Here is a 72,089-nt window from a genome sequence, read left to right as displayed (position 1 = left end):
GCCCTGTATTATTGAGTCGGGGGGGAGATGCACCATAACTAACCTAGCTTGTTACAACATGTGCGGGTATCAGGGTGAGCTGCCTTAAGGTATTTGGATGTACATTACCATGCACTCCACCTTGGGTAAATGCAGGCCTACTGCCACCTTACATACAGACTGTTCTGTTTGTCAGTGTGCTTGTGATGGTGTCAGTTATGCCTTATTATGTAACAGCTACATCCCATTGTGTGAACTGAGGTTTTTACCCCCTAGGGATTGTCTACAGAGTGTAGATAGAGGCTGCTAAACTATACATTTGCATTACTTAACTGTTGATTGTTTGGTATCCTGTGGCCCAGTCTGTCTTTACTATTGTACTACTTGAAGGCCTTGGCCTGGACAGCAACATTTTTTGCAGACTACTGTATTAGTATAACTGTTTCACAGTTGCATTACTCAGTTTATATGGATGTCCATGTCTAAACAGCTATATGGCATGGCATATACAACTGTAATAGTACACAAATAAAGCTTTACCATTTATGCAAACCTCTGTGTGATGTTATATCCTTTGACCTCCCTGTGGGTATATGTTGCAGGCAACAATTGTCATTTGTATGGGTGGCTCATACAGTGCCCAGTTGGTAAAGTCGTAACTGTAGGCATAGTGGCTGTTCCATATTGTGTGCACCTTCTACATATGCATCTTACTATACATATCTCTGCATGTGTATATATAGTTACATATATATCTATATGTATGTATATATATATATATATATATATATATATATATATATATATATATACATGTATATCTGTATCTGCATATGTGTCTGTGTATATGTATCCTAGGGATGTTGATTGCTTCCACATTGTACATTCCCTATGGGAGCCAGACTGTACTGCATGATATGTTACTGATACCAGCCCGACATCATACAGGTGGGATGGAGTACTGTTAACATCTTGTGCCCATGTCGTGTCAGGTTCTGGGTATGGGATCTGCAACAGTTGGTAGTGTATTGCAGGACAGATGTGTTTGGCTGTGGGGGGGGCATACCTATTCGTACAGGACGTATGTTGTTTGGGGCCTCTCAACCCCAGTAACGGTGCATGTGGACATATATGTTTATGTTATGTTCCCATTGTTATCTACAGATGTATGTCCATATATACCTATATACATATATATATATATATATATATATATATATATATATATATGTATCTGCTTACATAAATTTATATATAGACATATAGATGTAACCGTATATATCTATAGATGTATGCATTTGTATGTATATATGTTTATATATATATATATATATATATATATATATATTTATATATTATATCTACATATATAGATATGTTATATCTATTTAGATATAAACACACACACACACACACACACACACACACACACACACACACCCACACACACACACACATCTACATTTTGAAATACATTTTATGTACTGTTGAATGACTGGGCTGGATGATATGTTTGTGAAAACATGAGGGTTATGTATATCTGACATGGCTTAGCAGTAAATCACCATATCACACATGCGCTCAAGTCTCTCAACAACAGGTACTGTTATGACTCCATCATAGTCCTTGTTGGTGTGAACAACTTCAGACATACCTCTCTGGACTATATGAAGAGAGACATGACTGAGTTCTCTGACTATGTGTCTCAGGCGGATATGTCCCTAGCCTTAAGCAGAATGTTACCTTTACCTAGGATGATGCCTTAATACAACGGAAAATATTTGACTTCAACAATTGGCTTAGTTTCTGGTATCATTCTAAGGAGATCCAGTATTTTGTCAGCCTGGGATGATATGATCAACAGACCTTGATGCTTTGCCAGAGATATTCTTAATCTGTCATCCCTGGGATTTCAGCTACTGACTAAGGCTCTTGCCAACCCATAGTGCCTTTTTAGGCAGTGTATCAAGGACAAAATTCCCGATGTAAAAACTCCATGTAAAAGTAACCTCAAGTTTGTGTTGCTGAATACTAGGAGTCTTATCATGAAACTGCACTCGCTGAACCAGTCCTTACCTTGCAAGATGCAGACATCTTACAGTCACAAAAACCTGGTTCAAGGCTGTGGAGAGCACCCCAGCCATACAGGGTTACACTTCCTTCCACACGTTCAGGCCAAAAACTGAAGGTGTGAAAACTAAAGGAGGCAGTGTATAAATATACATTAAAGATAAATATACCTTTATATTGGGTAAACAGTATGATTCCTTGGAGATACTTCAGGAGCAATTAACTGTTGGTAGGACACCTACTCAAGTCATTGCCAGCTATAGTACCACCTCCTTGAATATGGAAACCCACTCTGCCTATTTGGATATACTTGAGTCTATCAAGATATATCAGAACACCATGCAACTTTAACTACCCAGCCATTGACTGGGTAAATTACTCGTGCTCAAACTCACTTGCCCAAAGGTTCCTCAAATTGATTAACTCCAATGCCCTGCACCAGCTGGTTGATATGCCCACAAGGGGTGCCAACATCCTGGATCTGGTGCTTAACAATGTGGGAGACCAATATAGCACTCCCACTTTGAGGTCTTCCCTGTTGAGATTTGACCACAAATCAGTCTCATTCAAAGTAACTATCACACTTGCCCCCCCCCCCCCCCCCCCCAGCAACAACTAAACTAAAATACTTCTAAAAAGAGGATTATAACCTCTTACATGATGGGATAAATACCTTCACTGCACCTCCTCCTCATATGGAACTGGCAACTATGCTAAGTTCTACACCAATGCTTTTTATAAACATCTGTATAACTGTATTGACTCAGCCGTACCTGATAGGACCAACGAAGAGCAAACCTGCCTGGTGGACAATTGCCATTATCATACTTTACAATAAGTGGAAGGCATTGCTGTCTAAGAGTACGAGGGAGCAAACCCTAAACCGGAAACACTCCCTCCTCAGCTTAAACAAGCAAATAAGACTTATTGTTAAGTTCTCCAAAGCAAACTATGAATCCAAATTAGCATCCTTAACTAAGGACAACTATAAGGCATTCTTTAGTTACATCTGTAACCTAAAAGGAAAGCCCCAGATCTGTGCTGAACTGGTAGTTCATTATACCACATATACTGAGCCTGTGGACATAGACAACTGTTTTTCCAACAGTTTCTGTGAAAACTTAACTCTCCTGTTCCCACCATACATACCCATTGCATCCTGATCAGCTGTCCCATACCTTTTATCTCTAAAGAGCAGGCCATAAATGCCCTCTCTAAGGCCAAAAGCACAGCATCTATGGGACATGATAACATCCCAGGCTACATCCTACATGGGCTCCAACAAGCATTAATAACACCATTGGGTACTCTTTTCAGTCATAGTCTAAGCACTGACTTCTTCCCAGCTGAATGAAAAATGGCCACCGTTATTCCCTTATACAAAATGGTGTTTCCACTGACCCCAGGAACTATAGACCTATTAGCCTGGCCAGATTTATCTTGAAGGCCATGGAGCGAATCTTCATGGACCTTATCAACTTAGATATAATCTCCAAACACTTGACTCTACTGAGTTTAGATTTGACAAAGGGAGATCATGCCTATTAAACCTGGTATACTTCTTCGAGACAGTCACCGAGGCCCTGGATGAGGGGAAATCTGTGCATACTCACTCTAAAGATCTTAAACTGGTATGTGATAATAATAGAACCTTTTAGAGGGACAGATTTGTCTCCCAGAGGTTACCACACATTTTGAACAGATTCCCACTTCATGTCAAACAGAGCATCTCATTGGCTCTCTTCAAATGCAATCTGGACGATTGGAGGGGGAACCGTAAATTCACCCTGGACAGGGGTAACAGGTGCTGATTGTGGAAATAAGGGTAGAACTTGGCTAGGCTTGTAAGGCCCCTAAGGCCATTATCCTAGTAACTTCCTATGATCTTATGATCCTATTATCTTGCGTGATATAAATATTCAGATAAGGTTATTGAAGGATTTTTATATAGGTCGCATTAGCTCTACATAAATAGTACAACATGGTGGTGCAGCGGTAGTGTTGTTGCCTCACAGCAAGAGGTTCTCCTGTTCAATTTTCGGCTTGGGTTGGGAGTGCCTTCTGTGTGGTGTCTGCATGTCCTCCCCGTGGTCCAGTGGACGTTCGAAAGACATGCGTTGAATAGGCATGCCTTCATTGATGGTTGGGTGTCGGGCTGGCAACTCGGCACCATAAAAAACAACTGCCAATCATTAGCGGACTGGAGGTCCGCTGTGGCGACCCCTAACCGGGAAAAGCCAAACGAAAAACAACAACAGCTCTACATAAATAGTGTTGGTGGTAGTTTTAAACATCAGAGCAGGTTGCATGTGACTTTGTGAACAAAATTCTCTAGGAAACACATGAAAGTGCTGTCTTTGAATATGAAAGAAGTATAAAAATGACAAAAGACTTTGTATACTTAAGGGAAATTATACTAGGGCTGTTAGCAGATCTAGAATTTCAGCATCAGCCTAGACTTTAGCAAACTTTAATGACTTATTTATTCTTGCAGATGCTGATAGCATTTCTGAATATATCTTTCCTTCTTTTGCACCCATTACTCTTATAGCTTTAGGAAAAAATCAATTATTCATGTGGTTTATATTTCAAATTATTTGGTCTCTAAATTAGAGAAAGAAAAGTGATAGCATATGCTTTATCAAATCATAGTACAATTACTTATGCAGTAATGAAAAGTCCAAGGAAAATGGCTTCTTTCAATTGACCACCAGCTTATAAAACAAAGTTTATACATTTCAAATAACAGTTTCTAATAGAAATGCAACAGATCTTACACTTCAGTATTAATGGTGAAGTTTCTGATGTGATCTTATAAGGGAAATCAATGACATAAAGACTTATTTGGAATTACAAGGAAAGATAGGCAAAATACAGTTAAAATACAAAAAAAGAATAAAGGACAAAAAGGGATATTATCACAAATGAAAAAACAAATGAACACAGAGTTTCAGAACTACCTGCATTAACAGAGGAAGAACAAACTGGCATTATATTAAAGAGGCAAAACAGGATAGTATACCAATAATATTTTCATTAAATGATTATACTAATGACATTAAACAAGAACATCTGTCATTTGCATGGACCTAGATACAACCTTCAATGACTAAACTGGTCTTACTTTACTAAAGTAATAGAAATCTAGAGATTTTCATGTAATCTAATATCCATTAATAATAATCTTTATCAAAATTCATGTTCATATGTTAAACTATAATCTTTTATTTCTCAATCAATAAAAATAAGCTAGCACACAAAACAAGTAAGTCTATTGTCTCATTTAGTATTTATTTTAGCTATTGAGCCTGTAGCCAACTATGTACACTTTAATGATATAAAAAGTTATAAACTAAATTATCAATGTAATTCCAAAAGGTTATTATTAGCTGACAACATACTATTAACAATAGCTAATACTAAAGTATAAGTATAAAGAACTATATATATATATATATATATATATATATATATATATATATATATATATATATATATATATATTGTCTATAAAGCTGGAGATACTGGCAAACTTGACTTCTCCTTATTTCTAGACTTATCTAAAGCCTTCAAGACAATTTGACACAGCAAACTCCTACTTCAAATGTCCTAATTATGTCTCTCTCAGCCCACCCTTCTTTGGTTCAAAAGCTACCTATCCAATGGGTATCAGTCAGTTGAATGGCACTCCACCCTCTCTCCATACCTCCCAGTCATCACCAGTGTACCACAAGAATCTGTCCATTGTCCCTTCCTCTTTAACATTCTCACCAACAACCTCCACACATCCACAAAACAGGCCTTCCTAATAGAGTATGCAGATGACTCCACTCTCATCTGCACATCTGACAATATGGCACACTTCCAAAAAAATACTCGGGGAAACTTTAATAACAACTGAAACATGGCCTTGTAACAGCTCATGCTCAACACTAAAAAAAAAAAAAAACACAAACTACTAATGTTCCCCCACAAACAACTTTCCCATTAAAAAACAAAATTTAAAGTCCCCTCTCTCTTGATAATACAACCATTAAAGTCACTTCTCATAGCAAATTATTAAGGAGGACAGTGGATAATAATCTTAAATTAGACCTGCATGTACAGAATTGCATAAGAAAAACTCATCAAACCAGGGATGCTTTATACAGCCAAAATGTTTCTTACTAATGCAACTAAAACAACACTTGCCACTACTTATCTCCTCCCCACACTTCTTTATGGCATTCCCATCCTTACTAACCTTCAGGTATCATAAATATCAAAACTTGAAAAATGCTGTAACAAAGTTGCTAAATCTGTAGCAAATAGTCCTTTCAGATCTTATCACTAAGAAGGCTAAATTGGGTAGAGCAACCCTATCAATTAACTTGTACGAAGCTACCAACAATAACACTATCCAAAATCCATCTGCTTGGCTGGCACTAAATACCATTCTGTACAACAAGGTTCCATGTTAGTTATTATGTTCCAATGACCACAAACTCTTGTCTGTTCACAAACCCATCAGATCTGCTCTGCATTGTCTGTGCTCGTAGCATGTTGCTAAGGCTTGGAACTCCTTATCTGTATCCATCAGGTCAATATCCTGCTTCCCATCCTTCAAAACTATTTTGAAAGAGTTTCTAGCCCAAAGCAGGCTATGTTCTTGCTCAACAGTGGGATAAACTCTATCCCTAAATGTGCATAAATACCTATTCGTATCTTAAATGTCCTTACTTTCTCTTCTTTACACAGTTCCTTACTTGTATCAATTTTCCTCCCCTGGCTTTGTCTCTAAATATACCATATGCGTGCTATTCTCTCACTTCATATTGCAATTCCTGTTTGTATTATACTAACTTACCTTTAATTTCTCAATAAAATGTCTTTAACTATTAAATCATTGTCATATAACTTGTATCTCTTCTTAACCAATGTTTTCATACTATGCCTAATTTGGTGTAACTATTTAAACTGTAGTTGCTTTTGTATTATTTTTAAGGACTATAAAATGATTGTTTTTAAAATATTTTGTGATACTTTAGAGCTTTCCTTCCCGGGCCTCTGCTGAAAATGGGATTCTATCCCACTCTGACCATCCTGGTAATCAATTGACAATACACACACACACACACACACACACACACACACACACACACACACAAACACACACACATTTCTATGTTTATATATTTATGTGGTTTATTATCACAATCTTTAAGCCCATAATCTTGAGACCATAATATCGAAAGATCAAAATGCAGTATTTTTAGAGCAGGCTGTCTGTCATTTCTAACTTAGCATAATGTTGTGTAGTTGTTGTCTGTATTATTTTATCCATACTGTATATGCTTTGCTTGTCCATATGTTCAGTGAAAACATTGTTAACTTAACTGCTTCTTTAGGATTAACATGAAGATTAGGGAATGCAGAGAAGATGAAACAAAACATTCAGAGTTAAATCAGTATTTTTGAGCTGCAACATGTACTCTTGTGTTTTTCTGAAGCATAAAAATATTACTCACCGACTGTTCAGTCTTGGCTTCTCCTATGTATAAAGGCAACAAAGATCAAAAGCAGATGTAAAATAACAAATTCACCACCGTAACAGGAACAAGCAAACAAAAACTGAGGGTAATGCTATTCAATGCTAGAAGTCTAAATCTCAAAATGCACTCTTTAAATGGAGAACATCGATATCTGTGCAGTGACTGAGACCTGGTTCAAGGCTCCAGAGAGCACCCCTGCACTACCAGGCTATAACTCATACCACACTTTTTGGCCATGTAACCTGGACTGAAACACAAAAGGCGGAGGTGTGTCCATACTCATTAAGGATATTCACACCTCCAGGCTAGTTGCTCAGCATAATGCATCCGAGGTTATCCAAGTGCAACTAACTCTGGGCAAAACTGCAATCCAAATTGTAACTTGCTACAGATCCCCCACCATGCCCCAGGATTCCCACTCCTCTTTTCTTGATGTACTGGAAAATATTAGGGTTCAACCAAACACCCTAATAATGGGCAATTTCAACTACCTCACCATTAACTGGGAAAACTACTCATGTACCAACTCCTTAGCTCAACACTTTCTGGAATTCATAAACTCCAATGCCCTGGATCAACTTATCCACACCCCCACCAGCGGCAACAATATCCTAGACCTAGTCATTACCAACATGAGTGACTGGTGTCCCACACCTGAAGTCAACTCCTCGTTGGTTCGATCTGACCATAAGCTAATCACCCTTGAAATCCACATCCCGCCCCCAGCCCCCCCCCCATTAAGGAAACCACAGTAAAAAATTTCTCCAAAGCCAACTTCATGCTTCTTAAGACAGAAGTGGTGAACTTCATGACACCCATGCAGATGGACAATACAGTTACAGCTGAATCCTACACAAATGCACTCTATAAGCACTTACACGAGTGCATGGATCGTGACATCCCAAATAGAACCAAGATGCTATCCTCCAAAAAACAGAAGCCATTCTGGTGGTCCCCTGACATAAACAAACTGTACAACAGAAGGAAGAAACTGTTGTAAAAGAGAGTAAAATCCCATGAGTGGAGGAGCTCCCTGGTCAACCTCAGTAAGAAGCTGAGATCCCTTATAAGATCCTCCAAAGCTAGCTACGAAAACAAAATCACCACTAATTCTAAGGACAACCACAAAGCATTCTATAGCTATGTCAAGAATCTTGATGGCAGCACAACGGCACGAAAATTACAGAACCAACTGATATTGCCAACATCCTGGCAGATAGGTTCAGTGCTAACTTTACCCCCCTCACCCACTAATGGGCCCATATCTATACAGGAAGAATGCAGAGTCCCTTTAATCACAACTATGCAGGTAAAAGCTGCACTCTCTAAAGCCAAAAACACAGCATCCATGGGACCGGACAACATCCCAGGCTGCATTTTACATGAACTTCAGAATGAACTGGCTCCCCACTTAAGCACCATGTTCAATAATAGCCTCGCATCAGGCTTTGTGCACACTGAATGGCGCACAGCAACAGTTATCCCACACCACAAAGGGGGAGCAACCATTGATCCCGGGAACTATGGACCTATTAGCCCGACGAGCCTGGCCTGCAAGGCCATGGAACGTATCATCATGGAACTCATAAATAAAGACATTGGTAACCTCCAAACTTTGGATCCCACCCAGTTCAGGTTTGTGAAAGGCAGATCATGCCTCCTGAACCTGATCAACTTCTTTGAGGCAGTCACCGAAGCCATAGATGAGGGTAAGGTGGTTCTCGCAGCCTATCTTGACCTTGCCAAGGCTTTCAACACCATCCCCCATTCTGGAATTATAGCTAAACTCACTCAACTAGGTATAAATCCCTACGTCACAAGATGGGTTGACAACTGGCTCACTGACAGAACCAACACTGTAAATGCTGCAGACTCCAAATCTGACCTGAAAGCAGTGACAAGTGGAGTACCACAGATTTCCGTCCTGGGACCTCTCCTGTTTGGTATCTACTTCTCTAAAATACAGGCTAAGATAGAAGGCCTCTGGCTAATGAAGTTCGCAGATGACTGCAAACTAGGAGCCATAGTCAAGTCACCAAATGATGTGCACATCCTACATAAGGGCCTCTCTGAGACAGATGCCTGGTGTCAGAGCCATGGCCTCAAGCTCAATGCCAAAAAGTGCAGTGTCATCCCCTTTGGTAAAAACTCTGTACCCATGAACTACAACATAGGCAGCAATCTACTTAACACTGAATGTGTGTTAAGAGACCTTGGGACCCAGGTGGACAGTAGTCTCTCCTTTGATAGTCACATCGCCAGAGTAGTCAGGAAGTCCTTCTACGTGGCACACCTCATCATAAAAGAGTTCTCATTCAGGAAAAAAGAGGTCATTGTTCCCCTCTACTCAACACTCATTAGACCCATTATAGAGTACAACGCCCCTTTTGGAATGTACCTCACAAGACATCTTCAGCAGCTGGAAAGGCCACAGAAGTACCTCACAAAGAGGATTACTGGCCTCAAACAAATGCCCTACACTGACCGCCTCAAAAAACTCCAGCTTTACTCCGTAGCATATCGCCTACTCCGAGGTGATCTCTGCCTAACATATAAAGCTATGTCAAACCCAGAGCTGTCGGATATGCTACACCTAAAGAAATCCCAATCTCTCCAAGCTACATACTCTAGGAACCTAAACCTAGTCACCACAATAAACAGGACATGCTGGAGGGATAGATTTCTGTCCTAGAGACTTCCCATACTTTGGAACAGGCTACCCATCTATGTCAAGCAAACTTCTTCATTAGCACTATTCAAGAAAAATCTTGATGAGTGGATGGGAAATAGGAAATACACCCCGAGGATCAATTCTGTGTCTCTGCTCGACAGTGAACAGGAAAATAACTTTCTTGGGTGGCATAAACCAGGGAACCTTGTTGGCTAGGCTTAAGTAATCCCTTGGGCTGATAGCCTAGTACCTACCTATGAACCTATGAACCTATAAAAAAGAATGTATAATAGAAATAAAAGTAAGGTACAGGATTTTCAATGTGGGTAGAATAGACATAAGAACATGCTCTAACTATAACATAATCACTCAGTGAATATCAAAACCTGGAAAGATCTTTTTCAAAGACTAGAATGCTATAAAAGTGTTCTGGATTTGCTTTGTTCATTACTGTAGCCACTGTCTGTATGTGTAACTGCATATTAGATTTATATGGTAGTAGTTATGACTTTGTTTTAATTTACTTTATTCTACAAAATAAAGAAGAACCCATAGTCTTAAGAAAACAGCTTTCCTCTGTTGTGTGATGCATGTGAACACAATGCTATTTTTTGCTAATAAATATAACATGTATAAAAAATTAAGGAATTTATTACCAGAATGTGCAAGACACTTGCCAAGGCAAATCCCGGTGCTTAATATATCCTGTCTGACACACACATTTGTGTGTGACAACACTAACACTACAGGTACAGCTGATGGTATAGGCAGAGCTGAGCTAAGAATTTTGAGTTTTGTTGAATATGTTTGCATGATGTGACCACACTAAACACTTTTTTACTTCATCTCCTATGATTAGGTTGATGTTGTTTCAACGTCACCCTATGACACACCAATAGTATATGTATGATGTGGCTTTGGAGTACGTATTTGTCAACTGTGACCAGCAGTGCAGTGTTACTGAGGAGTTGCTTCTTCCCACTGCCATAGGTAAAGTAGTGGATATTCAGATCACGATCTGGAACTTATCTTTTGCAAATAATATTATTTTCCAACAATGTAACACAGCTGGAACTCATGTAGGGCCCACAATGACTATACAAGATAGCAAATGTCTGAGCTGCAGATGGGGCCATTTGAAAATGCTCATTAAGCTACAAAAGAGTCAGTAAAAAGTTAACTCTGCTAACACTCAGTTCTCGTGATGTTTTTATTTAGTGGGAGTTTGTCATGATAAGATTTATTCAAAGGGCAAGTAAATACAAATGCTAAATGATTCTTTGATTTGTTCTGCCATTTTGAAGTTTTCATTAGAGCTAATACAGATGACATGCTTAGGTATTTTGGGTAATCATTTAGATTGTTAATAAAGCTAATGTTTCCTTAGTCTATTCAACACTGTCTCTTGCTTCCTTAGTGAATAATTACTGTATACCTGTTTAATATTTCTAATAATATTGTATGTAACTCCTAACCTAACTGAAATTAATATCTGATTAGTTGTTTATCACTACTATTTTTCTCTTAATTTATAATATATTCTCCATGTTTTACTTTGTTTTCATGGGCTCGAACCAACGAAGGTTGATGGTTGGGATAGGTAGTCTAGCAGATTTAGTTTTGTTTGCTAGACTAGGAATGCATCTCATTCCACGTATAGGGTGTATTAAAGTTTATATCAGAGTGAAATATGCTAATATTTTGTTATTTAACTGTTTTTCGAGTTTTGAGATGCCTGACACAATTGTTTTACTTTTATCTTTCATGGGGAAAGTTATTTGGATTGAGATAAATAGAAATACTGCAATTGATATTCTATTGTCTATTCAGAAAGAGTATTATGTATGCAGGATTCTATTAATACAAGTTCCTTTATTATTTGTTATCTTTAAAGAATTCTAACATGGATTTAACTTTGATATCCTTAAATACTAATGGCTTAAACAACCCATATAAGAGAGCCAACCTACTAAGGTATTTTAAACTAAACAAGGTTCAAGATGTTTCTCAATTCAGTTAGTTATTACTTCAAAGATTCCTTCATATATCACAAAAGTTAAATACTTTAAATCTTGAATAACTTCTGAACTTTAGCTTTTCTTAGACATTAATTATAAGCCTGAAACAAACACACTTATGGTTTGGGATTCTCTTTAGGCCTATCTATATGGTAAAACCATTAGCTGGTACAAAAATAAAATTAAAGAATGGGACTCAGAGATACAGCAACTCCAAAATCAAATATTATTTCTTAAATCTAATGCCATCTTAATTGCTACAGATAATAAGAGGAAAATAGAAGAAGCAAATAAGAAATACAATGAAATATTATCCCATAAATCTAATTTAGCTATGGAAAAACTGAAATTAAATTCTTATGCTACCTCTCCTAAGCATCTTCATAACTTATCTAAGAAAGTTAAGATACAATAAAAAATTAATAGCATTGATAATATCTTTCATGAAGGGAAAAGGAAAAAAGTCCCAGACATAGGGAACATTCTGGAGGCTTTTAATTATCATAAAGATAAAATAAGTATAAATGAATGTGAGAAGTTAGAGAATCATCATCATCATCTTCTTTCGGCTCTTCCCATTAGGGGTCGCCACAGCAGATCACCTGTTTCCACTTCTTCCTGTCCTCTGCATCTTGCTCTGTCCTGTCACACCAACCACCTGCATGTCCTCTCTCATCACATCCATAAACCTTATCTTAGGCCTTCCTCTTTTCCTGTTACCTGGTAGCTTCATCCTTAGCATCTTTTTCCCAATATACTCAGCATCCCTCCTCAGCACATGTCCAAACCAATGTAATCGTGCCTCTCTGACTTTGTCTCCAAACCTTCCAACCTGGGCTGACCCTCTAATATACTTATTCCTAATCCTGTCCACCCTCGTCACACCCAGTGCAAATCTTAACATCTTTAATTCTGCCACATCCAGCTCAAACTCCTGCCTTTTTGTCAATGCCACTGTCTCCAACCCATATAACATAGCTGGTCTCACTACCCTCTTGTAGACCTTCCCTTTCACTCTTACAGGTACTCGTCTGTCACAAATCAACCCTGACACTCTTCTCCATCCACTCCATCTCGCCTGTACTCTCTTCTTCACCTCTCTTCCACACTCGCCGTTACTCTGAACTATTGACCCCAAGTACTTAAACTCATCCACGTTCGCCACTTCTACTCCTTGCATCCTCACCATTCCTCTATCCTCCCTCTCATTTACACACATACATTCTGTCTTATTCCTGCTGACCTTCATTCCTCTTCTCTCTAGAGCATATCTCCATCTCTCCAGGGTCTCCTCCACCTCTTCCCTGCTCTCACTACAGATCACAATGTCATCTGCAAACATCATAGTCCACAGGGACTCCTGTCTGATCTCGTCTGTCAACCTGTCCATCACCATTGCAAATAAGAAAGGACTCAGAGCTGATCCTTGATGTAACCCCACCTTAAATGCATCCGTCACTCCCACCGCAGACCTCACTACTGTCACACTACCCTCGTACATATCCTGTACCACTCTTACATACTTCTCTGACACTCCTGACCTCCTCATACAATACCACAACTCCTCTCTAGGCATCCTGTCATATGATTTCTCTAAATCTACAAAAACACAGTGCAACTCCTTCTGACATTCTCTGTACTTTTCCATCAACACTCTCAGAGCAAACATCGCATCTGTAGTGCTCTTTCCTGGCATGAAACCATACTGCTGATAACTAATCATCACATCCCTTCTTAACCTTGCTTCCACTACTCTTTCCCACAACTTCATGCTGTGACTGATCAATTTAATCCCTCTGTAGTTACTACAGCTCTGCACATCACCCTTATTCTTAAAAATCAGTACCAAAACACTTTTTCTCCATTCCTCAGGCATCCTCTCACTTTCCAAGATTTCATTAAACAATCTGGTTAAAAACTCCACTGCCATTTCACCTAAACACCTCCATGCTTCCACAGGTATGCCATCTGGGCCAACAGCCTTTCCAGTCTTCATTCTCTTCATAGCTATCCTTACTTTCTCCTTGCTAATCCATTGTACTTCATGATTCACTATCCCTACATCAACCAACCTTCTCTCCCTCTCATTCTCTTCATTCATCAACCCCTCAAAGTACTCTTTACATCTCCTCAACACACTCTCCTCACTTGTGAGTATGTTTCCCTCATTATCCTTTATCACCTTTACCTGCTGCACATCTTTCCTAGCTCGGTCCCTCTGTCTAGCCAATCAGTACAGGTCCTTTTCTCCCTCCTTAGTGTCCAACCTTTCATACAACTCTTCATATGCCTTATCCTTAGCCTTCGCCACCTCTCTCTTTGCCATGCACCTCATCTCCTTATACTCCTTTCTACTTTCTTCATCTCTCTGACAATCCCACTTCTTCTTTGCCAACCTCTTTCTCTGTATACTCTCCTGTACATCCTCATTCCACCACCGTGTCTCCTTCTCGTCCTTCCTCTGTCCAGATGTGATACCAAGCACATTTCTAGCAGTCTCCCTTACTAGCTCTGCTGAGAAGTTAAGAGAATATAGTTCCCAAAATAACAAGAATTCCTGAGGAACTTAAGTTAGAGCTACAAAAACCTGTTTCTCAAAAGGAAATTATAGATGGGATTAAAGGAAGTAAGTCTAATAAAGCACCTGGAATATATGGCTTAATTGTTGAAATTTATATATTGTGCCCTTCTTTTATAATCTCTCACCTACCTAAAACCTTTCCTGAAGTCCAAACATTAGCAAATATTCCTCCTTCTTGGAGATATTCTCTAATTTCCCATATATTAAAAGAGAAGAAGGACCCTAATCATTGCAACTCATATAGGCCAATTTCTTTGTTGAATAATGATTATAACCTATTTATGTCAATTATGGTCAATAGATTGAAAATACCCATATCTAAAATAATTAATGAAGACCAAACTAGTTTCACACATAACAGGCATACACAGGATAATATTAAAAAGAGTATTAACTCTGACAGATTACCTCAATAGAGTCAACCATGAAGCATTGATAATAGGTCTAGGTATTCAAAAGGCCTTTAACTCCTTAAATTGGGGTTATTTATTTAGTCTTACAGTTATTTGATTTCCCCCCTTTTTATAACAATGATAAAGAAAATCTATGAAAATAATCTAACATATGTCAAATTAGGTCCCTTTACTTCCAAAGCAATCCAAATCACTAGAGGTACTACACAAGGATGTCCCATGTCCCCTATCCTATTTGCTCTGCCCATAGAAGTACTTGCCATTTCAATACGTAATAACCCAAAGATAAGAGGTATAAATATATATGACCTATATATTTCTAAAATAATGATGTTTGCTGATGATGTCTTACTTATCTTACCCAACTCTAAGGAAGTGTTAGGTGAAGTGGATATCATAACCACAAATGTCTAAAAAATCTCAAGACTCTTCTTCAACAAATCTAAATCAAAATATTTATTATTAAATAAAAAAGAACATACAGGTTCCAGTTAATCATATTACTGGAAACCAGGTTTCAACTCTAGACTATTTAGGCATAGTCCTAGGCAAGAATATAGAGGAAACCTTACAGCTTAACTATGCTAAAGCCATAGACTTAATCAAGACATTAATAAGCAAATGGAATAATTTGTTTATAACATTTGATGATAGGTTACAACTGATAAAAATAATTTTGTTACCTAAAATATATATAGCACAAGCCGTTATACTTCCACCAGGAAAGAAAATCCTTAAAGAAATCACTTCAACTCTGATGAAATTCCTATGCTACCCCAAAAGAAACAAAGTGCCATATTCTCATCATATCAGAAAATGGGAACAAGGGGGGTTAAAATTCCGAGATTGAAACTTATATAAAGGCATCTATAATTAAAATAGTGATGAACTGGATAAATCCTAGATACTCTTCCAACTGAAAACAGTTATACTCCATTATACTTGTTGTATCTTTCGGCTTTTCTCGTTTAGGGGTCGTCACAGCTGAACTCCGGTCCGCTAATGATTGGCAGTAGATTTTTACATACCGAGTTGCCAGCCCTGATGCACAACCTTCAATGAAGGTACGCCTATTCACCCATGTTTCCACACAGAAGACACTTTAGCTGAGAATCAAACAGGACAATGTCTTACTGTGAGGCAACAATGCTACCGCAGCAACACCACTAATGAATGAAAATTGTTTATCAAAGAATGCTTTGGCAAATGACAAAGATAACAAGATAAGGCACTATTTAAGTTTTAATTTACAGAATATTACAACAAAATTAACTAAACTAACACTAATAAACAATATTTTTGATGTGTTTAGAAAACTCATTAACACAAATTTAGATATAAAACTGTGGCATAGATTTTTAACACCATTTACTATTACAAGGGATTTCCCTGATAAAACACAGATATTTTTGGTTTATGGGAAAATAATCTATTTTGTTGGTTGCAATGTATTGAAAACCAACAAGCTTTGAACACAAAAACTATATTGTCAACCTATGGCCTATCCCCTAATGGACTTGTTGGTTCTTTAGAGTGTCACAGCATACATTAAGGAGCTGTGTAGAATAATACATAACTCATCCTTCAAAATCATACCAAAAATTATAAACTGGATTTTTGGAATTCTATATAATAATATCAATGTTGAGAATGAATTATCATATCTATATAACACTTTAATTGCTCCTAAAGATTCTTACTGACAATACCTAACTAAAGGGTTTCAAGTATCATTATCAATGGAAGATAAAACAAACATTTTATTTTCAGTCAAACTAACTTCTTACTCACACTTCTGGAGGATATTTCATTGGAAATTTCTTCACAGATACTTTCTGACACCTGAGAAACTCTCAAAAATGAACCCTTCAAACAGCAAGTTACTAATGCTGGCTGGTCTCATATTTTTTATAACTGTACTAATATTCAACCATATTGGAATGAGATTAACAAATTTCTTTAAGCTATCTATACTGATATATTTGTTTTGACAAAGGCTTTAATTTTATTGAATGTTGTTAATAGTAATAATATGAAGAAAGATGACCTGTATTTGTTGTGGACAATGTTAGCAATAGCCAGAAAATGTATAACTAGAAGATGGAACTCTAATGTAGCACCCACAATGGAGGAATTCCTATAATCACTGAAGAAATGCATAATAATGGAGAAAAGAACTAAAAAGTTATGAACTTTTCCTAAGCCATTGATTAATAGTCCATGGAGGAAAGTTTTGAATTTGACTGATACCCTACAGATGGAACCAAACTCTTCCTATCATAGTTTATATACTGACTTATTATTTAACTCAAATGTTTTTATCCGAATCCTTTTTGTCAGGCTGAACGAAAATACTGTAAATAGTTATTGAATGTTATGAATGTATTAAATTATTGTGTTATTTCATCAAAATAAAAATCATTTGAGTAAAAAAAAAGTTAACTCTGTAGCATCTGGTTGAAAGTCAGTAGACTGGCTATTCTATAACTGGGGTGAAGAATAGTGACATTTGAAGATCCAGAGTTTAGTCTATTTCACTAAAAAAATATTTGGATTAAAGGATATGGAAGACACAGTAAAAATAAAAGCCAAATATGTTTTTTTCAAGTTCATCCTTACTATCTACTATGATAACACTGCACTAGTTAAATCTTTAAACATTCTACCCAAATGCCATTACCAAAAGCTATGCAAATGAACCAGCTCATGACAGGAATAAGACAGGAAATCAGCACACTGGTGTTCAACACTCAAAATTGCAAACACTAATGTGCATCTTAGTCTGATTATATACTAATTGCTAGATTCACTATCTGAAATATTCACCTTACTCTAAGGTACAGCTGTCTTTGAGCATGTAGATGGCGGGCTTGTTAGTGTAAGTTCCTATATCAGTGTGTGTTTATTTATTTTATTTATTTATTTATTGATAGTCGTTAACCGGGATGGTCCAATTGGGCAAGTAGCCCATTTTCAGTGGGGACCCGAGGAGAAAATCTCCAGATTACAAACGAATTACAGTTCAAAATTCATTCTCAAATAGTTTACAGTATGTATAAAAAATTCACAATCCAGTAGAGCAAAAAAATTTAGAACTACACCCAGTCATAAGTAAGAAGCATGCACATCAAATTTAAGCAAGTAACATTTGTACAAATAGACTATAAAAAATATACCTCAGAAAGTTAAACATTAAGCTTTTGTGAGGTTGAGTTTACCAGGTAAACATCAAGTAGCTTACTAGGTGAGAATATGGTGAGAGTAGTACATAAGTGGTGGGAATATAATATTAGTGTGTGGTGGGGTTAGGTTGAGTCATGGCGTGGCAAGACTTGGAGTTCAGTAGGTGAAGTTTCAGTTCTTTTTTAAAGTGTAGATGGTGGGTAATGGAGCAAATGTGTATAGGAAGTTTGTTCCAAGCCGGGGCTACTGAGCATTTATATAGTAGATTGCCCACATTTTTCGTAGGTTGGTAGATATTGAGAAGTTTCTGGTTTAATATGCGGAGGGTCCGAGATGGGGAATAGGTGGATGCCAGGGATGTGAGAGCAGGACAGGAAATTGGTTTGTATACTATAGAGTGTATCATTTGAAATTGTGAAAGGAGGAGCTTGAGCCATTGGAGAGCGATTAGTGCCAAGCAGTGGTGTGAGTTGTAAGGAGAGTTCATGATGAATCTAGCTATTTTGTTGTATAGTGTTATTGGAGGATGTAATAGAAAAGGTGGATTTCTAATGAGTGAAAGAGCGGGCGAGAAAGTGCAAGACTTTGGTCTTTTTAGGGTTCAGAATGAGTAGATTATTGGATAGCCACTTTTCAGAGGATCAGAAGGTGTCTTGGGTTAGGGTAAGGAGTTTAGAGATGTTATTGGAGGTGGAGATGATAGATGAGTCATCTGTATATTGAATGATGGATGATAGTTGACAAGATGTCTATAGTTCATTAGTGAAAATGTTAAATAGGAGGGGACCCAAGATGGGACCTTGTGGAACACCGGATGGGACTGGAATATATGGAGAGCAGGATGAGAGCCATCTGACTGATTGCTGCCTACAAGAGTGATAGCTAGATAACTATGCTAGGGAGGTATCAGATAGGTTGAGGTTAGTATGTTTCAATAGCAGTATGGGGTGAGAGACTGTGTCAAAAGCTTTGGATATGTCAAGAAAGAGACAAAATATGAGTTGGTTGTTATCACGGGCCTCAGCAATAGTAAGAGTAATTGATAGGAGGGCAGTAGTTGTGCTATGGTTAGGCCAGAAAACATGCTGAGTGGAAGTGAGAGGGTTATTTTGGAAGAGATATTTGAAAAACTGTGAGTGAATGAATTTTTCAAGTATTTTAGAGAGAGGGGGATAGGATGGCAATGGGTCTGTATTTAGATGGGTCAGTTAAATGTCCTCCTTTATGCAGGGGGGTGGTGAAAAAGGATTTCCAGATGGAAGGACCTGTAGCTTCTTGAATTGATCTATTGATGAGAATGGATACAGGATAGGCTATAGATTCAGCAGCTAGTTTGAGGAAAGTAGGAATGAGATTGTCAGTGGAGAGAGAGCAGGGTTTAAGCTTCAAAGTGTTTTTTTGTAGGAAGTTGGGACAGGTTGAAAGGAGAAAGATTTTTGTTGAATGTGTTGGCAGGTGTAGGGAGAGTATTAGGGTTAGTGTTGGTGCGAGTGAGTTTTTGGATTGTATCAATGCATTTATTGAGGTGGGTGATAGTCTCTAGAGGAGATTTATTAGGGTATGGGGAGGGGTTGGAAGGGCAGCATAGAGAAATACTTTTGTTTAGAGTAGACCAGGACATTCGTGAGTTGGATTTGCTATAGCATTGGGCTGCGTTATAGTAGGCTTTTTGTCCTTAATGATTTGTTTCTTGACAAGATTCATTAGTTGTCTGTAATTCAGTAGAAGGGGTAGTTCTTTTGTTTTAATGCAGGCTTTCCAAGCACTATATCTCTTGTGCATAAGGGATATAGTATCTTTGAAGAGCCAGGGAGCATAATTTGGTTTGATTCTAATTCTTCTGAAGGGGTGAGGGAGTTGAAGGTGTTCAGGAAAATGTTATTAAATTTACACACTGCTTCATTGAGAGGGATGTGCCTAAGGATGGACCAGTCAATATTAGACAGAATGGAGTTGAACTGATTGATATCAAAGCTAGTAAGTTTATGACAGTCTCTGTAAAGGTGTGATTTGGGTGACTGGATTGAGTTGAAGCAGGGACCCCACCAGGGCTCAACGAGAATCTCAACATTAAATGTGCATTAAAGTGGTACAACTAAAAAGTTACAGCACGCCCCCTAGTGACAGGATGTTAGCAGATAAAACCTTTTGTTTTATAGCAGTGTCTCTCATTAGTCCAAATACTACTGCATTGGCGCAGTATATCTACCAATCATAGTGAATTTCTAGTGTTAGAACAGGTCCAGCAGTTTTCTGAAGATTGCAACACACTACTGGAGCTGAAGGAATTAAGATGACAACTCCTCCTTGAAGCAGATACCCCACCAGGGCTCAACGAGAATCTCAACATTAAATGTGCGTTAAAAGTGGTACAACTAAAAAGTTACAGCACGCCCCCTAGTGGCAGGATGTTCGCAGATAAAACCTTTTGTTTTATAGCAGTGTCTCTCATTAGTCCAAATACTACTGCATTGGCGTAGTATAGCTACCAATCATAGTGAAGTATTTTTTACACCAGGTAGACTATTTAAAGCTCACACAGTACTGCAAATGCATTACATTTTGCTCTGATGATGTTCGATTGTTACCAATAAAGCGAACGAAAGCACTCAGCAAATAACAGTTCTGGCTCAGTGTCTGTTCATTGGATTTCTGTTTTTGTTTTTAACAGTTCGGAAGTTTTCAGTAGTATAAGTTTATTTCTTCCTAGTCTTATTCGGTTTTGTTTTTCTTATATATATATATATATATATATATATATATATATATATATGTATATATGGCTCTACTTCATTTCACTGAAAACACACTTCACTGAAACTCATTTTGTTGAATGCTCATTTCACTGAAAATCAGTTGCCTGTGCACAATTCACTGACAGCTCACTTCACTGAAAACTCATTTGACTCAAACTTATTTCGTTGAAAGGTATATGCACTCTTCCCCACTGTAGTGTGATATTGGAGTTAGTATATATAGTAAGGGGGAGTGGAGGGCACAGCACCCCACATAGTTTGGTTATATATTATCTTCTGGACAAAGTTATTCATTCAACTTGTAATTATCCATGTCTATGGTTTCCAACGTTTAAAATAGGTGGGGGGCTAAGCCCCTGACACTCCCAAATGTGGCAGGCTGTACCCCCCACCCCCCTTACTATATATACTAACTCCAGGATCGCACTATAGTGGAGAACAGGGTATATACCTTTCAGTGAAATGAGTTTCAGTCAAATGAGTTTTCAATGAAGTGAGCTTTCAGTGAATTTTGCTCAGGCAACTGGTTTTCAGTGAAATGAGCTTTCAATGAAATGAGTTTCAGTGAAGTGTGCTTTCAGTGAAACAAAGCAGACCAACATAAATATATATATATATATATATATATATATATATATATATATATATATATATATATGTGTGTGTGTATATAGATATAGATATATATGTATCTGTATATCAGTTAGCCATTACTTGTGATGTCATAACTTCATACCAAGACTATAGATATAGATATAGACACACACACACACACACACACACACACAGTATATATATATATATATATATATATATATATATATATATATATATATATATATATTTATATATATCTCAATCAGCTGCTACTTGTGTAATATCATAATAACTTCATACCAAGACTGTGTCCCTTGAATTTATCAATTTGATATTAATAACTGTAACAGTAACCCTGATAATGCCTCCAGATTTCAGAACAAATGGTATATAACTTTACAGACTTATGAAAATGACTAATACAAACATTGAGGAGAGTTTTAAGCATTTTAGATAAGACAATGGATTGAACTTGTGAAGTGTTGACTAGCTGTCTCTTGTATTTCAGCATCTGATTCTAATAGACTACACCTGTTTAATCTGTAAGCCTGGGTAGGTTACTTGATTAGACAATGCTCTGGGTTTTTTTGGGAGGCTTGGATGGTCTCTTTTATGTTTTTCTTGACTGCATGTCTAGTGACTACCTGTGAACCTAAAGATCAAATGGATAAAATTTATTATGTATGGATATAAAGTTAAAACTTTTTTTTTACTGTACGGTATTGTTGATATGCTTTTATAAAGGTGAGAATGTGAAAGCTTTGAGCCTTCAGATAGGGCTATTAAAAGATTGTTGTGAAAGTACCTTTAACTTTACATAAATGATAGTTGGTGGTGTCTCTGGATCCTAGGTCAAATGTCATGCAACTTTGCATAACTTGAACAGTATGTAGAAGGATAGCAATCCAAGAGTTAGGGAGAGTTTGATGCTTAGTGGTTGGTGCAGTGCACTAAACTATAAACTGTTAACAGGTTATTTCTTGTCATCTGGGGTTTGATTCCTACAGCTTTCTGTCTACAGTGGACTGATTGCTCAATCTGACTATGAGCTGGGGTTTTGAGGAGACTGGGATGGTTTCCTCCATGATTTCCCAGACTGCATGCCTGGCAACTACCTTTGGACCTAGAGATTAAGCATACATTTAAATGGATACAAAGTAATAGAAAATAATAGGAATCAAAACAGATTGTTTTCCCTTTTTTGAGCAATTTCTTTGAGCATTGTATATGCAAACAACTGCATGATGGTGGGGAGATGGTTCCCTGAAAACTTGTGTATTACTGCTTTTATGTTATAAGTAACTGCCAGCTGTAACAATGGCAATGGATAGAGCATTAATGATGTTGTTGTGTCTTTCGGCTTATCCCGGTTAGGGGTCGCCACAGCGGAACTCCGGTCTGCTAATGTTTGGTAGTGGATTTTTACATGCCGAATTACCAGCCCTGACGCAAACCTTCAACGAAGGCATGCCCATTCACGTATGCCTCCACACAGAAGACGCTCTAGCTGAGAATCGAATGGGACAACATCTTGCTGTGAGGCGACAACGCTACCTTGGCATTAATGATGGTAATGACTGCAATTTTATGTTATGACATATAGCTTTTTTACCACAGTTCTATGAGATTTTAAGCAGTACCATTAAGGAAACTAAATGCATGCACTTAAAAAGCATCCTAAGTCCTGCTCTTTTTTTTTTTTACTTTATGTAATAACTTATTCCTATTCAAGTTACACATTGATGTGTGTATTTTGTTCACATTGTAAGTAGAAGAAATGTCACACTTGAATCACAAAAGGGAAAGGTCAAACATATCATATGCTTCTCCTAAAGATAGGATAGGTGGTAGTGCTAGTAATTTTTTAAGAGGTGCTGTCATGAGAGCTGGATGGTGAGTTGCCACCTTTTTAAATGCTCAAAGTGGGACATTTTTTGTAGAAATGTCAGATTTTGCAGGACAAAACATACCCATGACCAGTACAAAGGATACAACTTCACCTTTTTGCCAAAATAAAAGCTTATTCTTGTAGCATTTGAGTTGCTTATGCTATTTCATATAACATTTAGGTGCTTCAGATAAAAAAATAACTGTTTTATGAAACTATTAAAGAAAACTTAGGAAATATTTTTGTCCTAAAATGTCAGGACATCTGCCATTTTTTCAATTTTTTCACAGGACACAACTGTCCAAAGAGGGACTGTCCCTAGCAAAGTGGACAGGTGCTAACCCCAGAATTACTTTATGCAGGTAATCCTGCAGATACTGATCTGATAGTGACAGGACCATGACTATGATCTTGAATGAGAAGATGTGCTAGGTATAGATGAATGCTGACATGGCCTACATGAAATCTGCTGTGCATTTCCCGCCTACTAATTATAGCACTTTTTTGATTATCACTAGTAATCTCATATGATCTGCCCCCACTTGTCCAGACAGCACCCAGTCCTCTTGCCCTTTCAAGACTGACTCCTTGAGTCTATCAAGTTCTAACTAGTTTCTGAATCAAGGCAGCCATGGATGCTTGGTGTGCCACCATACTACACATAAGTGTAATCCTGGCACTATCCATTATCTGCCATCTTCTCCATGTAGTGTTGGATATCTTCACACATGCTCTGCAGGACTCTGATCATTTCCAGCTGACTTTCTGTGGCAATACTCTGAGCTCTAATAATGTCAAGGCATATCTGCTGGGCATCCCATGCTTAACATGTTTCCTGGAGTACTTGTGCCTGGCTCCCCTTTGTAAAGGTGTCGCTGTGGACACTTTTACCTCTGTATGTCTGCCATCATCATGAAACTGTTTTCTGTTTTTGAATATGCTGATATAAAGGTGCATGGCTTTTCTCTCTGTACAAACTGGAGTGCAATATCTGCATGTGCTTGACTTTGTAATGCAATGTCACTTCCTTCTGAGTTACTAACATATTGTGGTGTGTGAGATTATGCCATTAAATTTGGAGACTGAGTGCTACTTTCCTCAGCCTGCTTCATAAATTTAGCTATGTTATCATCATCATCTTCAACGGCCATTTTGCTGCTGATATCCTCCACATTTATTGGTATAGTGTAACTGTTTGTTTCCTTTATTGACTCTGTAAAAATGATTTTAAAACATTACCAATAAAGAAATACCATAGGCTAATTTGTCCTTTGTAAGCAGGTGTAAGGAACACTTACCATACATGCTGCTTTCATTGCTATTATGTGCAGATGTGGAAGGTTCACCAGTTAGTAATACAATCATGCCATGTCAGCATTCATTTCTCTATATAAGTTATTATTTTAAACCAATCTTCCTGAGAAGACGTGTTACTGCTGCAGGTGTTGGTAATAGCAAGCGTGCACACACCCTCTGATTATTCCAGTGCCATCAGCTTCTGAGCCATTGTTATCCTCAGAAATGGAGAGGAGGTAGTCCTTATCTGATCTTAAAAGAAAAATGTTGGAGGCCCGCTAGTACTTGTACGGGCAATTGCATTCTGCCTCGCCTTGGCCCTAGCATGTCCTACCATATCATTTGCCTCTTCTTGCACTGTCTTAATGTGCAGTTTCTTCCACTGACTACACTAATGTCCATTACAACTCGATATAAGGCTTCTACTCTCTTTGTCTGAGTTCCCCTTTACAAACTAGATGATTGTCGTATGTCCTAAGGGCTGCCATGCAGACACAATTTTCCACATGGCTGAAGTCATGCTTTCTCTAATTTGACCCCTTGTTCTACATTATTTCTACACATAACAAATATGCCACAATCATACACACAATAATGAAAACATATCCAACATCTTCAAAAAAAGCAGTTGGGTAACACAAAATCCATAATTATAGCAGCTGCTACCCTTCCCATAGCCCCCATTAATTTCTTGTAATTATAATACTGTCATTTTTTATTCATCAGTGACACTCAAAAATCTTTTAAGTAGAGACATGTATGTTGAGCCAATAAAACATCCTTGCCATTTCAGCTCTTCACAATTAAATCATTGCATTTCTATCATGTATGCACAATCATGTAATAAGACCAAATTAAATTATTTTCTTGGTGATCACTAATCATTTCCATTGCTGCTGTAATGATTTTGTATTCACTAATGATAGCTGAACAATGTTCACTAAAGCCATTGTACTATGCTCATCATATGAGTAAAACAAAACATTTCTTGAATTAACCTCAATAATCTTACATCATTTTAACTGTTTTATATTCATTTGCAATAGCTCTATTATTTTTCTTACTTTAAAAAGTCAGTGGTTTCCTAAGACATTTGACGCCTAACTCCATTAATCACTAGTTAATATGGTGGTGTTAAGCATATTCACATCAGCTAAGGATCATTTACATATCATGTATACAAATTAGGCTCTTTTACATTCACCTCTGTGAATCACATTAATACATTGTCATGTGCAAACTCTTATACAGGCAATTAGGTCATGACAACTCTTGAATCTGGCCTCAGGTTCACATGCATGCACTGGGGAAAGAAATAAAGTCTGCAGTAGTCCTTAATTAATTTGGTATAGCTTATAAACGTAAAACACTTCACCTTTACTCTTTAACATATTCATAAATGATTTTCATCTATGTATCCCAAATGCTAAACTTGTCCAATATGCATACGACTCTACAATCATCTGCTCTGCCAAATCCCTCCTCATACTCTTGAAATTAACTCAAGAAGCCTTCTCCTCTACCAAGCGCTGGATGTTAGACAATCACTTAGCACTCAATATTTCAAAATCAAAAATCATGATATTTACCCCATCAAAAATTGCCATAATAGACACGAACTCCATAACCAGCCAAAACAAGATCACTATCGAAATCATCCCCCATGCAAAGCTTCCAGGAGTCCTTATAGATAAACAGTTAAAATTTGATATTCACCTACAAACTAATATAAAAAAACACCAAAAACTTGGCATGCTTTATCACCACAACCGTTATCTTACTCAATCTACTAAATATGTCCATATGTCCTCTCTACCACCTACCTCATTCCGTCCCTCTTGCATGGTGCCCCACTTCTCACTAACCTTCAATCCTCACTAAAGAAAAAATGATCTTCCTGCTATAACAAAATCTCAAAGTTCGCCACAGATTCCAAATCCTCCACCCACCACTGCAATGCCCTTCACAAATTAAATTGGCTAGAACTGCCTATCTCTCCCATATCCAACTAACTAATGCTCATAAACTCATCTTCAAACCCTTTCGCTGCCCCTCCCTTGCCTCCACTCTCAAAATGCATCTGCCAGACAGCCATCTGAAGTCCAATAATCAGAACCTGCATAATATGTACAAACCCGCATGCACTCCAAGCAAACTTCTATTATCCTTCTCTCTAGCATGCCTTTGAAATTCCCTGCCACCTCTTATTCATCCCACCAAAAACCAATCCACCTTCGAGACCTTGCTCCATTCTCACCTGTCATCTCACTGGGAATGTTCCTGCTCTCACCCCATATAACTTCTATCTACTTCATCCCTATTTTCGTACCCCCCCCCTCTCATCGTAACTATAACACTGATCTCCCTATTACTCACTCTGTACTACTTCTAACATTCTTTTCCTCTAGCAATGACTTGTAACTCTCAACTCCCTTATTTCTCTTATGATTCCAAAATATGTTGTGTGAGGCTCATTTCACTAACTGTTTTGTACCATGCATAATCTTCTCATTTGGGTATATTTCTTGCTGCTGCATTAGAGTATTTTACAACATGATTTTGTTCTTATATTATGTTTTGTTTTACTTTCATTGTATACTGTAATTTATTAAACTGTGTAATAATTTATGAACATATGTTAATTTTCAATTTGTGTACTGTTTAATAAGCTTTTCTCCCTTGGCCTCCATTGAAAATAGGTTCTTCTCAGCCCACTGGACTATCCTGGTAAACACACTGTAAATAAATAATAAAATAAATAAATAAAATAAAATTTGCAAAGAATTGGTACTTACACACACAAAAAAAATGTATTTCTGCAACCCCCCCCAAAAAAACATTAATACCCCTGCTATACTGCATGAGGCAAGTATAAATGACATTCAATTGTAATACTCCAAAACTTTAGCAAAGGTAATACATAGCAGCAGCAGCAATTGTAAAATAAAAAACAAAATATATAATTTCATTAATGACTTTTATTCACTGTATCAATGAAATGTGAATGTATTCCTGTAATAAGCAGATGTAGGTAACAAAGCATTTTGGTAAAACCAAACTTGCCAGTAATAACAATATCTGGCTAATGCCCCTGCTGGTTAACCAGGTATGGTTAGGGTGATTTCACACCCCAGAGGGAGTGGTTCAAAAGCTGTGAACCACAACCCTGCTCATACTTTTCTTCATTCTGTTACTGGTACCTTGAATGATGGCAGCACCTGTAAAGGCATACTGCTGCCCTCCGATGTTGTAAACTGGCATCACAGTATGCTTTCTGAGTGAGTCATACCTGGAAAAGTTCCAGGTGTGCATTAGGGGTAGTAAATGGAAAAAGACTGACATCTGGAAGGAGCTGGGTGAGCACCTGTCATGAAAGGAATCCATCTAGCCTCCTTTACTACAGAAGCGTAGACCTGTCCAGTTGGTTGAGTGGGTTGACCAGGTTGCAGCAAGAAGGCCAGAGTTCTATGATAAGTATTATTTTGTTTTTTCTGTTTTGTTTTATTTATTTATTTATTTATTTATTGGTCATATAAAGCACAGGTCTAAAAAATAAACTATATAGATGCTGCATAATTGAAGGAATTTGATAGAACTATGTGTAACTCCAAATATGTATCTATAATGTTATAATAATAATGCAAAAGAAACCATAAAAGTCTCTGCACAGAAGTGCATCTGTGTACAAATATATGAAATGTTATGTGATAACATATTTCAATATAAATGTATATACCTTAGTAAAGAAATTTGCATGAGGACAATCATAACTTGTTTTCACGGATATAAATGTATGCATTTGCATTGCCATATAATTTCATTTTCAATATTGTATTGAACAAGTTAATAGTTGAAATGCATGCAGACAGTCTCTGTAAAAGAAGGATTTTGTTTGAGTAGGCAAGAAAGTATTAATTAGTATTGTAATTGTATAAAACAATGGCTGGTACTCATAGTAATTTGCACAAATGCAGTAAGAGTATCTGTGATGTTTGTGAGTGAGCATATCTAAGGTGTGATTCACAGACACAATTTACACTAATGCACACTATCTTAAATATAATGAGATGTAAATGAGAAATTTTTGTAAAGCTGCATATGCTAATGACATGTTTTTGTAACTTACAGTCCAGTATTCACACCATACAAGCATCCATTGTTAAAGTGTTGCTGCACCTCTGCTATCAGCTTTGCAATGCACAAACGTGCCTAACCCAGCAATCCCTTGAATAGTTTGCCCAAGTATGCACAAGCACTAAAAAGACAAAAAGTAAATTTTCTCCAGCGATCAATTAAGCAGTCTGACCATGTTTGCACAAGTACTTCACTAATACATAAATGTATGATTTCCCCTAGCTACCCCTTCAACAGTCTGACCATGTATGCACAAGTACTTCAAAGACACCAAAATGAATAAGCTCCCCTAGTGACCCTTTAGAAGATTGACCATGTATGCATAAGCACTAAAATGAAACTACATGAATTATTTTCCCTCGGAAAACTCTTTAATAGTTTGTCCAGGTATGTTCAAGCACTAAATGGCACTAAATAAATTATTTTTCCTAGCGATCACTTTAGCAGTCTAACCATGTATGTATAAGCACTTCACTGATACATAAATTAATGATTTTCCCCAATGATTCCTTCAGTACTTTGTCCACGTATTCACAAGTACTACACTGACACCAAAGTGAATAATTTCCTCCAACGATCCCTTCAGTAGTTGGAACACATATGCATAAGCACTAAAGTAACACTAACCAGCAATCCATTCAGTAGGTTGCACAAGTGTGCAAAAGCACTTAAATGACACTACATAAATTATTTTCCCCAGTGATCTCTTCAGTATTCTGATCATATATGCACAAGCACTTCACTGACAGCAAAATGAATAATTTCACCCAGTGACCCATTTAGTAGTTTTTCCATGTATGAACAAGCCCTAAAATGGCACTAAATAAATTTATTTATTTCACATTTGTTTAATAGGAAAGTCCGAATGGGTGGCCACCCATTTTCAGTGGAGGCCTGGGGAGAAAGGCTCCACATACAGAGAAATACAAATAGCACACTTAGACATAACATGGTATGATTACAGTTATATATACATTGAATTATACAATGATAAGTTTACATGATAAGGTAAGAAAGTTTGATTGACAATAGAACAATACAGATAGAAAAAATACTTATAAACCTTAAGTACACTATTAAAACAATGCTAGTATCATTTTTAGAGTTAGCTATACAAAATTTTACAAATGTAGTGTTGTTTTTATTTTCTTAAGTAAAGATGAAGGAAAAGCATTTTTTGTGTTTATTACGTTTAGTAATAGGAATTGATTATAGGTGGGGTGTTAATAGTTCTGAAAGGTGAGAGAAGCATAAGTAGACCAATGGCATTGCTAGTTTCGTGTATTGTTTTAAAAAACAATGAGTCTAAAGATAGTATTGTATATCTTGTATGGCTAAACTAGGGTATTACATGGGAAGAGCCATAAATGAGGTGATTTTTAAGTAGCTTTTTAAAATGAGAAGTGTTTGTTGTGGATCTGATGGAGTCAGGGACAGTGCTCCAAACTTTTGCTGCATGACTGGAGTAAAGTGTGGACGTCTCCACTTATCAAAAGTGTTGATGTTATGGTAACAAGAGTATGCAGTAGTTCAGATATGTGTTTGTGATACCTCAATAAGATATTAGTTGCACTATGGTGAACAGGTATAGTATGAGTAAGTTTGATGCATGTGGAGTTATAGATAGCTGGAGATCTCTCAAAGTCTGGGTGTTCCATGTGTTGTGGTAAAGGGGATATGACTTTATGACAGGGTTGAGGAGTGGTTTTAAGTGAGTGATAGGTGGTTAGATGTGTGGCTAGGGAGAGTATTAAAAGGATAGAGATATATAATGGTAGCACTTTGTATAGTAAGAAGTGAGTAAGAAAAATGGGCTGTATCTAATATTGTTCGAGTAGTGGATTTTATGGGGGATTTTATTGTAGTATTTGGGTGAGATGGGGGGAAATAGAGGAGAGAAGGTGTTTATGAGCTAATTCCCCTAGCAATAACTTCAGCAGTGCGCTATGTATGCACAAACAAATCAGTGACACATGAATAAATAATTCCCCCCGGGATCACTTCAGCAGTCTAACCATTTATGCATAAGCACTTCACTGATATAAAAGTAAATTGTTTCTCTCAATGATCCCTTCACTGTTTGCCCATGAATGTGCGAGCACTATAAATGACACTGCAGAAGTTATTACCCTTTAGTAGTTTGTCCAGGAATGCTTAAGCACTAAAATGACACTAAATAAATTATTTTCCTCAGCAATCAATTCAGCAGTCTGACCATATATGCACAAGCACTTCACTGATACCAGAATTAATAATTTCTCCCAACAATCCCTTCAGTATTTTGACCATGTAACCATGTATGCATAAACACTAAAATACAATAAAACAGACATTTCTTGAAGTAAAACTAATAATCATACCTCTTTGTAAAAAGTACGGCAGCACATATTCAGTTCTTCTCTTCCACACAGTTAATTTGCAACTGAAGCTCCTGTATTCTCCTGATAAATTAGTGCTTACTGGCATATGTTCAGGGTCCTTTTATGCCTTTTGTATGCAAATGAAGCCCTTTTAGATTTATCTCTATTAATCATAGTACTATGCAAATGTGTAGTACCCTTTATCATCATAATAGCTTTCCCATTAACATTTATTCCTTAAGAATGTTTCACTTTTCTGATAGGGAAGTATATTTACCAAAATACCTCCACATTTATTTAGTCAGCCTGAATGATCTTACTACTATAAGGACAGTGCTGCTCTTTTCAGTTTACCATTATGAACTTACAAAGAGCAAGACTATGAATACTGCCCATTCATTTCTTCTTCAACATTAACTGTACATACAAGATGGCTAATTTGTCAGTCAGATGCCACACCCTAGTCATAGTGGAGGTTGGGGGAGTGAGTGGAGGTTGCAGTGTCAAGTGAATAACTAGCACATAGTTTAGTGAGAAATGACTTGTTGTATTACTTCTGTATGCATTTACAAACCACGCTTTATATGCTAACAGTCATAAGGATGAAAACTATCAAAGCACGTATTATTATCCTGAAGTATAGGTACTGCATCCATCTGTAACAGTATTATGTTTTTTTTTAATGGAGGTTAAATTGAAAAGAAGGGAAAACTTCATGAAATTAATATGTTTTATGTGTCCAAACAGCTTCTATCTCTGCCTGAACAAAACACAGAGACTGTTACATGAAACTGCAATTTAGGTATGCAAACCACAGTCTGAAAACATATAGAAAGATTCCAGACAATACTCTTCACCCAAACTGAAAAGCTAGGTGCACATATAAAAATCTGACAATTTGAAGGAAAATGCAGTCCTATTATTTATAACTTGCATTATTGGAAATATTAGCACAGTATGGGAATACAGATATTAATAAATATTTAAACAAACATATACTAAGCAAATGCAACAGTAAGTGAAATGTCTTATATAGTGTTAATAGTTATGTCAGAAATGTTAAGGAAAAATTTGAAATACAGGTAAACAACAATTGCCATATGTCTTCTTTAGCTAACAGATGAGGAAATTGTGTATAATAAGTCCCAGCAAAGGAGGATGCTCACCAGACAGGCCAAAGCTACTGTTAAGCATGAATAAAGTAGTAAATGCTGTATTCTGTCTTTCACTGATTTTGTTACTCTATGTAACTGCAAGTATTTTATAAAGAATAGTAAATGAAGGCCTTCATTACTTTCAGTACATTATCACAACCAGATCTAAAAGAAATGTAGCTGTATAAATGTAGTATGCTGTCTTTAACTGATTTCATTACTCTGTATAACTGCAATTATTCATGAAGGATGGTAAGTGAAGGCCTTCATTGCCTTCACTACATTACTGCAACCAGATCTAAAAGATATGTCAATGTATAAATGCAGTGTTCTGTCATTAACTGTTTTCATTATTCTATAGAACTGCAAGTATTTAGAAATTATGTTAAATGAAGGCCTGCATTACTTTCAGTACATTATTGTAACCAAATCTAGAAGATATGTCATCTTTATCAATGCAGTATGTTGTGTTTAACTGATGCTTTTAGGTATACAAGTTCAAGTATTTATAAAGCGTGGTTTCAATACAATATTGCAAACAAATCCATATTAGGCACAAATGTGACATATAGAACAAAGAAAAAACTGCTGAGGTATGGCTCCAGAGTCTCCAAAATCTTTTTTCAAAAATGAAATAGACACAGTAATATCCAATACGTATGCAGTACTGATTTAATCTCACACAAGCGCTTTCACATCAAGCTTTGTCAGGTGTGAGCCATACCTCAGCAGTTTTTTCTTTGTTCTACATTTTTGCGTTTTATCTGTAGAGGTATTTGGTGTTTTCTGGGCTTGTTTTTATTGTATTGGACAAATGTGACATATGCCATCTTTTAGGTTACTTTAGTACAGTTCAAAATGTAAACCCCACCGGGGGTGTGGCCAAGATGTCAGAGAGATAACAGCACTTTTTTGATGTTCTGCTTAATAGAAATTTCCCTGACAGGAAATTTTCTTAATATTATTTTAAAAACATCTACGTTTTCTTTCACCTATATATTTAGATACAGTGGATTATTTTTTTTCTACAAATATTTCAATTTTGGTGAATAGAAAGTGAATTACATCCTATCAGAAGTACAGCAGCTGAATATAACAGACTCTCTCAGCCATGAGTCTTTCAAAAGCCTCTCTCCAGGAAAATTCCATGAAGAAAGAATTACAAACAATAATATCTAGTATTCAAGATCTTTCCATGAAAATGGACAATTTAGAAAAAATCATGGAAAACATGAAGAAAGAAAATAGAAAGCAGATTGAAGAATTCAAGGAGATAATTACAAGACACACAGACCAGATAACAGAAATTGAAGAATCTCTTAATGAAATAGACGGAAGACAACATGAAAATGATAACCAGATTGACTTCTTACTAAAGCAAAACACCGCACTTTCAGATAAAGTGGAGGACCTAGAATCAAGGTCACGAAGAAATAATATTAGAATATATGGCATACCTGAAAAAATGGAAGGAAATAACACAATACAGTTCTTGAATGAGTGGTTGCCTAAGACACTAAACCTACCTGAATCTCTCTCTTTTGGGATAGAGAGAGCTCACAGGTCATTGTCAAATATGTCTGTGTCAAAAAATCCAAATGCTTCAAGATCCATTATTGTAAAATTTTTATCATCTCAAGACAAGGACTTAATCCTGAGAACAGCATGGGCAGGTAATCCTATACAAATTAATGGTCAAAACATAAGATTTGACAATGACTATACCTCTACTATAATAACTAAAAGAAAAGCCTGCATTCATCTCATTAAAAATCTGAAGAAAGCTGAAATTAAAGCACAAATCATTTTTCCTGCCAGAATTAAAATACATCTATCTGAAGGAATAAAAATATTTAATAATCTTGATGACGCCTCTGAATATGTGAAAAAGAATAAGATTTTGAAAAATACTGAAGATATGGACATCTCATTACCTAGTTTAAAAAGGCAGGCAACAAATGGAAAAATGTTATCGATTGATAAAACAAGCAAGAAGCTTAAGGGTAAATAATACAAATGAAGCTCTTCCACAATCCCTTCAAATCCCAAAATTTTCGTGCTATAAATCACCTACTTCTGGGAAAAACATACATGTTAAGGTAAAAATCATTTAATATTTATTAAGTATGCTTATTTATTTATTTATTTTTTTTAATTTATTTGCTATTTAAAAGCCTTTAACACAAATACGCTAGAATGTTAAACATAGATGTTAAAATTCTAAATCTTCCCTTGACAGAGTGTATTATTAGTTGACAACTACATAGGGGCAATGTAGCAATACCATAGAAATATTGGTTAAAACAAGAACCCCCTTAATACCGGATACTGTATGTGTATGTGTATTAGATTCCGATGATATAGATCGCTCCGATAAGTGAAATGAAAGCTCCCCATCTCAGTGCAATTAAATGAAAGTGTAGCCCCTTTTTTTGCATCAGTGGGCTTTCTCTCCTGTTAAATGTCATGTTATGCTTGGGTCCTTTTAGATCTAACAGATATAACTTAATGTGACTTGTTCTAAATAATTTAAAAGGTATTGGAAATTGTTCTTTATCATAATAGAGAAGATCGTTTTCTTTCTAAGAATCCGTCATGACATGTAAAAATACATTCTCATACACTTGAGAGGTTTGTGTCTTTACTAAATGTGGTTTGTGGGTCCATCTGCTGACAAAGAGGGAAAAGGAGAGGTATTTTCTGATGAAAGCTGGTGGAGTGTGTGTTGCAGGGACAGGAGGGTTTGTGTGCTTGATAACGGATACATTGGCCAGTAAAATTGATAGTTACAGAGAATTTTATATCTATATAAAACGGGGCAAAGTTGTTTTTTTTTTTTTTTTTTTTATTGTACTTCATATACATGCTTTTTGAGTAACATATTCTGTTTTTCTTTTCTCTCACAAAATGCACATCACGAGTATCTCATGAACAGTTATCATAGCTTGCTGCAGATTCCCTAGTGCGAACTTCTAACCGCCAAAATTCAAATGTTAAAGGAGAAGAAAAGAAAAAAAATAAAGAAGGCTGTTGCCTCGAGACTTCTTGGAGAGATCTTCTTTGTAGTACAAGAGACTTATGCATGTATGCTCTCGAAGTCTCTTTTGTTATATGAACTTTGGTTACGTATTCACGTTACCAGAAATCTTCACATGAAAAAAAGAAAAAGAAAACGGAACAACTGAATGCTTTGTCACATACCAAGAGCGATAAAGAAAAATATATAAAAAACATAGACATATATAAAGGTCCTTTTTACTAAACTAATGTTGATGCCTATATTGTTCCCTTCATAATAAGTTTTCTGATGACATGTTTTACAAAGTAGTTTACACTTGATCATTAGTTGGCAGCTGTAGCTAACAGATACAGTGAAAACATAGACTAGGTCATCTGATCCTTTTTGGTTAGCAGAGCAGAAAGCAGCATATGCAGTGGTTATAAAGTCACTAAAATACATTATCTATTGGGGGTTAATGTGTTTTTATTATTTTTAAAGTAGATTTTGGGACAGCTATGTATTTTCTGTGCTTTCATCTTGATATTTTCGTCCCCAATCTTATTGATTATATGAGTTGTTGGTTGATGGCAATACTGCTGGAATGGGGAAGCCGAAGCTGCAGACAGACCATTACAATAAATAAAAATTCTGTTATAAAAGGGTGAAATAATATATTGGGGCAGGCAAAATTCCGGATCCAAAGAAAAGGAGACAGTTCTGCTTAGAGAACGATCTTAGTTGTTACTGAAGTGATGCTTTTGCCTCACTAGTCAGTGATAGTAGTAGAAGACTGTTAGGGGGGCGGTGCAGAGTGGGGATGGCTACTCTTGACTTAGTTACTACTTTCATCAGGACATGAGGACAGTTGTTATTTCCAAAGGTAGCCTTTACTTTTTAACTGCTTTTCTAATTAATAGTTTGCATTATGTTGGATTTATAGTGAATGGTGAAATTGGGATCTACTTAATCCATCTCCAGCTACATAAGTGCATACTACAATCTGACATTTTCACTAATATTCATAAAATATTGAATGTTTTACTGTCTGTAGACTACATTTTCTATCAAAAGATATAATGCATGTTAACCACTGCCACTCTAACTGAAAAAATATTGGTAAAATTTGTTAATGTATTTTGTTAATAAGGACAACTTAAGGGAACACATTATTACTATAACCTCTAAAATTGAAGTGTCTTTGAAGGTTAAAAGCTGTGACTTCATTATATAATATTTTTATCAAAATCAAGCTACACTACATAGTTTTGTTTAGACTCACATCTTTGGAAAGAAAAGCTAATGTTTTTGATGATTACGCAGATCTATATACCTGCATAGATATTTGTGCAACTAAAATATTATCTTCTCATGTAAAAAAATTCTCATTAGTACCTCTTTATTTTAAATATCTTTAATACCTTAAGAAATTATTTAAGGTTAATCAGATATGTGTTTTTTTTTTTGTTTTTTTTTTAGTGGGAAGAAGGGGAAAAAAGGAAGGAAAAAAAAGAAAAAAAAATGGTAATTTTATATCTTATATAAAAGGAAAATAAGCCTATAGGCTATATATTAATATGCTGATTCTATAGTAAATATTAACACTGTTGTGATTTCACAGATAAGTTCATACTGGAATGATTTGTTACATGATAAATTTTCTTATTTTTATACATAAACTTCTTTACTGAATTCCTGGTTAAGTAGGTTTTGATCTAATGTAGTATACTAAATTAAGATCTGTATTAGTATAGAATAGACATAAATGAATAGGATATACTATGTCATGATACAAGTTTAAAGACACTGTTCTTAAAAATTTTGAAAATTACATTATTTATGGTAATAGATGTTTTTCCACAATATCTCCTACATAGTAATATCTATACATCCTGGAGAATTAATAGGTTGTAGTTTGTTGATTCAATAAAATATTAGGTAGTAGCATTAGAGAACGATAGTCTTGAGCACTAAGGATGATAGAGGGTGGTATTGATGACTTCTTCATCAATCCAGGAACTAGATGTTCCATGGTTAGTTTTTTATATAATTATATTTTCATCTTCTCTGAACATTACTTGTTAATTAAGTCCAGAACAGTATTTATCCATCAAAAGCTTAAAGTAATCAATGTCTGGGTTTAAATGTCTGTCTCTGAATACAAATGGTCTTAATAACCCTACTAAAAGAGGAAGGTTACTCAAATACCTAGCATCTAATAAAGCTGACATTATATTTTTGCAAGAAACGCACATTATTCAGAAATATCTAGAAAAAATGTTTTTTTAAGGTTATAGTATTCTAGCTGAATCTCATTTCCAAACAAAGAGAAGAGGAACCATGATTTTGTGGAAAAATACATTACCAATGCCTAAAATAATTAACAGTGTCTCTGATAAAAATGGTATGTTGTGTCTAGTAGTATTGGAATTGAATAAGAAATATTTTACTTTAGCAAATATGTACTGGCTACCTGGTATTGGTGCTAAATCTGCAAACAAATATTTGGAAATAATAACAGCAAATTCTAAAGGAGATATCATTTTGGCAGGTGATTTTAATTGTATTCTATCATCTAAAGATACCACTAATGTCAGCAATATTAAGATACCTGCATCAGCCAAAAAATTGATAGATTTTGTCTCATTTCATAACCTAAAAGACATATACATGATCAAAGAGCAGAGGTCTCTCAATTTTACTCACTTTTCTTATAGATATGGTACACAGACAATTATTGATAAAGTGTTTATATCTGACAGCCTATTATCTAAGACTCAAAATGTAGTGATTACATCATGCCCTCTGTCAGAGCACAATGCCATACTATTTAAAATTAAAATTAAACCAAATAATCTTATTCATTGGCAGAGACTACCAGCCTATATTATTAAGATAAAAGGATTCAAAGAATGGTTTATAAAGGAAGTAAACTATTATATTGAACTTAATAATAATAATAACACAAATATAGTGTTTATTTGGGACTCTTTAAAATCTTATATATATGGGAAAATAAAACCCTGGTATTTACATAAAAGGAAAGAATGGGACAAAGAATTATTAAATCTACAATTGAAAATTGACACTTTAAAAAAGAACTTACACCCCAAAGAATTGGGCTCGAATCTGGAATTAAAACAACGAAATCTCGAATATTTAGAAATTCTTGATCATAAAGTAGCAATTAATTTAGAGAGGTTAAAATTACAATCTTATTCATCTAATCCAAAACATATGCATAGATTAGCAGCCAAAATGAAAAGTTTTCACAAGAGTAAACACATAATTGAAATATTAGACACATCTAAACAGAATTCAAAACCTTCTTCAGATCTAAAAGATATTTTAGAGATTTTTCGTTCATATCATAAAACAATGAGTAAAGCAAACTTAAACTTTACTAATAATAGTTCAAAAATAGAATTTCTAAAAAACAATATAAATAATAAACTTTCTAAAGAACAAAATAATAGAATACTTAAATCAATATCATTAATAGAAGTTAAAGAAAGAATACAAAATCTTAAAAATAATAAAGCCCCTGGTCTTGATGGCATGATAGATGAATTATATAAAATTTTCCTTGATTCCGCTTTGAAGATATTAATGAAAGCACTTGAGGAATTTCGAATAAGTGACAATTTTTTTCCTTCTTGGAAATATTCGCTAATTTCTCCCATTCTAAAACAAGATAAGGACTCCACATTTGTTTCATCATATTGTCCTATTTCCCTATTAAATATAGATTATAAAATATTTACATCTATTTTAGCAAACAGATTAAATCAAATGATGCCGACTTTAATAAACAACGATCAAACAGGTTTTATACTGAACAGAAAAGTTCAAGATAATACTATTAGACTTTTAACTTTAATAGATTTTGCAATTAAAAAAAAAAAAGAATTATCACTCATCAGTCTAGATCTAGATAAGGCATTTGATTCTATTAACTGGGCATACTTATTTATGGTATTAAAAGAATATAATTTCTCCTCGAAAATCTTAAACTTGTTAAAAAATTATATGAAGGTTCTATAGCGTATATTAAAATCGGCGCTTTTTTATCTGGCCCACTTCAAATTCTAAAAGGCACTAGACAAGGTTGCCCTTTATCCCCACTACTATTTGCATTAGCAATAGAACCATTTGCTAATTTTATAAGAAACAATATAAACATAAAAAGTTTTGATGTTAATGAGAACTATTCTTCTAAAACTTTACTCTTTGCAGATGATATCTTATTAACTATTGGAAATATTGATTCATCTATTGACCACATTATCAGATCATTAAAACTCTTTGAGGAAATCTCAAACCTTAGATTTAACCAAAACAAAACAGAAACTATTCTCATCAATAAAAAAATGAATAACACTTTATCTAATTACAATAACTTTAGCTGGACCAATGATAAATTGAAATATCTAGGGGTTCATATTCTGTCTAAATGGAAAGACACTATAAATATAAATTATAAAATTTTATTAAATAAAATCAAAGAATACATTAATAGATGGAAGAAAATGTTCTTTACTATAGAAGAAAGATTACCTCTGATAAAAATGATTCTATTACCAACAATTCTTTCTTATCTTCAAAAACTATTGGCTCCTCCTTCTAGAAAACAACTTAAACACATAAACACTATATTAAATAAATTCCTATGGTATCCTCAAAAACCAAGGATTAAATATGATTGCACTATAAAAACTGGATTGAAGGAGGTATTGCTTTTCCAAATTTTGAGCTTTATGCTGATGCCATTATTCTTAATATAACAAGTCTGTGGTTAAGTCCAAAATACCATTCAAATTGGAAAAATTTACACAAAACAATACTTTTAACTAAATTTGACAAGTTTTTTCAAAAACATATATTGTTCTGAAAATATTAAGCTATTTATAGTTATTAAAAAATTCTTCTTCAACAATGAGCAGGAAAATCACATCTTATTCCTATAATTAAATATATCTTGCAAAATTTTAAAAAAAGTAATGAATAAGAATCTTTTGAACAACAATTTGTCCATTCTAATGTTTCCAATAATCTTAACCAAGGGATGCTTTGATTCCTTTAACATGACGAAAATAAAAACTATGGAAGAAAATGGGTTATTATTCTGGCATCAGTTTTTAGGAACTAATAATATTCATGATACTACCTACCTTTTAGCCAGGTATAATATCTACCAAAATAACTGGTTAAATATTCAAATCTTCAGAGAATTTATTTTAACGGAATTTAAAAGACATCATTTTCCTGCTATAACAGACCTCCCCAAAAAATTATCCATCCTCTTTGACTTCACCAATATAGGCTATAATAACGGTATCTCATTGTCAAGATTTTACAACATTCTTAGATCAGATCTAATAATATTAGACGACAATTTATGGAAATATATCAACAATTTCAATAACTCCCAAATACATATAAATGATAAAACTTTAATTCTCAGATCTGTTTACCATACTTCTTCTTCCACATATTGGAAAATTTTTACATGGAAATTCATTCATAGAAGTTTTATTACACCAAAAAAGCATCTAGAATAAGCAAGAAAGATTTTAATAGATGCTGGAGATGTGAGGAGCTAATAGATACCGACTGGGCACATATGTTTTTAGGATGCAGAACAATAATCACATTTTGGATGGAGTTTAAAAATTTTATTAAAGCTTTGTGGTCGGACAGATGTGAGATCTCTGATTCTATGATACTTTTTAATGCACCAATGCCAAGGTATGTCCCACTGAATCAAATGAACCTCCTTTGGACTCTACTTGCTATAGCAAGAAAAACTATCACTAGAAATTGGAAATGTACAAATAACCTCTCATTCAAGGAATTTATATCTTTTACTAAGATTATTTGTAGTAGGGAATTACAAACAGCTATGTTACACTCCTCAAACATGACTCATAAACAAATTGCCTGGCTAAAGCTTAAAAAACTATTAGATAAAATGTAATGTTATTGAAGATTTGGTATCTACTTTGGACCTTGTATATAGTTTTTGTTAAAATTTGATATTACGTTGTTTTTTTCTTTTTAAAAATTGTACTTATACTATTGAAAATCATAAAAAAAAAAATGTAAACCCCACCAAGATTTAACAGTGATACACTCATTCTTCTCAGGTTTTCATAAACATTTCCCATATAATTTTTTCCAAGTATGCGTAAGCACTTCCCATGTCATTGTTGCCATATATGCATAAGCACTTTCCATACATTCTGTTTTATTTCAATAAAAATTAACAGAAATAAAATTGTATTAAAATATTGTAGTAAAATATTGAATGCTGTGTAACATTATGTGTGAACTCATTGTTTGCATTTTCCTTTGTCTCTTCTTTCCCCTTTTTTCTCTTTTTCTTATTTTAATTATGAATTCCTTTTTTGTTCCTTCTTTATTTTCTTTCTCTCCCACTTCTGTTAAATTTTTTATACATCTAAATTCGTCAGGAGCAGACCAGCTGCATATCTCCCAGGTTAGGGAATGTTCACCCTCTGCTCATCTAGGATGTCCTCAACAGTGTCAAGATGGTAGCACCATTCCTGTAGACACACTGGAACATAGCAGCCTGGCACACCTCACTGAGCAGGGGCTTTGGGAATTGGTTCAGGATATAATTTAGTCAGTCATGGACAGACAGCTTCAGTCTATTGAGATTTCTCTTCAGTGGGTGGAAGACCCATTGCCCCTCTTGGCACTGACTGCTACACCACCACAGGCTTCTTCCCCCTCACTACCAGGGCCATCCACTTCAACACCATATGGCAATATAAATGTTTGCGGCCATGTGGACTGGAGACTGTTGCTGGGCACCACTCCTCATCACCCCTTTCCTTTCCTTACCTGCTCTCCAACGCCATCTTACCTACTTCCTACCCTTACTACCCTCTTATATAAAAAATGAAAAAGTAGAGGGTCTATTCCATGACAAAAATATAGTACCCCTCATCTCCCACCTCCTCCAGCACAATCCTCTTGATATGTTCCTACTGTGTCTCCCTCTTTGTTGTGTCTCCCCATTTTCAATCTGTCCTGTATCCCCCTTTATACTCTTTAATGAAAACATCAGGCTGTACAGATAAGGATACCCCTATATAAAACATAATAAATCCCTTTATTTAAATATTAATAATAAAATATGCATAGTTCACCACTTGCCCCAAGTCTTACAAGCATGACTGTGCATAGTCACATTCTTCCAAACTTTATACTTTCACTGTAAGTAGGGGTGTTTATCAAAATGCTTTGCATTTCCGTATTCAGCATGAATGTCCTTCATTGACTATATTTATATATGGACATTGAAGCACTCTTTATGATTAACCTCTGCAAAGCTGCGATTCTTTGTACTATAAATAGGGTCTACATTATATCATCGAACGCTTAAAAAAGCGAACGCTGATTTATCGACCTAATTTAAGCGAAAGCTTACAATCCCAAACTGTCAGATCAGCGATTTTTTCCCCAGGGAAAAAAATCGCTGATCCAAAACACATACACACAACACAAGCACACCAAACAAACAGAAATCCACACACATACACCTAAAATCTGATACCTAACCCTACACTAAACTATGCACACACCACTAACTACCCACTTACCCTAACCCAAACCCTAACCCTAAGGTCCATCACTATTGCACACTCACCTCACCCACTCCCTAACCCTAACTCACTTAAATCTGCCCTAACCCTCATGTCCACTCAATCGCACATACACCTAACCCGAGCCCTAACCCTAACTCACCTAAATCACCCTAACATTCACATCCACACAATTGCACACTTACCTGAATCCGACTGGTAACTTTCCACCATAACACTGAAAATACTGAAGCAACAGAAACGGACAACCAAATTCTTTCCCTAGGAAAAAATTTGAGTTTCTGCTGCTTCAATATTTTGCAGTTTCATGAAAATAAGTTCAATCAATCAGCGTTCGCTTTTTTAAGTGTTGGAGGATATAATATAGACCCTATAAATACCACCCTTAGCCTTGTGCTTCGGCCACACAATTTTACATATGAGACCTGTGTGTAATTAGAGAGAAACTTAAAGTATCCTGTGGGAAATATTAAAATGCTCCATTAAGTAAAATAATAGTATTTTCAAACAGGTTGCTATTGTTTGTTTGTTTGTTTGTTTATGTATTTGAATTTGGTTACCAGAGTAAAGCACTAATCTATACAGAATGATTTCAGTCATTGCCTTGGAGGTACACATAGCCTAACTTGTGAAGTAATTAGCAAATGCAGGGCTATATCAGATTTTCTCACAATGTAATCACTGAATACCTATTTGTCGAACCCTTTCCATCAAAACCATTGTCTATTCAATGTTCATTTAAGCAAAATTTTTCCCAGGGGAAAAAAATGCTTGGCCAATTAAGCGAGTGTCACAAAAATATCACAAAATATAAAACCCACCCAGGTGGGTTTTGAACACCTCCTCCTAACTAAATGTACCAGCTCCAAGATCACACTACAGTGGGAAAAGGGCAAAAACCCATTGATGGCCAACTGTTTCTTTTCCCCGGGAAAATTTTCTTTTAAATGAATGTTCGATGTATTAAGGTTTCGACAGATAGGGTTAGACAAATAGGTATTTGGTGATTAGGTTTTCAACAAACTGATACAGACCCATCAAATGCAATTTATTAAATCACAATACAATTTGTCTCAAATTGTCATAAAGAATCTTACGAAGTGTATTTACATTTAGATGGTGTTATTTGGGATAATTTAGTTTGCTTTATAAAACGGGAGTGTTGAGCATGAGCTAATTAGCACTTTTGTGATACTGTTATGATTTATATCCATATCACATTGTAGTGAAAAGTGAATTATCAAAGCATGCGACACTTTGTTATATACTGTAGATGTATCGTTAAGCCAGTAGAAGACTTGTCTCAGGAAAGCAGTTTTAATGTAGAAGTATAAATATGTGACTGTAAATTGTTTATTGATCATTTCTATGCTTTAGTGTAACCTGAGTTTTACCAACTCAAATGTGATAAACATTGCATTCTGTTAATGTAACATTTTGTGCCAAGCTTCTGTGGAGGTTACTAAAATCCATGGAATTGTGTAGGAAGTGTGACATTTTAGTTATGGCACTGTTACTGATACATTAGTAAAAAAAGTTTCCATTTTTTTTTCAAATAGCTCTTTACACTAGACAACTTACTATACAGGTCCAGTCCAAATTGAAGATATCTTTATATAATTATTTGGGGCTAACGTTATTAGGGATGACTACTGATTTGTTGTGGAATTAATGTCAAGTTTTGAAACATATTTGTTCTTTGAATTACCTGCCAAACTTCCCATTGGAGTGTATGTAGATTTCTAATGGTTATGTAAATCATCAGCAAACTGTCATAATTTGTGTTTGACACAAAATGCCTGCATAAACTTGCTCTTTTTTTAATCAATTTAAACAGAAAAAAAACAATGGATGCCTTTTCAAACAATATTTAAATTCAGGCTGTCAAATGCCTTGTCTTTGTCCATGTTCATTGGTTCATTGCAAGGCAGAGCTTAGTTTTTTCCTTGCGTTCATAAATACCTAATGCCTTTGTCATACTGCCCTTCATGTTCCTACCTTAAATAAAACCTAATTGATCAATTTGTATAACGACAGTGACACTTGTCTGAGGATGGCTGCTCTCATTAAACAAAAAAAAAAAACTTCAGTCACTAAAAAAGGAATAATAGTCTAATAAATAGCAGTCGGTTTGGATCTTTTGGGATTATTAGTACTGTAATGCCCTTAGCCTCCCATGATGGAGGAGAGAAGTGATTTTCCAGGTCATATTGCTGCTGCTTGTAATAAATTAAGACAGCTGTGAGGATACTGTATATGTATTTCAGCTGACATTCCATTTAAAATTAACAGTTTCATAGGCATAGCATAAAGACATTTGAATGTAGCTTTGTTAAAATATTTTAAGCTGACAGCAAAAAAAATTCCCCAGTGTTAGGTATTGGATATTGATTTTATGAGATACTATAGAATGAAAGTTTTCTGGTTGAGCAGCTAATAGTGGACATAAATAAGATATACTGAAGAGAATTTTTTTTCTGGTGAAGTATGATTTGTGATAAATTTACTCTGAATCCAAACTGCTGTGTATTTGAGTATATTAATAGCATACCTCACAAGTGTCCAGATTTTCAAAGAATGCCCATATTTTTGCTTATATTGTTGCTCTGATTCTGATAAAATTTCTAGTTTTCTGGCAAATCAGTGAAGCCTGAAGTCACTAATAACATGCATTTGAGTTGCGGACTTCATATCCTTCAGAAAAATGCATGCTATTTTAACAACTTGTTTTTAAGTTTACAACAGCAATAAATATTATTTATTTATTTATTTATTTATTTATTGGCATTTGTTTTCTGGGAAGTCTACTGGGCCAATAGAAGCCTGTTTTCATTGGAGGGCCAGAGAGAAAAGCTCCAGGTAACATAAATAACTTGCATGATGTGCCAAAAATAATGTTTCAGACAATAACATTTCAAACAATTGTAAAAGATGAAGGAAATTATATAAAATATATTATCACAATATTATAACAAATAGTTAAAAGCATCATACTAACATAAATATTACGCATATTCATTGTGCTGAGAAATAATATCATGACATGGCAAAAATAGGTTAATATTATACAGTTATGTGCACCAATGCAAGTATTACATGGAATAAATAATAGAACATAACTGAGGAGAGAATAACATAGGAGAATTAATTTTATATATATATAACACATAAGGCAGAAAGAAAAGAGGAAAAAGAGGAAGAAGGGAGAACGGGAGAGAAAAGTACGTAGGATGGATGGATGGTAGAAAAAGGGAAAGACAAGGTAGGAGAGAGGGAAGAGGATAGAAGATGAAACAAAGTGGAAGAAGGTAGAGAAGAGGGGAAAATATTGGTTAGGGAGTTGAGAGTCAGGAGTAGCTGAACATTTGTTAGGAATTATCAGGGAGACAATAGTTGAAGTAAGAACTAGACAAAAATAGATTTAAGTTTGTTTGGTAGAATTAAGTAATGGCATTTGAAGCAATTGAGCAGTTACATGTGCAGTTAGAGAGGACATGATTGTACAGTGCAGTTTTAAAGTTAGAAGGACTTTGTTGTACACAATTAAAAATAGGTAGGCTATTCCATATTCTAGCAATGTTTCAGGACTATAAAAGCTCACCTGCGGCTAATTTGGGTTTATGAACTTGAAGAAGATGTTGGTGTTCAGATCGCAGAGACCTAATGGGGTAATAAATGGTAAGTATGGAGCTAAGGGCAGGGCAGTCTTGAGGTTTATGAATTAATTTATGTGTAGTCGTGAGCTGAAGGAATAATAGGTATTAGGGGAATTCAAACCACTGTATTTTTTTAGGGCAATACAGTGATAAGCAGAGTAGCAACTATTTGTAGAAAATTTAACAATCTTGTTACAGCAAGTTTCTAATTTCATTTTCAGCGAGGACTGCAGCTTGGTTAGTAAAGGTACACCATAGGTTAAAGAGGGTATGAAGGTAAGGTAGAGATAATACTTGTTTAGTCAGTAGGGACAGGAACTTATTGTGTCTGTAGAGTAATCCAAGCTTTTTATGTGTCTTACTTATATTATTTTTGATTTGCAGATCATATTTAAGGCTTCATTGATTATTACCCCTAACAATTTGGTGGACCTTACTAGCTCAGTTTTGGTAGAGTTAAGAGAGAATACATTGAGGTCAGCTTTATTGATAGAATTGCTTCTCATGGGAGTAAAGATCATAAGTTTAGTTTTTGGGGGCATTTAAATAAAGGTGGTTATTGTGAAGCCAAGTTTCCACAGTGGAAATTGCAGCTTGGGTAATTTGCTGTAAAATATTTGTGTTAGGAGCAGAGCAGACTATGGTGGAGTCATCTGCATATTGGACTAGGGAGCCATGTGGGATAGCTTGATGGAGATTGTTGATAAAAATGTTAAATGAAAGAGGACCTAAAATTGAGCCTTGGGGTACACCTGTAGGGTTGTGACTGCAGGGGGAAACAGAATTCTGCCATTTAATAGCATGCTCTCTGTTGGAGAGAGAGCTTTTGAAACAATTAAATTACTGAGGGGATAGTCCTACACTGGAGAGCTATGAGAGGAGGATAGAGTGAGAGATAGTGTTGAATGCTTTTGACAAGTCTAAGAAAAGGGCTGAGACAGTGTGCCCTAAGTCTCGGGCTTTGTTGACTATGTCAAATTAAGATATTAGTGCTGTGACTTGGGCAGAACCCATGTTGTGTTGGGTTGAGGAGATAGGGTAAATGTTGTCTATGCACACATTCTTTCAAGGATTTTAGAGCTGGGGAAAGTATAGCAATGGGTCAGAAATTAGAGATATTGGTTGATGGTCCTCCTTTATGAAGTGGTAGGGTGATTGCCTTTTTCCAGAGGCAAGGGACATATGATTCCTGTATAGATCTATTAATAAGAATACTAATGGGATATGGTACTGAGTCAGCAGCGATTTTAAGAAATTTGGCAGAAATTATAACAGCTGAATTTGAGCATGGCTTTTAATTCAGGAAAAGTTTTTTTATGTAGGAGGCAGGTATGGGTGAGAGATTAAATTCTGGCTGGGAAGATTGATGTCTGCAGACTGGAGGGGAGGTGTTGGAGCTTGGGGATGGATGAAAGAAAGTAGTTAGGGTTTTGGGGAGATTCTGAGTACAGTATGTTGTAAGAGAAGAGGAGAGGAGGGTGCAGGAATAGTTTTATTTGGGAGGGGGAAAGAGAAAGTATCAGTGATGTTAGTAATATTATCAATAAAGTGTGAGTTAAAGATGCTAGCTATTTGTTCAGGAGACATGTCAGGATGTGGGCAGGGATTGGGTTTGGTGCCAGGGTTTAGGAGATTATTGATGGAAGACCTGAACAATTTGGGGTTATTTTTTCTATTTGTTTGCTGATTACAGAAATATTGCTGTTTGTCTTTAGACATTAGTTTTTTTTTAGTTTGGTTTCAAATCTGTTTATAGTGGATGAGGTCTGAAGGCTTTTTAGATTTAAGCCAGAGTTTCCATACTTTGTTCCTGTTAGTCATGGTTTCTCTAGTGGCTTTTATTAGCCAGAGGTCATGGTTGTTTTTTATTCTTTTGGATCTGGTAGGAGCTAGGCTATTTAACATTTTTAGAAAGGAATTATTGAAGAGCAGAGCATCATTCAATGGAAGAGTTTTGAGACTATTCCAGTTGAAGCTATTCAGTATACTATTAAATGTCTGGGAGTTAAATTTTGACAGGTTTTGGACAAGTTTGATATTGTGGGTTTTTTGGGAAGGATGAACAGGTTTGAAATGCATAGGTAGAGAGGTGGTCACTAACGGAGTTGGACGTGGTGACGGAAGTTATCTACATGGAGGGGTCTGAGACAAGAATCCAGTCTAAGATGGGACCTTCACTGGTTTTATTGTTATACGTAATAGTGGTAGAGATTAGTTGGGTGAAGTGAAATAAATTTATGCTGATGGATGCTTGCTTGCAGGAGGTGGAAGCCCAATCAATATTCATGTCGCCCAGGATAATTGTCTCATTTTTAATAGTAAGGGAAATCCAGGAAACAATATTTTCTAATACTGTTATATTATTTCTGAGGGGGATGTAAAGGACAATAATACAGAGTTGTTTAGAGGAATTGATTTCCAGAAAGGAGCTCAGACTCTCAGCATTTTAGAACTGAGAAATAATGTCTGTAAAGGGTGAGATGTTATGGGTATTGGAGTAGATGATAGCAACACCACCTCCTTTTTTATTATATCAGAGTCAGTGAGGTGGCAAACTAGCAATGAGGTAGAAGGGATGCTCACTCTCCCTCAATCTAGCGTGGATGGAGTGTCAGCTGAGAGGAGTCACGCTAACGACGGAGAGGAGCTATCTAATGCTGTTTTCGGATGAGGTTGCAGTAATGCTGTTGGAATGCCTGAGGTGGGCTCCAGCATCAAAAGGAGCAACAAAACGCTCCCTTTACGTGGAATTAATCACATTTTAACACCAAACATGGTGACACATGGCGACAGTATCGATGGAGTGGATTTAAATGGATTTAATTCAAACCAGAGTGTACCTATAAGACATTTGGGACGTCCAAATGAAGTACTACTGCCTTCCAGAGTTGCTGAGCCTGAAGGCTCTCATGAGAAAGCACCGAGGCAACTTCCTGGTCCATCTAGGAGAGGACTGCCAAAACTTAAAGGTACCACACTAACCTCTTCTTTTACAACTTGGTTAGAGAATGGTTTTTGTTTAAATAGTGTCTACAACGCTGAACCTAATGGAAACAGTAGGGAGCTAATGGAAGAAGACGATGATTTAATAGGCAATAAACTTAAACTTTTTGATTCATGTTTAGTTAAACTTAAAAAGCTCCAGTTGGAAATTTCCTATTTTCAAGAATGTCTATCTAGAAAGGTAGTCCCCAAAGGTTTGAGACGGGTATCTTACCCTACTGGTTTGGAAAATGGGTCTACCTTCCATAAAGACTTGGTATCTTTATTTGACAGACAAGGTTTTGAACTAATTGAGACTATTATTAAGCACTACAAAAACTCTGTCATTGACCTGTCGAGGTTTGTAATGGATTTGGACACTAGTATACAAACTCACTACGAATTTGGTAGATACAAATACGATTACGACTGTATATTTAATAGTATTGACCAGTATATGTCTAAACTGGAGTCTAATAAAATCAAAAAACTCAACAGGGACATTAAAGCATATGGTTCAGGAACTGCCTACCCCATCCCACCTGTAGCCCAAGTTTGGGGAAAGGGAATGGTAAACCCTAAAAAATCTTACCAATATAATAAGGACCTGAATGTCGTTCAACAAGAACCTTGTGACCTTGTTGATGGCTTCGAGTCCGACAACATCAGTTTCGACCTAGGGCCATCTAACCAACAAGGACAAGGGGGTAGGGGTACCCCATGGCGTAATAGACTTCGAAGTGCTCAACCTGACAGACAACAGGCACGAGACCCAAATTTTCAGCAGGGCCCCTTCACCGGGGCCAAACCGAAGCAGAAGAACTACCAACAGAATGTAGTAAAAGACAAACGGGTCTACAATGTTTACAGGAAATAAACCCTCGACCTGTTATGGATTTATTGTCAATCTCAACTGATGGTCATAATGCTTCTGACACTGTTTTGGACATTACTGAAACTGTCCTTGAGTTAAGCACGAGTACTATAGAACCGCAGCAATTTGACACCACTTTAAATGAGTCTAGTTGCGGTGCTTATGAGTCTGTCCCATTGGAGAGTAGTAAACTAGTACCTTCTATTATCTTAAACACTAGGGGTGATTTTAAAGTGTATAACTTTAGTGACATAGAAATTGGGCCTGAAACAGTTGACCTATTATCTAAAGGACTTACTTTTGTCCCATCTAAACAATGGGACATGACTAACACAATTTTGGATATCAAATTGTTTGTTAGGAAACTTAATCTCCACGTTTTGATGGGTGACGTGTTTCGTCTGTCTGATAGTCTCCATGTTCCTAGTACTTACAACCCCCCATTACATCCTGCTCTCGACTTGTTCGAGAAATGTTGTGAACTAGACATAAGACACATGAACACCTATAGAGACAATAGGTCCACACTTACCAACTTGAACAATGATGAAAGGGAAATAATGTCCTTCCTTACCACCCAACGGCTTAGGTTTTGTAAACCTGACAAGGGGGGTGGATTCGTTGTTTTCAACATGAGTGACTACCATGACAGAATGTACAAATTACTAAACACCGAAGCATATGAACACAGTTCACGTAGTGAGGTAAACAGGGCTTACAGCATCATTAGAAACTGCATTGCGGATTTGTTTATTGATGCCCTAATAGACCAAAAGACATACAACTACCTAGTAACGTCATTTCCTAGATATCCAAGTATCTTTGGTATCCCTAAAATACACAAGAGTATTGAGAATCCACCACTTAGACATTTGGTAGATAGTAGGGGATCTCCTTCTTACTCTTGTGCTAAGGTATTGGACGCAATTTTACAAAAATACTTGGTTAAGGAGAATCAAATTTGCAAAGATTCTTGGACCTTTTTGAAAAATATTGACACCTTGCCTTTTGATAAAAGCTACAACTTCCTCACAATCGACGTAAAAGAATTTTACACTAGCATTCCCCATGAGGTAGCATTAGAATGGGTGGGACTTATGCTTGAGAAACATAAAGCTCCCACCAGGGAAACAGATTTAGTCTCTGTCCTGTTGGATTTAGTTTTAACAAACAACTATTTTTGCCACTGTGAAGAATTCTACTTGCAAAAAATAGGTGTTGCCATGGGATCACCTTGTGGAGGAAGTGTGGCTAACTTGGTTATGGCGTACTGGGAATCTGAGTTTGTCTTTAAAGGAAACTTGTTCTTTGAGTCCTTTGTATACTACACGAGGTTTCTGGACGACATTTTCATTTTACTTAAAGGCAGCGAAAATGTCAGTAATCAAATCATTGACTACTTCAACCACACTACTGAGTTTTTGTAATTTACTCACACGTTTAATTGTGACAGTATCGACTACCTTGACATCCATCTTAGTAAGAACTACAACTTAAACTTGTTTATTGCAAACATTTTTAGGAAACCAACATACTCTAACACTTTCCTCCACTACACCAGCTGCCACCCTCACTATCAGAAGAAATCTGTTGTGAAGGGGCAGTTGGTAATAGCTTCCAGAATGGTCAGCCTGGACAAGGATTTTAAACAGGAATGCGCTTACATACGGGAAATGTTTATACATAGAGGCTACCCGGTAACTTTCCTTGACCCAATAGTCCAGGAAGTAATGGATAAAAGACACAATAAGGTGTACTTACCCCTCCTGAAGACCAACACTAAAAATTTGACCAACGACAACAGTGTCATCTTGGTCGACAAGAACTTATGTGACCAAGAAGGGAGTAATGTTCCAACTAGTGGCCAATTAAACAACGAGCTAAGCACTGTTAAATTCATTACTACCTTTAATATAAAAAGCACCTTGTGTTCATCTATATTGAAGAAAAACTGGGACTTGTTTAAAATGCAACCTGACCTATTTGAAAAACTAGGTGACCACCCTATGATTGTTTACAGGAAAGGGCTAAACATCAAAAACTTGTTAGAAAAACATGATGTACCCATAGTGAGATGCCCTGGAATGTATAAATGTCACAACTGTAATTATTGTAAACACGTCCAGGAGGGTAATTCTTTTATTCTGAATAAACAAAAATTTAGGTTAAGGAATAAATTTGATTGTAACACCAACCATATTACTTATTTAGCTAAGTGTACATCCTGTTTAGCATTTTACGTTGGTAAGACTGAAAGAAGACTACGTGAAAGGATGTATGAACATCTGTATGCCATCAAAAGGGGAAACTCGAGAACGCACTTGCTAAACATACGGCAGGTCATCCAAATCACAGTTTCAGGTTCATGGCGATTGACCATGTAAAAATCGACCTGAGAGGGGGTCCCAGAAATCTGAAACTGGAAGAAATGGAACTGAAATGGCAGGTAAAACTAAATGCATACAGCTTCCCAGGACTGAATGAGACTTGTTCAATTGGAAGCCTATTAAAATTAATTAGTTTGAAAAGATGAAGATATTGCCACTTGACACACACCCCCTTTATGGAATCTACATCTATGTGTATATATACACTTTCTGTTTATTATGCATACATGTATTATGTGTTTTTCAGGTCTTTCATGGGTTTACTGTCTGTTATGTTTTCACGTCTGTTATGATTATTTTCGTGAACTAGCTAGTTCCATCAAACGTGATTATGAATTCATTAAAACTAATTGATCATGATTTTCACGACATTAGGTATGTCTAACTTATCATAAATAATTTAAATCATTAATACAATACATAAAAATAAACAATTATTAAAAATTATAAAAATTATTAAAAATTATTATAATATAACATTACTCAAAAAATATCACTTGAAATTCATCAAGTATATGTGGTATGTGTGACATTTACACACCTTCATGTATTTAACACACTTTTCATACACTCTTTGTAGCACCATCACATACAACCGTGTGTTTTTAACCTTTTGTTATGTTTTTAAAATCTGCTGTGCGAATATTATTTTAATTAACATTAAGCATTAATTTAAGTAATATTAACTCTTAGTAGCAGTTTTCAGTATCATCAAATATTGTAGTATACTTACTTATTGTTCTACAATTACACATAAATATATAAAAACATAAAAATAATATGACATTAATTTTTCTTTCTAAACTAGTTTATAAACTGATTTTTTACCATGTTTTCTAACGTGTTTTTTAAAACTTACAACAACTTTTGGGGTATTTGAGGTTTTCACCTTATACACAACGACATGTGTAGCTTTAGAACCTTGATTTAACAGTAAAATAAAACAAAATAAAACTAAGGTTCTAAAGCTGTATAAAAGTCAACATTACTGTGGTATAGTAGTTCATTAAAGGTTGCAACAAGCAACACATTCCACAGGATTCACTTTCACATCAACAGATTGTTTTATGTATTTGTGTTGTAGGCACACCTACAAGGTTGTTCAGTTTGCTACCATTAATCAGTTACTGTCTTTTTAAACAGTTCCTTTTTAAATTCATCCATTCTCTTTTTAAAATTCAATTTACTTCATGTTAATTAGACTAATTGAATTACTGCTTGAATACCTTAATGAGGGTTACGCCTTTATAAGGATCAAACTGTCAGTGGTCTTTGTTTTATGTTCTGAAGAAGTCAGCTTATTAAACTGACGAAAAGCGCTTAAATAAACCTTTTTTTGACTGCCTGGAGTCATTCACGGCTTGTTCTTGTGGTTCTGAGTTTGGCTTCGTATTTTTTGGATTCTTTATTATATCTGTCTGCCCTGATTATACTACAATTAGGAGGGAGAAACTCCGAATTCTGTGTAGTCAGTTTAAAACAGGTTTCTGTTGCAGCTAGAATATTGTTTTTGTTTTGGGATAGCCAGGCATGCAACTTACGGGTTTTATTACATAACTTTGAAATTTTATTTATAGATATGTGGACAGTTTTTCAACTATTAAGGGAGTTAGGTTTTGAGGAGAAGGGAAGGGTAGCAGGCCCAGGGTTGGTGTGGATGTCACCAGAACAGATGAGTGAAGAAATGGTATAGTAGGGATGGAGTACGAAATATGAGAGCTTAGAGATTATATACAGAAGAAAGTGGTGTTGAGTTTTGGGTGTATAATATAAGGAGTAGTTGGTGGAAAGTATTTAACATTTGGCACAGATGAGAGGAGTTGTATAGTATAGGCTAGGGCTAATTTTGGAATAGGAATAATAAGTGGAACATGCATGACCAGTTTGAGAGCTTGATGTGGGAGGTAAAGAATTGAGGTACAGAGCTGGAAAAGAGAAGAAATGTTTTGGTGGGAGTTATTTGTGGGTTATAGTGGTGTTCAGTGAGCCATTTGGGGGGTAAACAGTTCTGAGAGTTAAACAGTTAGTACCAAGTTGTGCAACATACATTAATTGCTATGGCAGGAGGACTGGTGGTCTGTTAATCCCCAGGTTCAGCGCTGATCTTAGAGTAGGATTAGTTGATGTAGTGGCTCTCCAGTGTTAGTAGATTACAACACAGTGGAGAAGGTGGTGATCAGGTTGTGTGCTTGGAGCTAGTACCTACAAAAAAGAAGTGGAAGAAGGAAATTTGAAGTGGAGGAGAGAAGATTAAGCAGGAGAATTTCAGTGTAATAGGTAGGATACATTGGTAGTGGGGTAGAGGGAAAAGTGTGATGAATAGGGGAGGAAGATTAAACAGGAAGAGGGGCTGTAGTTAGGTAAGGAATAGTCTCATAACAGACTAAAATACTGTGTGACTGGCTAGGTTCAGAGAACAATTAAAAACAACCTAAACCAGAGTTAGTTAGAATGAGGAAAGTACATAGAATAGAGCAAAGTAGTTCAGTTAAAACAAACACACTCTAATTCATAAACAGAGCAATTGGCAAAATCCCTTAAAACAGCACAAATAAGTAAGTTACACAATGAATAAAACACTCTATGTAAAAAATAGAGTAGCTTGCTAAATCCCTAAAATAGTCATGTAGAATCGCAGGATCTTTTGCAACTCTGAATCTGGCAATGGAAGTACACAATAGTTATCAAGCAATGCACATTCTTCAACAAGGATGTTATACAGATGATTTTTTTCTAAATGCTGTTGATTACAATCAATGCAGCACAAGAGTAGTTTATAACAACAGTAGCTCTGGGATTCAGGTCAATATAGTGAAAACAGACAAATGGTAGCTGAAAAAGTGGCAACAGTAAAGCTAACTGTTTATCGTAAGAAAGCAACCATATGTCTGACTGGTTGTATGATTAATCACGTAACTTTTACTTAACCATTACTGCTTCTTAATGAAGTACAATTACAGTCAATGTAGCATAAATGTACTTTCAGTACAAAATAGTAATAGTTCTGGGATTCAATACAGTTGAGCTAAAGCTGGTAGTTGGAAAATAATAGAACACTTAAAGCTTTAGCATATACGAAGAGGAAGCAACATTAAGACTGGCTGTTAGATAACGTGTGAAGCTTATTTGTTTAACAGCAAATACAGCTTACAAATAAGTAAGGGAATTAACCTACTTGCAACCTACTCTCACATTGACAGAATGTTTGGATGAATGCGGCAATTTAATTAAACAGCAAATAGGCAATATTTAGCTACGAATGCACTGAAAGCTATAATATTAGTTCAGCCAATGGCTGAGCAGCTAGATCAAAGACAGGAGCTTCTCAGTATATCTAGGCAGACAGGCCACTTTTGCTAAAATAGAAATAGCAGGCTAGTACTCTGTAATCTTAAAAACAGGTACAACAATTACCAGTGTTCATTAGCAGATACAAAGCATTAGGAAAACTGGAAATCTGCAGAAATGTGCCTGCATGCCTTGAAGGCTTCCAATTTAACACACAGAAAAAAAATACTTGAGTAAGGGTGAGACTATGGTACCAGAATCTCTGTTGATGTGATCGAGAAGGGGCAGATGGAGAGAAAGAGAACTCCAAACACTAAGGAGTGCATTCTAAGAGGTGCAATGTATCATGGGAGGGGAGGAGAATGTATTTTAAAAAGAGAGAGACAGGGAAAATGAAAGAGGTGGGAGGAGATTAAAGTTGTGAGTTACACCCAACTGGGGCAACTCAAAAAATAGAAAAAAAAAACAATCAGTGGATGCAAAGCTATCTAGGCAAAATATTTTACACTTAAATTATGAGAGAGAGAAGGCAAAAATCAAGGAGTGGGAAGAGGTAGCAAGAGTAGAGAAGTTAGAACAGGAGAATATGTAGGAGAGAGATTAGGCAAGGCAGAGAAGTAAATAGGCAGCTTGAGTGGGAAAGCAAAGTCCAGAAAGCTATGGTAGCAGCAGTATAGAATGTATAGTATGGAATCTATGTTATATTAGGGATTACAATATTTTTACCTTTTTGATATAGATTTGTGTAACTAGGACTATCTGTGCTATATATGTCATTCTTTTTTTTATTTTCATAATCATTGTTTGTGTTAAATTGTTCTTAACATCTAGTGGATAGTAATAGGCAGACCTACTTCATGGTTCTATCTTGATGGTGAGTTGGGGCATGGGTTTTTGAGTTATACAGTTGGACCAGACATTTTGTTATTATATTTTAGTTTACATTAGTTGCCCTATCATATTCTTGATTACCACATACTCCTCTTTATTTAATTTTGTTTATATATAATCTAAATAGGGGACATATAGGTGGTGATTACCTGGGACCAATATGGATCTTATTACTATATTGCAAAGTCTATTGGCTGACATAAATAGATTTTCATGCTTTTTGATGTAATATGGTATTATTACAATTTTTGGTTGCACTGTAATTTATGTATATAATAACTTGGTTATTACCCACCTACCCCACCCACCTGTTTAATCTCACATCCTAACCCAAAGGAACCATGCCACTAGGTAATACTGTTGTAATCCTCACCCGAACTATTCTAGCCTACATTACATCTTAACAAACAGCTACAGTCATAACCCCAACCATTTCCACTGCACTCTCACATCAACTCCCCTCAAACACCACCTGCATAATTTCATTACCCCAACCATAAACTACCTCCTCCCAGTACAACTACTCAATTACCAACCCCCCACCACATTTGAACATAAAATATCCATAAAATACAACAAATTTTTTACTGCATATATAAAACATATTTTCAACACTCTCTCTAAACTTGCTCTCAGTACAGATGTCCACCCCAACCCTGGCCCCACAATCACCAACATCTCCACAAACCCCCTTCCAACCAACTCCCCCATCACTCAAATCACAAGCAACAAAAATCCAAATGACCTCCTCATTATGTCTCTTAACATCAGAAGCATCTGTAATAAAATCCAAGACCTCCATGCCTATATAAGCCTCTAGTCCCCTGACATCCTTATCCTAACCAAATCGTGACTCAAACCTCACATCAAAAGTGAGGAGATACTCCCACCTGGATACAACATCCTCCGTAAGGACAGACTATCCAGAAAAGGAGGAGGTGTGGCACTGTTGTACAAACACCACCTCGACATCCAAATTCTCACCAAATCAGCTCCCCAGTTTGACAAGGAAGAAATACTTTACACCACACTCAAATTAAACCCTAAAAAATCAATCAACATTATAGGGTGCTATTTCCCACAGGCCAAAATATACTTCCCCTTGAAAACCTACTAGACTGGGCCAATCTCTCCCTGCCCCAAGAAACTATCATCCTCGGGGACTTTAACATCAGTTGGCTATCCTTTAATAGCAACCACCCAGCCCTCCACCTAAATCTCCATGGTTTCTCTCAGCTAATACAAACCCCCACTAGGATCAATAAAAACCCCAATACCCACACCATTCTTGACTGGGTCTTAGTTAACAAAGCCCCTCACACCTACCTAGCAGGCTGTTTAACTGACTCCCTCAGTGACCATTCCCCAGCCTTTCTACTAAAAAATCACATTAATGATTGCAAAGCCATTACCCACTGACTTATTCACAACAAAGCTAATTTTAACCCCAACTCCTTCACCTCCTTCCTCCAGAATGTAAACTCATCACCTCTAAAGTACCTCACCCCAGACGAAGCAGTCCTTTTCTTTAACAGTACCTTCCTCAACATCCTTAACTCCCATGCCCCCTTGAGAAACACCAGAAACAGAACTAAGAGCTCCCCCTGGCTACAAAAAACACCAGGGGCCTTATGAAAACCAGGGGCCTTATGAAAACCAGGGATAAAACATGGGAATGCTAGCACATAACCAAAAACCCCTCAGATAGGCAACTCATTCTTGAACTATGTAACAATGTAAAAAAGCAAGTAAAAGAAGACAAAGCCCTTTTCTATCAGACATCCCTAAACTCCTCACAAAACAACCCCAAGCAATTCTGGTCCACAATTAACTTTATACTCTGCCCAGGAAAAGTAAGCACCCCCCCCCCCCCACCAACCACCTCTCTCTCCACCAGTAGCATTGCTGATTCCTTCAATAAACACTTCACAAAATCCATTCTATCCCTAACAAAAAAAAAAAAAAAATTCCCTACACTAATTCCCCCCTCACCCAACCCAAAACCATCCCTCCCTACCTTCTTTCAATCCACAGTACCCACCTCCTACATAAAAGACTCCTGACAAAACTAAAATCCACAAAACTAGCAGCCAACTACCTGCCTGCTGAATACCTAAAGATAGCAGCTTATGTCTTAACTTATCCTATTTCCATATGAATCAACCACTCCATATATGAATCCTATGTACTCATGCTATGGAAAATATCACACATCATTCGCCTCCACAAAGGTGGCCCCTCTACTGACCTCTCCACCTACCGCCCCATTACCATCCTCTCCCCCCTCTCCAAGATACTTGAAAAATGCATCAACTCACAGGTCTCCAAATTCCTCCTTAACAATAACTTCCTCTCCAGTACCCAGCATGGTTTCAGATCACACCACAGCACTACAACTGCTCTCCTGTCCTTCACCAACACTATCCTCCATCACAAAAACAATGGCCTCCTCTCCTCTGCTGTATTTCTGTATCTAGCTAAAGCCTTTGACATTGTATCACACAATCTACTAGTCTCTGCTCTATCTGACCTCTCTTTCTCCACACCAGCCACAAACTGGTCCCACAGCTATCTACAAGGCTGCCAGCAATCAGTCATCTGGGACAACAATCTCTCCACTCATCTCCCTGTTACTCTTGGGGTTCCCCAAGGCTTCATTTTTGGCCCCCTACTTTTCTCCCTTTTCAGCAACAACCTGCACACTGCCACCAAATATGTCTCCCTCATACAGTACGCAGATGATTCCACCCTCATCTGCTCAGCCCCAACTCTAACAGAACTCCAACAGATCACCCAAGAATCTTTCTCTTCAGTTGAAAGTTGGCTATCTAATGCCCAGCTTCTCCTCAATCCAAATAAAACCAAACTCATCTTCCAATCCTCCAAATCTACCCCAAACACCCCACATTTCATTATTCATTTATGGAGGATAATACCTCCATTTCACCAACAGTCCACACAAAACAACTTGGCGTACAGATAGACAATAATCTCAAATTTGACACCCACATATCACTAACAATAAAAAAGTTCACAAAAAACTGGGTGCCTTATATAGAAGCTGCCAATACCTCACCAAACCAGCAAGAATCTCTGTCACCAATTCCCAACTAATCTCCACCCTACTCTACGCATCACCCATACTTACAAATCTTAGACAGTCACACATACACAAACTCAAAGCCTGCTATAACAAAATCACAAAATTTGCCACTGGTGCCTCTTACCACAGCCACCTCTGTGTCTCCCTTAGAGACCTTAACTGGCTTGAACTCCCACAACTCCTACACCAAACTCAACTCACCTTTGCTCATAACCTAGTAAACTACCCTCTCCGAATCCCATCTCTCCATACAATTCTCCAACCCCACCACTCTTCCAGACCACTACGCTCCTGCAACAAAAATCTACTCCAGGCCACCAAAGCCAAAAACTCAGCAGGTGGAGCACTATTTTCCTGCGCTATATCCAAGCTCTGGAACAACCTCCCACTACCATAACTACCCTTCCTTCTGCAGTCTTTTCAAGATTGCACTTAAATCTCACCTATATTCTCACTGGCTTTGTCCTTGTCCAAACCCCGACTAATAAACCTCTCCTCTTCAACCTTTCTCTCCTTTCCAGATTTAGATAGTGTATTCCTTTTATCACTATAAAACTGAATGAAGATCACTCACTGCTTGTTAATCCTTCCAGGATTTAGTTATCATTTAGTCTATTATTATTGTTATATAGTTACTGTTTATAAAATTTGTAGCTCTGTGTTTTACTTCTTATTTCTCAATGTTTGTAATTAGAGCTTCTACTCAATCGTACCCAATTTGCTCCTGTATTTCTCCATGTCATGATCACCTCTACTGTATACATACATTGATTGTTATTGTTTACCATCTACCATGTCTTTCTGTGGAGCTTTTCTCCCCAGGCCTCCACTGAAAAAGGACCTGTGTCTGGTTGGAATTTCCTGGTAAACAAATGTAGATAAATAAAATAAATAAAGATTGCAGGATACAGCACTGTGAGTAGATGGTTTAAGGTAAGTATGAATAAATGACAGAGTGGGTGAACAGTGAATATGGGAATTGTTGATAAAGCTGCTACAATTAAAGATAGGTAGCACGTAAAGCTTACTCTGAAACAACACGCAGGCTTGAAAGGCAATTTCTCTAGGGGTATAGAGCTGGAAAAAATAACAAATATTTTGGTGGGAGTTATTTGTGGGTATAGCAGTGTGTTGTGAACTGTTTGGGAGTTAGACAGTTCTGGGAGTTAAACAGTTCCTACTGAGTTGTGCAACATACATTAATTACTATGGCAGGAGGACTGGTGGCATGTTAATCCCAAGGCTCAACGCTGATCTAAGAGTAGGAGTTGTTGATGTAGCGGCTCTCCAGTGTCTAGTAGATTACAGCACAACACAATAGAGAAGGTGGTTATCAAGCTGTGTGTTGGGACCTTGTACCTACATACCTAGTACGCTTACAATTTGACACACACACAAAAAAAAATAAAATCTGTCCATATTTTTGGGCCTTTGTCCCTCCATTATTTTCTGCATTGTCCAAAGTTCTTGCTAAGGTTTGATTAACAGTAGCTTTTAAGATTATGAATGTCTATATTTTAGCATCTGTATAACAGTCAGTAAGGCCTTAAGATTCAGTTTTAACTGTATATCAATACCCCCAATACTGCTCTTCTTCTGAACCTTAGGCACATGTAACAACACCATTTTCTTTTCTCTCACTCTCTCTTTCTCCTTCTTTTTCACTTTCTCTCAGTTAGTTAAACCACAACCTATGTAATATATTATCTGCATACAACATGCATACATTCTAATCCCATACCTTATTGCCTTAGTAGTCTCTGCCTTTCTAGTCATTGTGAACTGGACATTATTGTTAATGCATATCTTCTGTTACTCAACATCTCGCAAAGGTTGCATGTTTTTGACAGACTAACAGTTTACAAATTATAACTTCTTGTTTTCCTTCTTTCGATTTAAGTAATCTCCTTACACATCTCTTGTTTTGAGAGACATTGTCTAAATTTTAAAGCAGTTTCTCTGAGTGGTATTTTCTTTGCTAAATGAGCACTAGCACTAATGTAACATACTGAACCTTTTTTTTTTTTTCCATAATAAATCTTTATTATTTTACCAATTTTCCATACAACAAAGAAAACAACAAAAACAAGGAAAATACAAATATTGCCCAAATTAAACTAGTAATACCTATACTACAAACTATATACATTATTTACATGAATGCTTCCATCCTTTAAACAAAAAAAAAAGAATCTACTATCATTAGAATGAATTGTTCTTATCAACTTTCACATCAAGTATGCCTGTCCTGGGATTGAGCTGAGTTCGGTACATTAAGCTAATATAATGTTGAAAAATTGTTCCCACACCTTCGGGTTATTAATATTCCTTTTATTATCCTTAATTAAAAGTTTATGTGCTAGAATATGTTTCATGGCTAAACCTTTAAAGTTTTCCCACGAAGTTTGAAATGGAGTCAACCAATTTGTAGCTATATAAAGTTTCATTAATAAAAAAATATTCACAAGTGTAATCATTTGAGTTCTATTCAAATTATTAGGAGGAATATGTAGTATCATAAATTCCCAAGAAAGTGTAGAATGTTGATATCCCATCTTTTGTAGTTGAATTTTTAAGGAATTCCAAAGTTTGTAGATACATTTACAGCTCCAGAACATGTGCAAGAGGTCCGCCGTTTGATCTTTGCAGTATGGACATTTGGGCGAGTTTTTCGAATTGAATTTATGCAAGCTAAGGCATGTATAGTAGGCATTATTAAATATCATCAATTGTGTAAATATTAATTTTTGAAGAGAAACTGATTTTATTATTAAATTAATTGCCTTTAGTATTTTGTTATCTTCTATCAATGGTATTTTATCCTTCCAATATTTTGACAAAAGTATTTGGTTTTGATATTTCAGCTCTTTTATCAGTTCACTTGTAGAGGTAATAAATTTGATATCTTGTCTAAGAGGTAACATACTGAACCTTGATTTCTAGAGCATGGGATGAGCCTGTCTTTGACTTCTCTCTCTTTTTCTGTCTCACTGTTTCTCTTTTATACACACACGCGTGCGTGCGCTCGCACACACACACACACACACACACACACACACACACACACACACACACACACACACACACGCACACACACGCACACACACACACACACACACACACACACACACACACACACACACACACACACAGACACACACACACACACATACAGACACACACACTGATGTTGTCTAAACTGCATTTTCCACACTAGCATTTTGCAAGTTTTCTTTTTTTAGCCAATTGGAAACAAATGATGTTCTTTCCTTTCTTGTCACAGATGGATATTTAAGCTCTATATCTGGCATTAATAACTTAATAACTCCTGACAAGGGGTTCATGCCAGCTTGAAAGCTTGAGTAATTGCAAGACCTATGTTGGTCTAATAAAAGGCATCACATCATCCCCCGGATTCATGAAGCTCGGCGCAAGGCCGGTGTAAGGCCTGCGCCAGCCGTGCGGCATATAAATGGTGTAGTAGCGCCATATGCATATTAATGAAGGTGCGCCGCTACCACATCCACGTGCATAGGACTCGTGCGTGAGTGCATGGGGTGTTACTAAGCTGCGCCCGGAGGCGTGTCAATGTCGGCTGGCGATGAGCAACCTAAACTGCTGAATATTATAGCCTGCCTGCAATAGTAATCGCACCTATCAGTGTCTGTGGATAATGAAACATATGCAAAGCATGCAAGACAGTTCCCGGCCATACAAAATGGAGAACAAAACAGAAATGCACGCAACATAATATGAGTTTCCTTCCATGGAACAGATGACATTTAAAATCGTGTGTCCATAATGTACTGCACTGTCAGAAGTTATACCCAGTGGAAGTGAAGCGCATCATGTCAGCGTGCCGCCAATACACACGTCTAGCCCCATGGGTATGGTCACCAGCAGTCCCACAGTGGTAGTGATAGTACACAGCAGGGCAGTTGTGGCTATATAACAACCGTAAAGAAACCTGACAGTCCATATTGTATACCAAACACACACAAACATATGTATATTAAAATGTCGTATACACATGAACAGGAACGTAACCGTCACATACACATATGATGCTATATGCGGAACCGGGATATCCAAAAGTAGAACCCATGCATGCAAATGCAATACGCAACAACCCCTGTATAGCATATAACCCGCACCCATGTCCGAATGTCCACCAAATCCAGCTACCAGCCTTGCGCATCCGTACACCTACACATAGCGGGTATTCCCCATATCTAGTAGGAAGTATCGTCCTAGGCAGTGTCCAGATTGCAAATATGTATCCCACGTTTGTAAACATCCCATCACAGGTACGTAAATCCAAATGCCCGCGCGTTAATGTTACGGCAAAATGTGTGTACATCCCGCGTGGGATAAGTAACCTGTTGAAACCTCAGAGTTGTTTACACGCCACGATGTCCATTACTGTACACATCTGGACAAAACATGTATGTGTAGTCATGGTACTGTTCAGTATCTACACAGACATGCAATTCATACTACGCAGGATAGAACAGCTGTCCACCATGCAGGTCACCCCACTAGGGTTGCCACCTGTTCAGATGGCCAAGGTGGGACATCCCTTGTAGAAATGTGAGAATTTGCAGGATAAAACATACCCCTGCCCTGTGCAAAGTACAGAATTACATGTGTATGCCAAGATAAAAGCTAATGCCATAGCATTTGAATAGCTTATGCTATCCCAAATAATAGTTATGTGTACCAGATACAAAATATCTGTATCATGCAACTAGTACAGAAATGAAGAAATATATTATTGTCTTAAAATCACAGGACATTTGCCATGTCTTAGGTGTCATCGCAGGACACAACTGTCCAAAGTGGAACCTCCCCTCGCAAAGAGGAACAAGTGGTAACCCTACTCCCCACTGAATTATCGACAGTATATATTCAACTCAATCACATACCGACACCACCTCTCAACCTATTACAGCAACAAAACCTGGACAAAGCCTAAAAGGATGGGTGGACAAATAGGGACAGATGTAATTACTGCTCTCACAAGCTTCGAAAGTTCAAGGAATAATAGTATGTACATAAACAGGAAATGTTGTGAAGGATGTATTACAGAGGTCCGTACATATATACTGTAACAAGCTGTCACATATGTTGACTGTACTACTGCATACCCATAGTTAATTCATAGTTAAGTCATGTGAAAAATAATAACCCTCATAAGAATGAATACAGGAAATAGTCAAATGTGAATGGGAACACCACTCACCGTGGATTATGTATCGTAACCGCCCCCACCCATATTATGTATTGCCAACATCATAAGCTGCTGATAGGTGCCCAAACACCTGTGTCTGTAAACACAGATTAAATGTTTAAAATGGACAAACCCTGTCCATGTGCTTTGTCTGACATTTGAACACGGTCAGGGCAGTTCCGTTCACCAGGCGGACAAGCCTAAACCCAGATCACCACATGAACACCCTGACAATTAAAGACCTGTATGTGTCAGGACTATAAGCCTTTGGGTTCTGAATATCCCTGCAGTGATGAAATATGCAGCGTGGGTCCAGAGCAGTAGGGAATAGGGAATGTGTGACATGTAGTACCACATTTTTCCCAGCAGGAGAATGGATGCCTGTGACGTAAGTGAAGCGGTGAGCCATATGTTAATGTAGCTATGTACTATGGGTATGCATATAAATGAGTCAGAACACCAAACGTATAGTGGTTACAGCATCCGGCCAACGTGAATGCAGTCCCGGTTGAACAACGACTACAGCACATATAATGTGAAAGTGTAATTAATGCGTCTGTGCTGTACAGACAGTTAAATATGTAAAGGTGAATGTGTGTTTCGCAAATGTCCGTTAATCGTATTACAGATAATTACTGGTACTGTCACAAGTAATAAAGCCCACGTAAGCACAAAGACCTAGTAAACATATGTAACCCACAATAAGGATATGCATGCTCGCCTGCGCGTAACCCACAATAAGGAAATGCAAGTGCGCCTGTGTGTGTGTGATCCGCTCACAGCATAGTAAATGAATGCTGTTTCCCCCATGTTAGTTATACATGGCTCAAACCTGTTAACCTCGTAAAGTATGAAACCAGACAAAGCAATGCAAACTACAGGTACAAATAGGGACCAACACCAGATATGTGCCAGAACAAACATAGAAAGTGGATAGAATAACGGGTGTGTCAGTAGCATGGATTCTCTGAAGGGTATGCAGTCGTAACCTGAACTGCTTGCCAGAAAACCCCACTGTAAGTCTCAAATGAAATGCCATGACATTGCCAGATAGACACAGGTTTATTTAAAACACAGCGAAGATAAAGGGGCAAGCAGCTGTACACTCTGCGACAATCTGTATAGTGGAAAGGTATGGTATGGATATAGATATATGTGTATACACATAATCCACAGATGTAAACCAAAGCAAGTTATGAATTGAGGATTGTACATGTATATATGTATACACAACAGACATATGTCCCGTAGATATGACATATGTACATAAATAGGCGACGTTATATCTAATATGGGTAGACAAACAGACATGCAGGAAAGGTGAATAAACCGCAGCATTCCAAACCATTGGCCAGAAAGTGACAGTCCAGCAAGTTCTATACTTTAAACATGCAGATAGGTGTCCATTGCAGGACTCCAAAAATTGAATCTTACATAGTGTTAACCGACATTGACACAAAAGAAGTGACCGCAGCAAATACGAAATAGCTGTACATGCAACAGTATTAGGTGCAAGGGTGACGACACATGTGTCGATAGAATGTATGACGTACGAACTGATATCCGGAGAGTGGGGAGTGCATATAGGTGTCTCCACACTTCAGTACCACACACATTAAACATGTGTAATGGGTACTGTAGAGGGTTGTCAGGTATGGGAATCATGGGTATGCAGAAATGGGCCTAGGTGTTGTTTGGCAGGGATTTCGTAGGCCCGCCCCGTGGGAGTGATGTGGGTATAGCACACGCCTATATTCTCAATAATGGGGCAAACCATCCACTGGATATTGCGGAAACCATTTTGGCAATATGTAGGGCCCTATATCAGTGTCATGTAGGCGAGTATCATGGATGGACATGCGTACGACCAAGATGGTACCCATAACTGGCAAACTGTCAGAATAGCACAGCTGCACTAAGGCATAGTACATGAAATACAAATAGGGACTATATTAGATATACCCCAGACAAAGTCAGAACGTTGTGAGAATACTGGCATACCCATGAATATGGATGTTATGAGTGTTACTAATCATGTAATGGAAATGTCAGTCACTATTATCTACTGCACAGTCCGTAATGCCTTGCCAGCAATTTACCAGAAAGGCACATCACTATGACAAATTTAACAAGGTCAAACATCAGGGCGTTTACCCATAATGTGTACAGGTTAGGGGTATGAAGGTAACCTGTCCAAAATACATGTACAGAACTAGTGATACTAGGTGGACAGGTGAGAAGAAAGACAGCAGGACAAATGAGAAAACATGTACTAGACACACGCATGTACTCCGACAAATGTGAATGACAACGTATGCCCTGTGAATGTCAATGTGGAAGGTTAATAGACACAAAAGTAATGTGTCCCTCAGGGTGTCATGCAGAGTCACCGTAACAATGTCCAGTCCCCCAGACACGTACGTGAGCTCTGCCACTGACGGAAAGCGCAAATACTGGCGCACACATACGGTACATGATAGACCAATTAGTGTGGATAAGCAGCTGTTGGCCTGTGTGAGGAATACAACTGTCTGGGTGGGTGTGTCCTGCAATATAAATGTAATGGCATGTGGCTTGTGATGCCGCCATACAGTGTGTGTATTGGTGTCAGAAAGTTGATATTTTGTTACAGACACATACTCCGCAACTGTACAGATTTACGCAGAATGTGCAGAGTTCTGCCTCATATGTTTGGTGTGTTCCACGTAACAACAGTAACATTCTGGCACTTTCATGATAACTGAAGACATGAAATAATGACAAACATGTGAGTAAGACACCAAATCCGACAGAAAAGCCATACTAATGCAAAACCTATTATTGTGTCAACTATCTACGTTTGTAAGAGCAACATGTCAATACTGCCCCTATGTGTCCCACTATCAGATAAGGCCTTGTCCAGCAACTTGATCTAGGAGGTGGAGTGGTATGAACAGAAACAGGTCCATGTGTGAGGAAAGAGCAATACTGACTGCAAGATAACGCAGAAGGTATGAAATGCGCTGCAGTAGGATGTGCAGTACTGTCCGCAGGTATGTGCTGACATGTCAAATGACACAGCAGTCTACATGAAGAACCTATAGGGCTGTCACCTTTACAAATGATGATAGTGGGACATACCCAGAGCCATGCACACAGCACAAATAGACATACACACATTAAAACTAGGCCATGATACATGAAGCCTCCGGCGTGTACGAGTACAGTGAGAGTACAGCAAGGATAGATGTCTGCCAAGATATACAGCAAACGCCTGTAAGGGCGTGTAACACCGCCCGTAACACGGACGTTGCATGGACAATGTGGGGAGTTGCAACATACCCCATTGGTATGTGAAAGCTATGCAAATATGCGATACATGAAACAGTCAGCTGTCCATGCAAGAGCAGAGTTATGGGCAGAAAATAGATTTTATATATATATATATATATATATATATATATATATATATATATATATATATATATATATAGAGAGAGAGAGAGATAGAGACATACACACACACACACACATGTGGCAGGGTTGGTAATCGAACCTACACATGACTACCCTATCACACTACAGCATGACGCATTTACAGAACACGCTACCAAGATTACTAAACACAGAAGACACACAGGCATTCTACTAGGTGTGTGTCAGCATCCACAAAAACAAAGATGTCAGCAGGATACACCTGTGTTGCGAAGCATCTAAAATCATAACCTGAGTCCCCAGGCGGACGGGAGCATGCACACACACACACACACACACACACACACACACACACACACACACACACACACACACACACACACACACACACACACACACACACACACACACACACACACACATCTGGCAGGCCTGGGAATCGAACATACACCTAACTACCCTATCACACTACAGCATGACGCATTTACAGAATGCGCTACCGAGACTACTGAACACAGCACTCCCAGAAGCATACTTCTAGGTGGGTGATATCATCCGCAAAGGCAAAGACGCCGATAGGGAATGTATGTGTTGTGAGGCATCTAAAAGCATTACTGTGTCCCCAGGCAGCTGGAAACACACACACACACACACACACTTGGAAGGGCCGGGAGTTGAACACACACCTACCTACTCTAACACACTACAGCATTACACATTTACAGAACGCGCTACCGAGATTACTGAACACAGCACTCCCAGAGGCATACTTCTAGGTGGGTGACATCATCCGCAAAGGCAAAGACGCCGATAGGGAATGTATGTGTTGTGAGGCATCTAAAAGCATTACTGTGTCCCCAGGCAGCTGGAAACACACACACACACACACACACACACACACACACACACACACACACACACACTTTGAAGGGCCGGGAGTTAAACACACACCTACCTACTCTAACACACTACAGCATTACGCATTTACAGAATGCGCTACCAAGATTACTGAACACAGCACTCCCAGAGGCATACGTCTAGGTGGGTGACATCATCTGCAAAGGCAAAGACGCCGATAGGGAATGTATGTGTTGTGAGGCATCTAAAAGCATTACTGTGTCCCCAGGCAGCTGGGGACACACACACACACACACTTGGAAGGGCCGGGAGTTGAACACACACCTACCTACTCTAACACACTACAGCATTACGCATTTACAGAATGCACTACCGAGATTACTGAACACAGCACTCCCAGAGGCATACTTCTAGGTGGGTGACATCATCCGCAAAGGCAAAGATGCCGATAGGGAATGTATGTGTTGTGAGGCATCTAAAAGCATTACTGTGTCCCCAGGCAGCTGGAAACACACACACACACACACACACACACACACACACACACACACACTTGGAAGGGCCGGGAGTTGAACACACACCTACCTACTCTAACACACTACAGCATTACGCATTTACAGAACGCGCTACTGAGATTACTGAACACAGCACTCCCAGAGGCATGCTTTTAGGTGGGTGACATCATCCACAAAGGCAAAGATGCCGATAGGGAATGTTTAGAGAGTGAGCGGTCTGAAAGCATATTACCGTCCCAAGGTAGACGTACACAAACACGCCAGTGCTGTCAACGGGCCAACTAAATATCTACGGAGCACAACAACACTGAATAGATACGGGATACACCACAGACAGTACACCCTTCGAGAGAGCAACAAGTGTGTTCAATGTAGGCATCCATCGTGACATTGAAATTGGACATCTGGTGCCTGGATGACCACCATGGCTATACAGCATGTCAATGGCCATGCCCACACGCTTAGTATCACATGTCTGTTTGGAGTGTACTGTGTGTCCATCTACACAATGGTGTACTTGGCATGCTCACACACTTAGCTGTTGCAAAGGGCCAACTTGCATGCACACGGAGTCTAATCACGGAAGGGCGCAGTGTGGAATGTACTGTGTGTCCATCCACACAACGGCGTACTGGGCATGCTCACACACGTAGCAGTTGCAAAGGGCCATCTTGCATGCACACGGAGTCTAATCACGGAGGGGCGCAGAGTGGAATGTACTGTGCGTCCATCTACACAATGGCGTACTGGGCATGCTCACACACTTAGCTGTTGTAAAGGGCCATCTTGCATGCACACGGAGTCTAATCATGGAGGGGCGCAGTGTGGAATGTACCATGTGTCCATCTATACAATGGCTTACTGGGCATACTCACACACTTAGCTGTTGCAAAGGGCAATCTTGCATGCAGATGGAGTGTACACACAGAAGGGCACAGTAAGGTATAACTGCCCTCACGCACAGGGCGGTCACACATGCAGTGACCTGTACACACACAGTTGCCATCACAGCTGTCACAGGTGCAGGTCACACACGCACACACTTCAGTGTACACTGTAGCTGTCAAGTCAGCACCATGTCATTGGTGCAGCACTACACAGCCTTACGGTCCAACAACACCATGTGACACATGACCACTGGGCTGTACAGCGGTGTACACCAGCTGTGCAGAGTACACACATACCAACAGGTGTTATGCATTGCAATGATACCAGTATACATGAACAGCTCGGCTCAAGACATACCATGGCCCTTACACAGCTGTGACACATGACTGTTGCTGTACACCAATGAACACACATCTGGGTATGTCATACATGTGATTGTGTGGATGTGTGCATGGACTGCACACACAACACATACATACATGGCCTTTGATGTACCTCGTGCATAACACTGGCCTAATCAATGCTACACACGCGAATTGAATGTGGGCCCATGTCTGTTGAATGCTCACACTACAGGGGGTAGCAGTGTTGACCGGGACACATACCCTTGTACTGGTCGCCTGTGACACCCGTGATATCATACCACAGTCCATGTGTTATGTATGTCAACACACATGTCCAACAATAGCAATGCATACAAACATGGCAACAGGAGACACATGTGACATCTGTACTGTGCATGC

The sequence above is a fragment of the Protopterus annectens genome, chromosome 3.part0 (assembly GCF_019279795.1).
Source record: "Protopterus annectens isolate FY-2018-M chromosome 3.part0, PAN1.0, whole genome shotgun sequence".
Taxonomy (NCBI): domain Eukaryota; kingdom Metazoa; phylum Chordata; order Ceratodontiformes; family Protopteridae; genus Protopterus; species Protopterus annectens.
The sequence above is the reverse complement of the archived record's forward strand: the minus strand, read 5'-3'. Positions refer to the sequence as shown.